At 31.8% G+C, this 72,089-nt stretch overlaps 4 protein-coding genes across 8 annotated transcripts; 3 read left to right on the forward strand and 1 right to left on the reverse strand.

The window, feature by feature from the left end:
- Nucleotides 1–8,644: 8,644 nt before the first annotated feature.
- On the forward strand, nt 8,645–9,896 carry LOC7463368 (photosystem I reaction center subunit XI, chloroplastic). The gene is made up of 2 exons (XM_002320526.3): nt 8,645–9,047; nt 9,259–9,896. Exons 1-2 carry the CDS (start codon nt 8,889–8,891, stop codon nt 9,748–9,750), a joined length of 651 nt encoding a protein of 216 aa, XP_002320562.1. The 5' UTR covers nt 8,645–8,888; the 3' UTR covers nt 9,751–9,896.
- A 2,125-nt stretch (nt 9,897–12,021) lies between these two features.
- Nucleotides 12,022–17,968, forward strand: LOC7469371 (uncharacterized). Of its 3 annotated transcripts, none has more exons than XM_024584603.2 (13): nt 12,025–12,352; nt 12,437–12,494; nt 12,582–12,637; nt 12,782–12,882; nt 13,049–13,118; nt 13,866–13,935; nt 14,302–14,358; nt 14,537–14,604; nt 14,709–14,789; nt 15,593–15,670; nt 15,797–15,952; nt 16,822–16,974; nt 17,599–17,968. In XM_024584603.2, the coding sequence occupies exons 1-13, from the start codon at nt 12,200–12,202 to the stop codon at nt 17,680–17,682; spliced, it is 1,185 nt and encodes a 394-aa protein (XP_024440371.1). In that variant the 5' UTR covers nt 12,025–12,199; the 3' UTR covers nt 17,683–17,968. The 3 variants fall into 3 exon arrangements, with proteins under 3 accessions (XP_052302670.1, XP_024440371.1, XP_002320563.2); XM_002320527.4 differs by having other exon boundaries at nt 12,440–12,494; XM_052446710.1 differs by having other exon boundaries at nt 12,022–12,352; nt 12,440–12,494; nt 12,582–12,882.
- On the reverse strand, nt 17,905–21,656 carry LOC18105377 (uncharacterized). 2 transcript variants are annotated; one of them, XM_052446712.1, is made up of 13 exons: nt 21,526–21,656; nt 21,132–21,242; nt 20,952–21,011; nt 20,774–20,872; nt 20,477–20,557; nt 20,270–20,388; nt 20,059–20,160; nt 19,654–19,770; nt 19,360–19,425; nt 19,165–19,231; nt 18,776–19,017; nt 18,461–18,499; nt 17,905–18,281 (listed from the first exon to the last, which is right to left on the reverse strand). In XM_052446712.1, exons 1-11 carry the CDS (start codon nt 21,553–21,555, stop codon nt 18,946–18,948), a joined length of 924 nt encoding a protein of 307 aa, XP_052302672.1. In that variant the 5' UTR covers nt 21,556–21,656; the 3' UTR covers nt 17,905–18,281; nt 18,461–18,499; nt 18,776–18,945. The 2 variants fall into 2 exon arrangements, with proteins under 2 accessions (XP_052302672.1, XP_052302671.1); XM_052446711.1 differs by having other exon boundaries at nt 20,952–21,014.
- A 20,766-nt stretch (nt 21,657–42,422) lies between these two features.
- Nucleotides 42,423–44,624, forward strand: LOC7463369 (uncharacterized). 2 transcript variants are annotated; one of them, XM_024584985.2, is made up of 5 exons: nt 42,423–42,568; nt 43,052–43,203; nt 43,492–43,590; nt 43,717–43,868; nt 43,974–44,624. In XM_024584985.2, exons 2-5 carry the CDS (start codon nt 43,090–43,092, stop codon nt 44,350–44,352), a joined length of 744 nt encoding a protein of 247 aa, XP_024440753.1. In that variant the 5' UTR covers nt 42,423–42,568; nt 43,052–43,089; the 3' UTR covers nt 44,353–44,624. The 2 variants fall into 2 exon arrangements, with proteins under 2 accessions (XP_024440753.1, XP_024440754.1); XM_024584986.2 differs by lacking the exon at nt 42,423–42,568 and adding an exon at nt 42,576–42,804.
- Nucleotides 44,625–72,089: the final 27,465 nt, after the last annotated feature.

Here is a 72,089-nt window from a genome sequence, read left to right on the forward strand (position 1 = left end):
TTAATACATTCTCCCTTATTTTTTAGCTTATTTATTTTACATTATTTTTTTATTTAAATCTTAATTAATACATTTTATCTTCTTCTTTAAATAGTTTTGTTCACTTTTTATTAAAATAGTAATTAATATTTTTTTTTGTTTCATAATGCTTCAAAGAGAATATTGTGATTTATCTTTAAATTTTCCCTTCTATATTTTATATAAATAAATTGTGTTTACATGATATATTTATAACAATAAAAACTGTTTGATTTTAATGACTAGAATTAACCTTTAATGTAAAATAAATAACAACACATAAAATAAGAAGGACAACTAAAGTTAAATATTAGCATGTACATTTTTCTTTACTTTCTTGAGAATTTTAGCAACAACCCAATTCTCTTATTTGCTTAACAGCATTTAGTGATCCAATCTAACATGATAACCCACCCAACATCATTGATTCAAAAAACTTAAAGGTTTCTCCTTTTCTTTTTCCTTTTCATCTAATTTAATTTCTTTATTTGTTTGATTAATCAATCAATTATTGCTAATAATAATAAAAATAATAAAAATAATAATAAGAAAAAGACGAAGAAGAAAAAGAAGAAGAAAAAGAAGGAAAAAAAAGAGTAAAAATGAGAGTTGGAGAGGAGTAACTCGATCACTGATATTATAGAGCTTGTTTTTGTCGTAAGCTATAAACTTAGAGGTTCGATTGATGTATAGATTGTAGAGTTTATGGTGGAACAGCTTGTCAATCGCCATCATCATTAACTTCTACATCTTATTTGACACCAACATCCACGCCATCGACTTCATCTTCTCCCTCTCGTTTTGAAATAGGATTTCGATTAAAATGGGTATTTTTAAAATATTATTTTAAAATAAAAAGGCTATTGTAGCAAATCAGAGAGTCTCTGTTATGATTTACTTTTACTTATTTTTTATGAATCCATTTAGAATTTAAATCAATACTCTTAAAAGAGTTTTAAACATAAAAATATATTTAACCTTCTAAAGTGAATTCACTTCAGAGGGTTCCAAATAAGTTGTAAGTTTCAATTTAGAGGGTTCCAAACATGTTGTAAGTAAATGTTTTCATTGTGTAGACTTAATGTTATATGATAACACAAAATATCCTTATTTATTTAAGGATCGTTGTCTCTTTATTTTGGTAAGTGTCCAACATAACTCTTTTTCTTTCTTTTTCTTTAGTATTTCTTTAATTTTTATTTTATAGATCTAGATTTGTTTTTAATAAAGATATAATTTTTTTATATATATATATTACATCATTAGTATGTTTTATAGGTGAATCTAGATTTTTGTCTAGATCTAAATGTTTATGGGATTTTCTTTTTCCTTTTCTTTTTCTTTTGCCTTATTTTTTTTTGGAGTCTACTTCCATACGTATTAGATTTTTCCCTTTTTTAATAAAGGTTTGGTGTTTATATCTGATTAGTTAAAATATTTTGATATTGACTTATGGATAAGTGATGCAACCTGAACTAACTAAATTAGGATTTATAGGACACACAAAGATAAAATTCACAAAATAGGCTAAATAAGAACCCTAGCCACACTACTATTTTTTGAATAAAATTCTTCTGCAAATATCTACCTTAACTAGAAAGAAAAAAAATGAACCATAGAAAAATAGGAAAATTAAAAGCCAAAATCTAAAAATAAAAAATAAAATAAATAAAACTAAAAAAAATAGCATATTCTAGGCTTAATTTGATGACCTTCCTGACATCGAATAATTATAACCAATCGATCCATTATAAAACAAGGTCTGTAGAATATCCTAGAAATATTTAAGCTCAATCTAATGGTCGGATAAAAAAACACACCATGTTTCATTAAACAGGTCATTTGACATGACTAAACCTCTTATTGGGCTTGGAGTTGCCCACTTGATCCATATATAAGTCTGGTAGATTTCTATGTGATCTAATTGTAATAAATTCATATTCGAATATTCAAATCCTCTAGAACCTTTTACATCAGTCTCCTAGTATTTGAGGGAACTTGTCATCGAGTTCTAACCATTCATAAAACATGAGAATAAATGCTACATATTAAAGATGTTAAAGGTCTTTAGTTATATAAGAAGACAAAGTTTGTAGGCATTGCCATTGATCTTCTGCAACACCTTACAAAGACTAATCTTCATCTCTTGAATCCTTTTACACTATGTCACATGAAACCAAACATGAGTAAAAATTACCCATGCCAAGTCATCAACCTCAAAAGTGACCTTCTTACATTGGTTGTCTACTCGGGCTTTGTATTTAGTATGACTGTAAAAAATCATATGCTTGACCTGACAATGCACTTCATGAAGATAATATGTCATGTTTTTAACTTGGACACTCAAAATCCCAACATGAATAATAGGCTCTAACTCAAATATACTTGATGGATTTTGGCCAAAAAAAAAAAAAAAACTCAGCTAAATGGTTTGTTTTTTGGATATGTTATTAGCAAACTCATCTTCTAACAAGGTAAGATCTCATTTATGTGGTTTGTTTCCTGCTAAACTCTATAGTAGATTCCCTGATCTTTAATTCACCACTTTTTCATGTCTATTTGTTTGAAGATGGTAGGCATTGATAAAATCCAATTAATTTCTCAACTTATTCCATAAACTCTTCTAGAAGTTCTTATAAACTTGGTATCCTGGTTATAAGTAATGGACCTCAAAACCCCATAGAAATGAACCGCCTTTTTAAAGTAAAAATATATAATCTAGGTAGCATTCACGATCTTTCTAAAAGCAAGAAAATAGACTATCTTAAAGAACTTGTTAAGTATCACCAAAATAGATTCCTAAGCATGTTGGATACAAGACAAACCAAACATGAATCTATGCTAACATCTAACTAATGAGCATCCAGTATGGACAAAGAAGTGAGCAAACCAACATTAATGAAAGAACCCTCAAACCACTTATATGTGATACACCTATTCATAAATTTTAACATTTGACCCGACATCTCAGGTTAATAATAATTAGATGATAATAAGGCCAACATCTTAATATGCTCGAAGTGACTATTCTAATATAACTCACAAATAATATACTTCATAAAGACATAACTAAGAATACTCAATTATATAACGCAAAACAAGTAACTATTAACAAGCATATAATCACCTCGCTTAGCACTAGTTGATAACTCAAAATAAATATATCTAAATGATAGATCTTCTAGGTACAACTCATGAAAAGTATTAAACCCTATAATCTAGGTGTACATGGTGTTTGGAAGAATATGAGCCTTTTTAGTGCATCATCTACCTTGCTAAGGTTGTTAGATTGGTTCTTAAAGGAAAAAGTGAACTCCTGAAGATAGGACATCCTTTTAGCATATCGATGACTCAACTTATTATGCCCATTGATGTACTTCAAAGCCTCATGATTAACAATTAGTATGAACTCTTTATGTAACAAGAAGTGTCGCTAATATTTTAATGACTCAATAATGACATAAAACTCAAGGTTTTACATAAAGTTGTTCTTTTTGGAACTTGTTAGATTGTCATTGAAAAATACCTTGAGATGATCCTCTTGGCTAAGAAAACCTTCAATCTTCAAACCTGAAGCATTATAATTCACCTAAAATAACCTATCAAAGTTAGGAAGAGCTAGGAGAAGAGATTCAATAATCTTTTATTTCACTAATTAAAAGTTGGCTTTCAGTTCTTCTATTCATTAGAAAGTGTGCCCTTTAAAGCAATCTATAATGTATAAATAAAAAAAACTGAAATTATGAATGAACTGCTTATAGATATAGGCTAACTCGTGAAAACTTTTAACATCATAAATGTTTTTAAAAGTGGGACACTCCAAAATAGCTTCCACCTTGGCTTGATTAACATACACACCATCAACAAAAACAATAAAACCCAAAAAAAATAACAGTATTAGTAAAGAACACCCATTTCTTGTCATTTATAAATAGTTGCTCGTGCCTTTATATATCTAAAATAGCTCATTAATGCTTTAAATATAATCTAATGATGGACTATAAATCAAAATATCATCAAAGTAAACCATCATAAACCTGCCCATGAATGGCCCTCAACAGACGATGTATGAATTAAATGAAGATACATAGTGTATTGGATAGTCTAAATGACATCACCATCTAGTCATTAACCAATGCTGCATCTTAAACGCCATCTTCGACTCATCCCTTAGCTTGATCTGAATATAGTGGTAATCGTTTCTAAGGTCAGTTTTAGAGAAGAACTTAGAACTAACTAGCTAATCTAACATCTCATCTAATTATGGTATAAGGTACATATACTTCATAGTGATTTAGTAGATGGGTCTACTATCTATATGTATAAACTATATGACATATTCTTTCGATACCAGAAGAACTAGGATTATATAGGGACTTATAGTTTCCTTAACATACCCTTTCTCTAACAACTCTATCACCTAACATTGCAACTCTTTAGAATCGAGTCTTTATGCTAAACTATTTGGCAAGGTTGAACCCAAAATTAGATTGATTTGGTGCTAAAAGATTTGACATTAGAGGTAAGCCTTGATTCAACTCTTTAGGTATCAAGTATGTAAATTCAACCAATACTTCTTAAGCCTTTGTAGTACTGTCAATAGTTTCATCAACAGGGTTACTCGAAGGCATCAATTCAAAAACCACTATTTCATTATCTACCTCCTTTAAAAATCAAGATATAGTCAACTAACTCTTTTTCTTATTTGGCTCAGCCATAAAAACTACCCTCTCTTTTCTAGGCATTAATACTATACATTTTCTTTTGATGTTGAGGGTGTATGTGTTGCATTACCTTACATTACCTATCATGCACTACACTCTTACCATACTATCATAGCTGGTCTAACAATATATGACATACATCTATAGACATTACATCACACTAAGTATTACCAATATACTTATGGCTTAAGAAAAAAAAGCTAAACATCATTATCTACAATTACCTTGCCTTCTCTCTTGAACCAAGTTAGTTTATTGGGTTTAAGGTGGATGTTTGTTTTGAGCAATAATTGTTTAACCGCCTCTTTAAATAACACATTTTTATAGTTGCCATTGTCAATGATTATGCTGTATATGTGTGTGCGTGTGAATTTTAAATCATGCACATCATATGAAAGATGTTAATGCATAACAAATCTTCACTTAAATCATCTTTAAGAGTCAACAAACGTTTTTAGATGACTTAGGTTGAACTGCCATCACATATAAAACATTTTCAATACATTATCATAATAAAAATCTCTCTAGTGGCTTAACTCTCTTTCTCGAGGATTATCTTTTATTAATAGATTCATGTTTGTGTGACTTACTAACTTATAAAACTCATTGGTATGAAGCTCCTGCTCACTACACTTGTAATATCTAATTATAGACCCAAAACCTTGAACTATAGTTCAATAAAGAGTGGGTTTAGAATGACTAGTTAGCCATTAGTAATTGGTGCACACACCTCTGATACTCTAGTTTACTCGAGTGCCTTTATTAACTCATTTAACTTGCTGTTTATTTATGGCTAAAGCTATTTAAGCCTTCAAAATTATCTATAATGACTAAAAATAAAGAACATTCTATAAGGACTACCATAACCCACTTAAGTATCGCGCTACTAACCACTTTTTTATTTTTGACAATGTTATTCTTGGTTACTAGTTGGTAGAACTCCTGGTGTACTCGTCTAAAATTGTCTCCCCTTTTCTCAATATATGGATTCATCAGTATAAGGACTAAGTGAACCTCAAAGGAAGAAAATAATCCTTTATCTTATTCTTTATTTCCTTCTAATCATAAATCTTAGGTTTTCCTCGCCTTTTATGAAATTTTTTTACTATTCCTATTATAAAAAAGCTTACCCCTTTTAATATGATGGTGATCAACTCACCTTCATCTATTCCAAATCTTTCTTGTACTAAAAACTTTATTTCCACTTCATATAACCAATCAATGAATCCCTCAACTTGTAGGATTCCCATAAACTCAAGAAGTTCTACCAAAAAACCTAAGTCTCTATGGTATTCAACTCAATTATGAGGCTACCTTCTTTGCTCTAGCTTATAATATGGGTTTTCAAAACTGGATATGTAATTGTCATCTCTCATCTCTCATCTCAAGATCTTATAGATCCCGATATGCTAAATGACAAGTTAATTCTATAACCTACTTTTATAAATCCCCAACCATTAGTTTGGGAACATTTTATTCTTGAGGAGAACCTCCATTACAAAAAAATGTTCCCTTCCACTATAACCAATTCTACTTTATGACCTTTAGCAATGATTATTTAATAGCATATTTGAAAAACCATTAGGATCGTTGAACTCTAATATTAATCTACACAACTTGAACTAATTAGACTAGGAATCAAAGTACATAAGAATAAAAAAATAAAAAAAAGGCTAAACAAAAACCCGAGCCACATTGTTATTTTTCTAATAAAAATATTCAACCAATATATACATCATAAAAGAGGTTTTACAATAGCTTAAATGGTCTATCTCTGACCTTAACTAGAAAAGAAAATAGAATCCAAAACAAATAGGAAATTTTAAAGCCAAAATCCAAAATTAAATATGAAAAAACTAAAACTTAAAAAATAAAATCTTTTAAATGTAATTTGGAAGCCTTTCTAACTTAGTTGGTTATAGCCATCTGATCCACTATAGAATAGAACTTGTAAAATCTTTTGACAAAATTTAAGCATGATCCAATAGTCAAATCAAAAGTTATGTTTGTTTTTGTTAGATATGTCGTTTGGCAAGACCAAACATCTTTTTTAGGCTTGGACTTATCCATTTGGTCTATAAATGTGTTTTCTAGGCTTTTCACGTGGTCTAACTTCAACAGATTCAAATCCTACTATTCATATCCTTTAAAACCTCTTATATTAATTGTCGCACCTTGGTGGACTTCGCAACAGGGGCTGAAATGTCTATCTTGTAAAATTAGGAGTCACTGAAATTGATCTTAGGATAGAAAACATCAGAAATCATTGAAAAATACCACTAGGCCACGTGCGTGTGTGCAACCCGCGCGCTACTCAGTTGACTAAAAATAAAACAAAATTATGATTTTATGTATTAGTCTTAAAATTTATTTTTTTCACACTTTAGTCCCTGCATGTTAAGAAAGTAGAGAGAAATCAACTGAAAATTAGGGAAAAGAGAGAAATGGCATGATGGATCACATTTAAGCCATAAAAAAATTGATTGGACAAAAAAATATTAATCTTAGTGTCAATAAATTCGTGTTAGAGAGAGAAGTTCAAGAAAGGTGTTTTTTTTGTTTCCTTAAAAAATGCTAGAAAAAGTAGAATGGGTTATATGAAGTTTGTTTTTTTTATGAATTTTTTTGAATTTAGTTTGGATTTTAGTTTTTAAAGTGATTATAGGTGATTCAGGGTAAAAAATGAGTTTATTGATGTATTTTCTTTGGTGAAAATTGGTTGAAATATGAGTTTTGGGGGTCCAATACTTGAATCCCAACTATTTAGCTATCAGTGGTAGTTGAAGAACAAAATAGAAGATGACACGTTGTCTACTCAGGTAAACATGTTGCCAATAGTATTTTTTTAAAAAGTTAGATGGATAACGTGTTGTTCACACATATATATGTTTTTAAAAAAACACAAGCCAAATGTGCGGGCCTGACTTACAAGCCCAAACACATTTGAGCATTTTGCTTTTAGACCAATACACGAACATATCCTACTAAGCTCAATAGTGCATGACCCATATTTTTAAGAGAATTTTTTCCAATCCCCTTCTATTTTCTTCTTTTTAAAAAGTTTTTCAAATAATATTATCAAGATTATATTTATAAAATTGTCTAGTTATGCCATAACTTTTAAATATGGTTATATTCTTTTATGAGAATATTAATAATTATTTTAAGAATAATTATATATGAATTTAATATGTAAATTTTTCAAAGACTTTTTCAAGAAAACACAATGAGAATAAAATTTGTTTTAGTTATTTTTTATTTAATTTCTCAAATTAATCATTCTTTTTTTTTTTTTACATTTAGTTGTGTAGAAATTATAGATGCATGATTTATTTTTTGTTTTTTTATTGAAACTATCATAAATTTTTATTTAAAAAACTTTTATTCTGATAAAGAAGACATGTTTTCATTAAAAAAAGAAATTCAAATTCATGAATAAAAAAAAGGTTTTTACTGAAAAATATATTTTTTACTAGAGAATCGATCATTGAAATTGTTATGGATAATATTTATTATAATTACTATAAAATCAAAATATTAGTTAGATCCATAATGTCTCAATGGATTTTCAATCAGATTCTTCCCTTTAGTTTTAGCTAATAAAATTAATAAGTAGTCACATGAAACTCACTAGATTTCTATTTTCCTAGAAACAAACATTAGATTTCCTAAGAACTTTTCCTCGCAATCATGTGGAACTGAAATGGTAAACTAAAAACCATGCAAAGAAACATAAAACATTTGTATCTTTTTTTATATAGTTTGTTCTTGTGATTGGGGATCTTTTAGTAAATTCATTTCTCTATATGAAAAGAAGAAGAAGAAAGAAATCACTTGAGTGAACTTTTTTAAAGTTTGCCCTAACTTTTTCATTCATTAATTTTTTTTTCTTTTCTTTTTCTAAAAAAGCAATCTCCTTAGCCTCACCATGTCAACACGTTTTGCAATTGTAGATAGGGCTATGGATAAGGTTACGAATGAAATCCCTCCAATGGACATTGAACAAGTTTGAGACATCACCAATAACAGCCACAAGTTTGTAAGCAATAGATACTCTTTTAGCTTAACTCGTTCCTCGTGTTGCTTGCATATTTGGACACTCTATACTCCAAGCTGTTTTAACAAAAGAAAAAAGAAGGCAGTCAAATGGCCACTACTGCTTCTCCAATGGCCAGCCAGCTCAAAAGCAGCCTTGCCTCATCTCTAGGAAGGAGGCTTGTCATCCCCAGAGGCATTTCTGGAGCTCCATTTAGAGTTTCGCCCAACAAGAGAAGCTTCACTGTCAAAGCCGTTCAAGCAGACAAGGTAAGAAGTATTCTTTTCTCCTGCCTGCCTTTTCTTGTTGACCATGTCTAGCTAGTACTATTGTTGTTTAGATGCTCCGAGCACAACCAGTTAGTTACTGACCATGTACTTCTGTTATGTCAAAAGTTATAACTTGTAGTGGAAAATTGAAATGGATAAAAAGGGCTCATGTGAAATCATAATAAGGACATCCTTTGTTCAAATCTTGCAGCCAACTTACCAAGTGGTTCAACCAATCAATGGCGATCCCTTCATTGGAAGTCTTGAGACTCCCGTTACATCAAGCCCGCTGATTGCATGGTACCTGTCCAACCTCCCCGCCTACAGGACAGCAGTCAGTCCACTTCTCCGCGGAATCGAGGTGGGGCTGGCCCATGGCTTCCTCCTCGTAGGTCCATTTGTCAAGGCTGGTCCACTGAGGAACACAGAGTATGCAGGTGCTGCTGGATCTTTGGCTGCAGGTGGTCTGATCGTAATCCTAAGCATTTGCTTGACCATGTATGGAGCTGCATCCTTCACTGAAGGAGAGCCATCAATTGCCCCAAGTCTAACCTTGACTGGAAGGAAGAAGGTGCCTGACCAGTTGCAAACTGCAGATGGCTGGGCCAAGTTCACTGGAGGATTCTTCTTTGGTGGGATTTCTGGTGTCACCTGGGCATTTTTCCTTCTCTATGTCATAAACCTTCCTTACTATGTTAAGTAGAGAAAATCTACATTTTCCTTTGTTTGTTGCAACTCTCTCTGTCAATGTATATTTACTTATTTGGGATAGTCATTTGCAAATGGAAACTGCAATATGTTTGTCTCGGTGAACATCAATGTATGATCAAGAAATTGGAATTGTTTGCTTGTTGCATGTATTTAACCATTTAAGCATTTGCTACGAACTCTACTACTACTACTCATGCAAAGCAACACATTCGTTTACAAATTCCACCCACTGCGATCTTCCAGCTAGAGCGTCGTTTTCCTCTCACAAATTTTCGTCTCCTTTGGTTCTTATTTCTCGTCAAAAATATGTGACATTGAGGTCATGAAATTAATGGGGATTTACATTTACACGAGGTAGAGAAAATGAAAAAGAATGCCAAAAGCAAGGGATTGTAGGAACCATGTTTTAACCCAACAAATCCAAACGCAAATTTCAGCTCAAACCTAACCCAACTGACCTGGATATTTTAAAAAAAGTTTGTCAGGATTTCTTTTTCTCTCTTTTCGTTCTTTCTATCGTGACTTCATCCAAAAAGTACCACGAATTTCAGTTTAAACATAAGCTTTGAATTTGAGAAAGGTGGAAGGATTTAAGGGCTTGGATGAATATTTTAGGGTGTTAGTTGACTTAAAATAAATTAATTAGATATCTAGAATTTCAGGCTTTGAAGAACATATTGTGTTTTTATAAAATCTGTAGATTTGAGGACTGACAAATTAAAATTCTAGAAATCCTGATTAACCAACCGACTAGGTGGTCTAAACTATCTAATCGATTGGCTTATGGTAGCGGTCAACTAGTTGACCAAAGAATAGGGGTTAATTGAGTCTGTTAGGTTTGATCAATTTGAGTTATGTTCGAGATCGATCATATGAATCAGCTCAGCTTCATAATTACATCTTGATCTCTAAATTTAGAGTTTTAATCTTTTATGTTACTTTGCTTTGAGTTGTTTTTTAGTGTTTTCCGTATCCATTATAGGTTCCACTGACGTTTCTCCAAACGATTTTCAGTAGTCTCTGGTTTCGCATCCTCTTGTCTTTTGTTTTTGTTTTCTAGGTGAATAAGAAAATTTTTAATATGCATGTAATATAAATAATATATGTATGTTAATTATATGATGAGTACAATTGATAAGTTCTTGAATGTTTATATATGTTGCTTTATTATCTGAGTACTTATTTATTCTTGAATTTACACTCGCATTCTGTTGAATTAAATTCTATTTGATATGATGTTCGTTTGCTTTGATAATTATACAAATATCTATTATGTCTTGATATATGACTTGTCTGTAACTCCATACTAATATAACGTAGTTAATCTATGTGCATATATTATTTTGTATACCTAACTGGTGAGAAAGGCACCATCCTGTGACGACCTTCTACAGTAGTCATCTTTGAGTGTCATCTGGTCACATACTGGTGTTATCTGATCTCTGACATATATTTCACTACCTTATGTTAATATGCTTAGTGTGTATATTTATATCAAGATATGTACGACTTACAAATTATTAATATCTAAAATGTGTATTAAATGATATTTCCTCACTGAATTGGTTGAACTTGCGCTTTCATTTTAATATTATTTCAGGTTTTTAGCTTCCATTAGCAGGTCGATATTTGATTGAGAGTTCCTGCTACTTTGTTTGTTGGTATGCTTTGTTTGCTTCCACAAAGCTTTTCTTTTAGTTTTTAATTTAATGTCTTTGACACTCCACTATTATACTATTTTATTTAAGTTCAGAATTTGACAATATAATAAGTATTATGAATATTTGTTTTTGTTCTATTTCATGATAAGAAGTTTTGAAGTATCATTTGATTTTATTGTTTGAAGAATATTATTTATTGAAAGATTATGAAACACTGTGAAATTATTAAATAAATTATTTTTGATATGTATATTATGAGACTTAGCATAAATGAAATGTTTTTATGACACCACTCTTGTATTGCTGGTTATTAGATCCGAGATTCGGGTCGTGACAAGAATGGCGAAAAATATTTATAACTTGAGCATTAATATACCAAGCAGAAACCTAAACAAACCCAGGAGAAAGAAAAGAGCAAGCATTTACTATAACTTGAAGTTATTAAAACCTCGTATGACTAAGTGAGAAATACTGAAAAATCACATCAACTTGAGCAGTAAAAGTAACTAATTATAACAACACATACATACTGGTGAGTGATTAGAATTGAATTTGAAGAGTGATAATCAATAACTCTGACTCCTTTTTTTTGGGAATTTTAGTATCATGCATGTGATGTTATTGTTTCAACCAAAAAAAATATGAGAGCCAGAGAATACCTATCTTCTCACTGAAACTTTATATTTTCTTTTTGGGAAGAAGTCCACCTACTCCTACTTACGTGCCATTAACGGTCGCTTTTCTTCTGCTTGCACTTGCATAAGCATAACTCAATCAACAATGGCAATTCTTCAACCACAAATCCCTTTGTCTCTTTACCCCCATCATTTCCATCTCCCTCTTCACTCTCCTACTGCAGCACCTTTTCTTTGCACACCCTTCAAAACACCAAGAAAACCACTCAATCTCACCTGCTCATCCAAAGGCCAAGATGTATGCTTCTTTTTACTTTTTTTTTTCTTTTGAATAATTTGGTTGTCATGTACAAGTAATTCCTTTTCTCCCTTGAATTAAAAGCAGGATTATCTGATAGATGCTCCTGTTTCTGCTGGAGATGGGTTTTCTTTCTCTGGAGGTGCCCTCCTATTCTTGCCTTTTTCCTTATAAACATAAAAATTATGAACTTGATAAGACATTGATAAGTCGTGTGTTTTTGTATCAGGGAAATATTCAGACGGGCCTAGCCCGTCCGATGAATGGTTTAAGCAAGGAAAGATTGTATGTTTTGGTGTCCTCAATTTTTTTTTATATATTTTATGCTGCTGTATTTTTGTATCGTGTAGATATTATATTCACAATGTCTATTGCCTGGCAAGAAAAAAAGGGAAATGTTGTTTGATCATAGAGGGTTCTCTTTTGCAGGTGAAAGCTCATCCTGTTTCTGGCTCTGGAGATAAGGCGAAAGATCCTATATTTGGACTTAAAATGGGTGCTGCTTCTCAGGCCTCAAATGATCTTTTCAGGTGTTAAAAATCTCGAACTATGTTCGTAACAGTTATACTAGTTTGGTTTTTTTATAGGGCTTTTTTTTGTAGGCTGAGCTATATAATATCAAGAAATTGAGATTGGATTATTTGCAGGGCTTACCGATTGAAACATGCTCTCTCTATATATGATTTTGTGCAATAGATGGTTTTGCGTGGAAAGCGGAAATGCTGATAATCCTACTGTTATCTTAATTCATGGTTTCCCTTCACAGGTGAGCTCTTTCTTCAAGGGCTGGTATTGGGAATTCAATTATCTTTATGCAACATGCATACTTGTTCTCTCTCCACACTCTCACTTAGAGGACTTGTGATTTTTCATACAATCTCTTGGATGAACTTGTGATAGTGAATCGTGATATTTCAGTTTGGCTTAGCAGCAGCTAAGTGCCTGTAGGTGTTTAGTACAATGCCTTGGTCTAAAAACTAAAGGCACTGCCATTTTTGGGACGACATTTAGATGTCTCTCACAGAATGTTTTATGACCAAAACTCAGTCAAGCATGGCTGAATTTGTGATTTTCGCTGAAAATTCAGCCATATCATAATGTTTTGGATTGTTATATTTATCATTCTATAACTTATGCCATGTAATTCAATGTGTATTTTCTTCTCTTTCGTTTTTCTTTCCTCTTGTATATTTATTGAATAGCAGTCATCAAACCATCAAGAAAGATCTCATAATGCTCACGTTCCTAAACCATGCTCAAATTTGATATAGAACAGTTCAGTTAATGGTGTTTGATGCTGGTTAAATATCTGCATTTGTTCATAGTAGAAATCTATGTGAAGCTACATGATTTTTAGAATTATTTTATATATAGCTAGCTGATGTCCATGTTCTTTTCATCTGATTTCAAACCCCATTCACTAGCATATTGTCCTTGATATGCATGTCTGTCATTGTCGTTTTTTTGACTTATAGAAGAGTTTGATGCATAGTCTTAATATATTCTGTCACAGGCATATTCATACCGCAAAGTTCTTCCCACTCTGTCCAAAAACTATCATGCTATTGCTTTTGATTGGTTAGGTAAGATCGTAATTCTTGTACTGTGAATTGTTTGTTTTCAGATTATAGTGTTGATTTTACGACAAAGTATGGAAGCTTCAGTCAAATTATCGGAAATTAAATGCATGAGTGTGGCAATGAAGCTTGAAATAGTTTATAGACAATACACAGAGCTTTCTTAATGTCTTAACCACGTGGATCACAGTTACAATAGTGGTTAGAAAAGTATTCTTCAACTTCAACGGTTGATTTCACTTGTAATCGCTTTCATGAAGATCTTTTTAATTACATGTTAATTTGCCTGAAGTGACCTGCTTTTTGTGAATTTACTCTGTAATCAGCTTTAGGCTAGAATTGATTGCAGTTTTGACTTCACTTCTTCTACAGGATTTGGATTTTCAGACAAGCCTCAACCCAGATACGGATTTGACTACACTATGGATGGTATTTAGTTGTATTTACCTTATCAGCCTTAACAGTGGCAGGGTGGAAGGGTTAAAGATTAGGTCTTCTGCCATTGTTTCATGCTCCAATGGGTATTTTAGGAGAAAGAAGACGTATCATGATATCATATAGAGGAAACGATGTTCATATAGTATTTTTTTTTGTTATGACTTCGCAGAATTTGTAGCATCCTTGGAGTCCTTAATCAATGAAATTGCCACTGAGAAGGTATCGCTTGTTGTGCAGGTATGTTTTCCTACTTTCCATCCACAAGCATTGATGCGCAGGTTAAATCTATTCATCATGTGATATGCAACTGAAGAACTTCTAACTTTTGATGTACTTCTCAGGGATACTTTTCACCAATTGCTGTCAAATATGCTAGCAATCTTCAGGGAAAGCTCAATGATCTAATACTCCTCAATCCCCCAGTACGTGTTTCTTAAACCTCACCATTTAGTTCTCGCTTTCTGTTCATCACTTCATGTATCATTTTCGTCATCCTAGAACTTTTAAGATCAACCAAGTACATAACTAAACGCCATACAGTGAAATTTTCCTTGACGTTTTTAAAATAGTAATCTTTTCTCCTTTTGGATTCGACAATTGACCCACACAACAAGTGCAGCCTTATCTATACAGTAAAAAACCATTTTAGAGCAGCAGTATGCAAGAGTAACCCGGCCTCCATAACATAAACCATCCCACTCCCTCCAAATTCTTGATGTGAACAGGATTTGATTCCAAGTCTTGGCATGATGCCAAGAAACTTTATCAGCTAAGCGGTGACTTCCTTAGTTTCAGTACCGACTTACCTTCATTTTTCTCTATTCAAATTTTCCAGTCAAGAAGCATATTGTTATGGTTGGACCATAACATGCAGAAGAAATTCAAGAAATGAAGAGAGAATAGAAGAAATGAAAGGAAGAAAGACTCTGTAGATGTCTGCAATTTCACAAATCTTATTACTCATCCCTCACGCCTCCTTATTACATGCTCTTCTCCTTTCCCAGCTATTACCCACATTTCCCATGTTCTCTTTCCATCTACAGCTAACTTCCCTGCTCTATGGTGACACATATTTGTTTTTTCACTTGAAAACGGAAAGTATGCAAGGCTCGGTGTCTTCCAATGTATATCTATCATTATAATCATGAAAAAAAAATTATACTGTTTTCTTGGATATTTATTTGAGGATAATAACTGAAACGTGCTGTTTTTCTTGGTTTATAAGCTAACTGCCACACATGCCAATCTTCCATCAGCCTTGTCCATTTTCAGCACCTTCTTACTGGGTGAAATCTTTTGCCAGGTAAAAAGATTCATTTTATGTTCCTGCCGATGACATGAGGCTTGTGCTTCTATTTCTATTTCTATCTTTGTGAGCTTGTCCATCTATTGGCCGACAACTAATGACTTCACACCTGTGCCGAAATAGGATCCTTTAAGGGCCAGTGACAAAACCTTGACCAGCTCTGGACCCTATAAAATGAAAGAAGATGATGCAATGGTATATAGAAGACCTTATCTCACATCTGGGTCTGCAGGGTTTGCATTGAACGTGATTAGTAAGGCCATGAAGAAGGATCTAAAGGTAAGTTCAATATATATATAAGATCTCCATTTTCCTCATCATCTAAGAGCTTGTTAAAATACACTTTGACTCTTTCCTTTTTGAGTCTCAAGGCCCACTTCAATCGAGTCAGCACTTTGCCATTACCTCTGGCGTCTATCTATGCATCTGCTGCTTCTTCGAGCAGTCAATCTCATCAGTGTTCTTTCTTCTACTACTCACCTGTGCTTTTCTGAATTTTCTTTAGTTTTTTCAAGAAAAAGAAAGAGAACATAATATCATTAGCAGTATCAGTCTCATCTCAACCAAGAAAAAGGCTTGAATTAATCCAACCGAATGACTTTATTTGTCTGTATTTCTGTAGTTTAGGTTAAACGACATGAGCTGGTCTGTATCTTAACCTGATTTATTCCACATGACAATTCTTGCATGATTCCCGGGCTAAAAATGCACTGCATGCTCACATGTTATCATCTTCACGAAGAGTCAAGGGTTTTGACATCAGTGTTAAATGTGCACATTCTTAAGATAACATACATACCATTTACTTGATGGTCTTAGATGAAAAAAAAAAAAAAGATTATCTTGTCAAAAAATTTTCTTCTGTTCACCCTGCAAGATTTTAGCTCAGGGAATTTCTTTGTCAGGAAACAATTTAAGGCATGTGTTTGAGGTTACAACCGGCCTCTACTAATATTTTTAGTTGTAGATTTGGAACAAGTTGATTCTATTACATTTTGTGCCATAAACGTTTTATCTTGGTAAAGGGCTCCTGGAGTTTGTGGAAACCTGAAAGCAAACTAACTTACAGATTGTTGTTGTGAAATAAGTTTATCACATGTTAATGCTTGTCCTATTCATCTTAGAGTTCTTCTTTCTTTACATCATAGGCCTATGTGGAAGAAACAAGGAAAACACTCTTGGATGAAAATTGGAAAGTTAGAACCACAGTGTGTTGGGGCCAGAGAGATCGTTGGTTGAGCTATGATGGAGTTGAAGACTTCTTGAAGAATTCCAAACATAAACTAATCGAGCTTCCAATGGTAGAAACTCTTCTCTTCTCTGGAAAAGCTCAAAATTCATTTCTCTTAGGAGAGGAAGCAGCGGCATATTTTGTACCGTTTACTTTTGCATCCACAATTTTGATTTACAAATGCTTTCTCATCAATCATTATTGATATAAAGTGCCTTCTCTGCCATCTTTTTTCTTTTCCTGGACTAGTAATTTGCAATTTGTTGTTTTGTTAAAAAACCGGAAGACATGTAGAGAACATTGCCGTATAGCTGCTCTTCTTCCATTTTTCTTGTGTGAGGTTTCATCAATATCTGTTTAGCTACTCATTTTTTTTTTCTTTGCTTCTGCTTATTGGGGTTTAAGAGGAGTAGAATTGACTATTCTGTGGTACTTACTCCTCAGCTAATTGCTCCCGAATATTAATGTTTACTAGCCATTCTCAAATAATGTCTTCAATGTTATTCTTTATTTATCACTTGGTTCATATTTATGAGGAATACCTTCCTGCTTCTGTATTGTTTTTAACCCTTTCTGCTACCCAAATTGCTTTGTGATTGATTCATTTGGCCTGGGTTCTGACCTCTCTTTCCTTGCGTTCTTATCCACTTTCTTTAGTTATGCTTCTAACACTAACTTTTTTTGCATTTTGAAGGCTGGTCATCATGTACAGGAGGATTGTGGTGAAGAACTTGGAGGAATCATCTCTGGAATCCTAGGCAGAAGGAGCAGAATTTGATTCTGTCCTACAATCATCTGACTGGTAGTTGAATGTTCAAAGAATTTATGCAATTTCTTTGAGGTAAAAAGCTAGTCTTTTGCACGTTATGTTACATTTTCAGCTAAGATTCAGGATAGAGACATGCAGGAGGAGCATCACTCAATCAGAGTCTGGATATGCTATCTTTTCAGAGTTAAACGCTCCTATTTGTAGCATGTATCAAATATATATATCAAAACATTTGTTTATCAAATTTAATGATACTACCTTTTAATCTTCTTCAAGAATACATATTTTTCTTCAATCGCAATCCATTTCTAAAGGAATTGTTGCTTTCATCATTTAAAAGAATCGACAGCATAGACTACGATCTCAAGCTTTATTCACAGCTACACATTCATAAGAACCTGGTACTATCTGGTAAGTGTTGTATATTGCAGAACACAGTTTTGTTCTCCTCCCTCACTTAAACGAGTTCAATGTCACAAAATAAAGCTCTAGTATTTCATCTGCGTCAGTTATTATCGATACGTATCAGTCCAACATTCATCATCCTTAACAGCCTTCTTCCATCTATTTTTGAACCTCTCTAGCTCGACAAATGACCATTTTTTTACCTGCAAAAGACAGTTTGTGGAATGATGAACAGGACCATGTAAAATACTTAACAAATCCAATAAAGGGCATCTTTCTGCTTTTGATGATGATATTATCACAGTTTTGGCTTCTTACTGAGCCATCCACCAGCGGGAAACTGACAGGGAAAGGTTTCTACGCTTCAGGAACCGGAGCTTACCGAAAGTCTGCCAGCAGATTGATCGGACGATGATTGCGCCTGCAAATTCAATCATCATTAATTATAACACTGGACTTATAATGAAAACTCAAGCTATAGATGATGGATGGAAAAAATGTGATATAGATGAGGCTGATAGTTTTGTTTGCCTCTGGCAAAAAACAATCTATGAGATATGGCATCAAGGAGCATATCATCAATAGAAGATAGGATCGATAAACTGCTGAGCTCTTTTAGCATACTGGCAGAACTGAAAAGGAGTGCCAAGTGCTTTGCTGAGTGAGCTAATTGCAGTACAAATTAACTATGTCTAACCTTTTCTGATGCAGAGCCTCCTAGTGTAGGAAGACCATAATGAACTATGTACTCGGAGTCAACAATCCCAATGCTTTTGGTTCGATCACCCTGATAAGAGATAAGGAATTTTTTAAACAACGTAGATATATTTTTCATTTTTTTTCTTCCAAATAAAGGCATATGTAATTTTAGAAGAGGTTAGTTGCCTGTGCGCAGTAACCGAGCTGAAAATCTAAGCCCCACCCATGAACCAAGTCATTCTGACAAAAATATGAAAGAAAAGGAGTAAGGACACAGTTGTTAGATCAATGCAAGAAATTATATGAAGCATTACAACAATAAGAGAAAATGTTTAAATTTCTTTTGTAATAATCATCCAAAGATTAAGTTTTATAAAGATGCCAGACCTGAATCATATGCCATGTGCAACGCCAGGAAGCTTTTGAGAAAACCGGAGCCATCATTTCTACAAATCTGCAGTAACAACATTCTTATTTCTTTTCACAGCACATGAGAGACTCAACCTGAAAGAAAAGGTAGAGGGGACACGCCCGAGAACAAGAAACTACCAAATTAGGAAGTAATGAATGCAGAATTTCTACCCTGTGCATGGAGGCCTTGTGCTGTTTTCATCACACCTTGTCTGACCAATTATCCTGAACACCTTCCTGTTAACACATTATTTGAACTAAAATTAAAAAAAAAAATGATAAAGAACATTACTCCCATCAAAATCTAGCTATCATCGACAGCAAGTCTGACAAGGAAGACACGAATTTGATGTCAAAAGAAGAACGATAATAAAGCCTCCAAAAGAAAGTTTTCTCTTTTGTTGTTGTTGTTGTTGTTGTTTGAACAAATCCAAAAGCAAACTTTCTTGCAGAAAAAAGTTAAACCTGTGTATTCTTGATCCATTTTTTCTCGTCGTAAGATGATGATGCACCTCTGAACTTTCTGGATCAAGTGCCGGCTGTGATATGTCAAGCCCTTCTTCTTTAATGATCGAAAGATATCTGTATTTCAGTAATTGAAGACGGAACATTAGTTTACTGGATGATTACCAAGAGTAATACACCATCTATTAAGTTTTCCACATATAAAATCTGTCTTTAATGTTGTTTTAGAACAGTGAGATTTGCTAGCCTTGGTCCAACTCCAAGATTGCAATATGTTGAGGATAGGACATTGTAGTTGCTTCTACTTTATATTAGTAGCAGAGGAAAAAGGGATTAATTTGGCAACTACAGAGGGAGTAGATACCGAAGGGACAACTAAAACAAAGGTAATACATATGTCGATACCTTCCAGCATGAAAATCGTCAACTCCAAGGTCTTCATCCCACAGGAAGATGTAGTCATACTCCGAAACAATATCCGGGTGTAAGAATCGCTTTGCAAACCACCTAACTCACGTAAATATGGCAAAATTTGTACCATCATCGAGAATTGAATGAACATATATAAAGCCAGGTGTAGAATGTATCTTAATTCCTAAAAGATATAGCTTGTTACCACTTAGTTTGATTTATGGCAGATACATGTATAGCACGATGATGCCATTCCATATCTCTCCATTCATCTATGATGCCATCATAATGGAAAAGCATCAGAACAAAATCAGTTGATGGAAACTGTAACAAATCAACAGAGAGACAGATCAGCATTTGTAGAGACGAAAGAGGCAATGACGAAGAATGAAATTAAGCAGGGTGTACAAACCTTCTGGATAATTTTCTTGACGCTTAGTTTTTGCTTTATTCCAACTGCCATGGCCAGCACATGTTTTGGTTTCTTTGTTTTCTGTGCCCAAGATTGCAAATGATATACCATGTCAGATTATCTATTTTTATCCAAATCAAAACAGAATATGCATATGGTGTCTCATAAACAAGTTTGGTTCATGCATGTGTAAGCTCGACAGCACCAGGTGGTCATTTTTCTGGTGCAGGACAAAATCCTATCTATACAGAAGAAATTTAAACTCTTAAATGTAACTGGTGATATGAGATTATGCACCTTTTTGTCGTCGCCCCATAACGATCGCATTTCCATGTCGGACATTGGAGACACAATACCTTTAGGTAGTGTCTCAGTTCCTTTAGGCCTCTTTTCAGTCTAAATGTACACACACAGGAAATTAATAGAGTTAATCATTACACAATAGGAAAAGGGACCGGAATTTGGATCGACAAACCTCGCAAGTCTTCGGTCTCGTGTCCCATAAAACAACATTCACTGATGTCCATCCTGAAATCTTCTGTCAAAAAATAAAAAAACCTCAGTGTTTGCCATTTACAGGATTCAATGACACTGATACATGTATTAGTGAAACTGTTGAATCAAATGTGAGTGACTGAAGTGAATATGTATGTACCTGATTATAATCTGCGAACAAAAGTACACTCCCAATAAAAAAACCTGCTGAAAGTAGGCATAATAAAGGGAGAACTCGGCGAAGACATAATCTATGGTTCTTAGACTCGATCTGAGAGCAAAGAAGCAAGTAAGAAAGTAAATATGTGTGGAAACTCAAATTCAACCAGGTCTTGTGTATTTTCGGCAGTGTCGTTGATAAAACTACAAACAAAGTCACACAAAAACTCAAAAGACTACAGAAAGAAACCCAACATAAAAATCAAACTTATTTCCAAGATTACTAATTCACATCTCCTCATACAGAAATCAAGCTCATTCACACCACCCTCATTATTATTCTAGTGAAAACTGAAAACAACATATTAAAGCTACAAGGGAGCTGGGAGGCTTACGGAAGTTGACATGTTCATCTTCATCTTCATGCAATGAGCTTGTGAAAAAGTACAAGGGTCTAGTACTGTTTTACATGACAAGCAGCAGAAGAAAAAACAAGAGTGTAGATGCAGTCAGAAAAGACTTTTTTTTGTTTTTTAATAAGTTACTTGGGTCTGCAAAAGTTCTATTAGAAAAGGGAACATAGAAATGGATTTTTAGCTTTAAAATAGTCTAATAATCTTTTAAAATATATGCATCTAACATGCATTGCGTGATAATCTTTGCCTAAATCACGTGGGAAGATCCAGATTATTAGAATAAAAAGGGCTAAAAGTTTCCTGCTTTAGAAGCAACAATCCTCATCCTTTCTATCAGTAATTGTAACACACGCCATTTTTAATAAAATTCACATTTTTTCAGTCTTTTTGTCCTCTAATCTTCATTGGAAATCCCCCCAAAAACTAAAATAATCAGAATTTTTTATGATTCAGATTCGTGCACCTGAGACTAAATCTCACACTCATGCCCTTCAAGCTTTTAAGAAAACATTTTTTATGCGATATTTTCTTTTCTTCTCCTCTTGTTTTTTTTTTTTTTAGAGGGAGAAAAATTCATGAGTAGGAAGCAATGAAGACACAACATACAGGAAGCTTTTATTATCGTCATCATGATATAAAAATAGAAGCAAAACCAGTAGATTAGCCACAAAAGAGCATGGAAATTCATAAGAGTAGAGCAGTGCTCCCAAAAACTAACGGTTCCCGATACCAAAATCAACAGCAACAGGCTTCCAAATTAAGTTCAGAGTAGCAGCATGCAGTTGTGAAAAAAGTTTTCTTAGATGCTAAGGGCTTTTCATGCCCATACTTCTCTCTGTTTTTGGTTCTAGGCCAACTTACTAGTTAATTGAAATTAAGTCCCTCTCTCTTAACGATTTTAACGGGGGAAAAAGGACAACCAGACCAAGTCTGAGTTGAGAATGTCCATATTGAAATCGAGTAGGGATATCTTATGGATCCACTAATTTTAGCACTGCGAGCAAAAATGTATAGAAAATTGCTACGTTAAGCACCTTAGAGTCTATATCAAAGGACGTACCTCTAATAAGCAAACCAACTTACATGACAAACTAAATACTGCTTGTTAGAACCATGGACATTTTTAATGTCAAATTAAAAGTGGAATCCGATCACTTTTAAGGTTTTGAGAATTATTTTCTAATAAAAATTCTCTAACATGAAACATTAATGTAATTAAAATAAATTTTGAATTAATAAAATTGATCTAAAAAATCCTTACTTAACATGTTCTAGTGAAATCTAAAATCATTTATCCACAATGAATAATTAGAAGATTTTCTTATAATATATATATTATGAAGTTGAAGAGTCATAAATCAGACTAAGCAAAGTAGATAAATAAATAAAAACAATATTTTCTTATCGTTTATGGAGCGAGAAGTTGAAAAATCATAAATAAACCTAAACAAGGTGGCTTTCAATTTTAAGCATGGCCCCTTGGACTAGGCTTGAGTTTGAGTTTGTTATAAAATAATTCTTTGGCCCATAAAGAATTATCTTTAGAACTAATGAATAAAAAGTCTGAATAATCTTCTTCTTTAGCGTGAATAATTGTTTCTTTAACATAAAACGTTAAATTTTAAAGCCAAGTTGGCATGAAAAGGTTCATAATCGATAGATTTTTAGATTTTTAGATGGTTGATTCTACAACTGTTATAAGCTAATTTTAAGAGTTTTATCTTATCTTGTATGATATTCATGTTGAAGTTATGGTTCTGAGTGAGTCTTTTTGAGTGACTATAATTATTGAGAACTAATCACAATAAGTTTTTCCTAATGTCAACAATATGAAGCACATTGTTTAAGGTGAGAAGCTTTTCGAATGTCATCTTCAGTATGACCTTCTCAATGCCTAGTACCTTAGAGATTGATGAATTTCTCATGTACAAGTGTTCACCATCCACTTTTTATAAGTGAAAAAATCTTCTTCTCAACACACACATGTCTTGTTGCACCATTATCAATTTTGAAACTTTGTTTATGAAGTCATTGACGTCGGTGAACAATCAATCCCTCTTTAGGGTTCCTTTGTTGAGACCTATTTTTATAATCCTTAGTTGGGTGTTCAATCTTTTTATAGATAAAACATTTGTTATTGAACTTTTTAGCAATTCTCTTCTCCTTTATGACAAGCTTTTTCTTTTAGTTTTTATTCTAGGACTTTGCAGCTTATTCAATGATATTTGCCATAAAAGTCATGCTAGGAGAGTTGGCTCTTCTTCCAAATAACTTATTGTCTTATTCTATCCTCAACTTCAAAATGATGACTTCAACTCTCATTTCCTTACATTTATTATTAATGTAATTCTTGAATTGTTTTCAAATCTTTATAATGACCTCTTTAAAATAAATGTAATGACTATTATAACTAAAGATGAAGTTAATAATAAGAATAACGCTTCTTCTTCTTACTTGCTTAAGTCTTGTTATATGTGACATGTCAAATAAGATACGTGAATTATAGTTCTATACAAATATTTATTAATCTTGAATTATTACCAAGTATGATTTTTGAGAAAAATCATCAGTGTGAGGTTTGTATACAATAAAAATTCACAAAACCTTCTTTTCAAACAATTAAAAAAAATAGTAAACTTGATTTAATTCACTCAGACATTGGTAATTTAAATTTTTCCATCTTTAATTTGTATAAAATTTAAGAATCCACAATCAATACTTACCTAAAAAAGCCAAAATTAGATTATAAAACCCTACCATATTGATTAGTTGAATCAAGAACCAAAGGTATATGGCTAGTATGCCATAAAGGTGATCTTTTTGATAAGTTCTGAAAAGTTTAATGAAGAATCAAAAGCTAGACTGCTCACACAATTTTTATTCAAAAACCAATATGTCTTCACACCCCAAGAATGAAAAGGTCTTTATATGTTTTACTTAAATAAAAATAAATCTTAATTAACTATGAGTTGAAAGTTAAACCCAAATAACTAAAAAGTATGGGTAAAATAACAAAGCCCAAGTCTTGTATAACTAAAATCCCAATATGCATTATAACTTCTAGGCGTTATCAAAACCCTTCCCAATGTCTGATTACTATAAAATTTTAACTCTATAGGAAACAAGACCTTTAAAATCTTCTGTAAAAATTTCAACCTGATCCAATGCTTAAATGGAAAGTTATGACCATTAATATAAAGTTGTGTTGCCAAGCTATAATACATATTAAGTAGCCTTATCATTTGCTTGGATCACATTGATAAAGGTTTGATCCTCTTTTGAACTCAACTTTGTCATAACCTTATTTTAACCCTATTTTTCTTACTTTCTTGAAAAACTCCAAATATAGGAAAAACCCCAAAATATATATTTTTAATGTATTTGTGTTGTTTTTAGCATTTTCAACATCTTTTAAAGAGAATTAAAAATTTAAAAATTTACTTTTAACACGTTTAGTTTTTAATGCACTCATTTTAAAATCATTAATTTATTTTTCTCATTGAGTCGATGTTGACATTGCTTTTTTTAAAAAAATAATAAAACAAAATATTTGGACAACGGGACTAAAAGTCCGGAAAAAAAAAAGCCAAAATGCTTTTGGGTTTTGGGTTACTTGGTCACCAAATTTGCTTGGGGATCAATCAATTGGGAGGAAAAAGACAAATTATTTTACCTATAAATAGTGAGGGAATCTCACACACAAAAAGGGGGGAGAATTTTAGAGAGAGGCTATTACAAAAAAAAAAAAGAAGCAAAACTAAAAGAAAAATAAAAAAAAACTCTCTCCATCTCACACTTACCCACACAACACAAAAAAAACCCTAACCCTTTTTCTTTTTTACTTTAGCAAATCGTATAAATACCCCCTGAAAATTAAGGTAGATGAAAGGAAAAACATAGAGAAACACACTGTAAAACGACCCTGGTATGAAGGTTCGAGAGCCTAAAATGAAAGGTCTAACAAGCTTTAGAAGGAAAAGATAATGAAAAGGAAATAAGAAAAGAGAAGAGAAGGAAAATAGTAGTCCATAGATAGCAAACTTAGAAAAGGTATAACCATGTAAAAGTTCAAGGGTGGAGTCCATGTGATTGCTTATTCATGCTTTCTTAATGTTTAAACCTCTTTTGATGTTGTTTGAGCTCATCTCGCATTTTTTATTTGATTTTGGTGCTAGAATAATCTGGTATTTTTTGGCAGAGTTTGTTTTATTTTTGTTCTTGTTTTAAACATGTTTTAGATTGATCAAGCTTTCTTTATGATATTTTTTTTTTTTAGTTTTAGTCAATAATGTGTTAGTGAGGCTTGCACTAAAAGCATGGTTCTTGGTTTTGATGCTTATTTGATTCCATGTCTGTAGCCCAATACCATGTTAATGATGTATTTAAGGTATTTTGATTGGTGTTTGAATCTATTTTGTAATAAAACAGTAAGTTGCTTTTGTTTGCAGGGTTAAGGATTTTAGAAACATGTTGATCAATTTGATGTTTTTAATGCAAGTTATGGTTTATACAAGTATGTTTTGGCATATAGAAGTTAAAAATGTCAAGTTTTGAATCTAAATAGCATGAATATGTTTGCTATTTAGATTTGGTAGTTTTAAACTTTGGAATTTCATGAATGTTATTGATGATTTGAAGTTATTTGTTAGTTTAGATTTAATGATGCTTGGTATTGATAATGTGGTTTGTGAGGATCAAAAGCAGTGTGTTTAGAGGTCTAGAAGGCCATTTTTGGGGTTTGACAGTGCTGAGTATATCTGGGTATTTTTCTGGGTTCTAAGACAGTGTTCTTAGGAAGAACATTACCTCAACCTTATGATCAGGACCATTTTTTATTCAATTCTTTGCACTAAACAATTTAGGAACTTGACTAGTAAATAATTTAGGGTTTTGTTTGCATCAATAACAATTTTTTGGGGGGTTTTAATCCTAGAATTTTGGTTTTGAACCGAAATCCATTTTAAAAAAATCATGTTGATTGTTTGATAATCAAAGTGAATGAATGCTGGATTAGGGATCTTTGCATGATTTCCAACATATTTGTGTCTTTGTTTTGATTGTATCCGGTCTGATTTGGGATCCACGTTGCTGGGTTTACGTTGGATGTTCTTCATGTTCTAGATTTTTTCCACATTTAATCTGTTTATTGTCAAAGATTCTTGTGTTTTTGTGTTTTTTTTTTAAAGTTTGATTCATTTTAATTTTTAGTTTTAGTTTTGGTTTAGTTTTCAGGTCAAATCAATAAACTTGTAAACCTTAAAATACATAGGATTCAAAGCCTATAACCTACTGTCAATATACAAACATGCATATATACTGTTTTTGTCAATCTAAAAGCTCATTCATCATTTAAAAACATCAAAGTAACCTGTATGAACTTCCAAAACCAAATAAAAACACCTAAATGGCCAACCAGTGATATATGTCCCATTTTTGCCTATAATAATCAAACCATAACATATGCTTTCTATGCATCAAGAACAAGAATTTGAACATCAAAAGCATATTATTAATCATCTATTAAACATCATAAAACACCAGATTAACAATAAGAACAAATAATTATATTACAACTTGCATTCAAAGCATCTTGAACATATATGTAAAAACAACTTAAAACATGGTTGAATCAATTCAAAAACATAATGAACAACACTTAAATGACTGAATCGGATCTTAAAATATAAAAGGGAAAGGTATTCTCAATGAGTTCTACCTCTCCATCAAGTTGAGTAATATACCATCAATAGACGATTGCAACTAGTTTTTGCCTCTTTTGCTTGATTTGAACAAATTCTAGTAGCCCCTTCCAAGTACCTTTTGATCTCCTTCTTCACAATATCCTCTTCTCTTTTTTTTTTTTCGTTTTTTTCTTATCGTTTGATTGATTTTCTCTTAATGTTTCTTCTTTTTTTCATGGCTTTTTCATCTCTCTAGTTCCTATTTCAAGCTTCAAAATAGGAAACCATTTGTGAGTCTGAAGGTGGTTTTCAAAAACTAGATCATAAAGGATTCTTTCCCATTTTACCTCTGATTTGTTAGGGGACCACTCTCCTCTCCTCTTTTTCTTCTTCTCTTTTCCCTCTTCTTGGACTTCTATCAAACTCTTGGAACTTCTAGAAAAAGTTGGGAACTTTATAATTGAAACTTGGCAAAAAAAATGGTTGATTAGAGGTGATCCTTTCATGAATTAATGTGGCAAATAAGAGGTTAATGAAGCCAACCAAGCCATAGATCTTGTAGAAGGGATTCTAGTCTTCAACTAGGATCAAACCATGCTTGATTTAGTGGCCTGTAGCCTTCCCACCGTTGATTCAAAGTTGGGTGTAACACTGTCGAATTTTACTGAACCAGATAAGGCTGTATTAGGACAAGATGTTGAAGGCTTCCATGTGGCAGGTGAGGTACAAACATTGTGAAAAATGACTTAACCTTGTAAAGGGGGAGCTTCTGTATCGAATGATGGTTTCTGTTTGTCTAGTGGTGGCCAGAGTTGCCATGATTGTTGCCTAGAAGAGTGGTCACGATCAGCCAAAATGGGAGAACCCTGACCAAAACAACGTTGTTTTCCTTAAACCGTTAAAATTAGGGATTTAATAATTAGGATTAGACAATCTCCAATTTAGTCTTTAGTCTTTTAATTTAAGCTCAAATGTTCTTAATAGAGACAAAATCGATTAATTTTATGCAACTAGGCTCCTGCTAAACATCAAGTGAGACCTTTCAAGTCTGACGCCTTTTTCAAAGTAGTTTTTAGTTTCTAATTTGTTCAATTTAGCCCCAATTAAGCCTTAATCTTTGATTTTCTTCAATTTAGTCCCTGAAAAAGTTTGATACAGTCCCCAATGTTGTGTGCCTTTTGTAGAAAGGTTCTTTGGTCCTGAATTTATTTAGTTTAGCCCTTAATTGACCCCTAAACTTTGATTTTCCTATAATTTCACTCAGGATTTCACTCGATTAAGCTTGTAAAAATTAAATTTGGTTCTCCAAAGTTCTAATTTTTTCTTCTCAATTAAGCCCAAATTAGGCTTTCAAACTTAATTTTTCATCAATTAAGTTCTTAATTAAATTAATTTGACCCACCAAAATTAATTTTTCATCAATTAGGCTTCCAAATTTAATTAGGTTCATGATTAAATGAAATCAGCCTATTAAAAATCTAATTAAGTCCTCAAACTTAATTTTTATGCAAATTCATTTAATATTTATTTATGTTAGCCTTGAATTTGGATTTTCTTTCACATTTAGGTCCTTCAAGAGTGAAATTGAGTTTTCAATATTGTCAAAGATCCAGTTTGGTCCCTCTATCTCTCATTTATGCATTTAGATCTCTCTCCAACATGTTCTTGCCAACCATTTTCTACATTTGTTCTTTATTTTTCAACCTTCTTTCTTTTATATTATTATTTTTGTATTTTTATTATTATTTTTTATAAAATAAAATGCCCAAAATTAGGTTATGACACTTTTATTTAGCCAAATTTTGTGTTGCTTATTTATGCTGTCTGTTTTTATCATTTCCATTTGTGTCATAGATGTTTCATGTCAAGCTTTTTTACTTTAAAAAAACTTTTTCTTTAATTATCTGTTAGAAATTGAACTCAACCATGTCAAAAGAAAAAAATATTGAATATAGCAATATAAACAACTTAAATACATAAAAACTTGTTTCATCAAGTTTATTTGTATCATTAAATTTTATATTATCTATATCAGTCATTTTGAAATCTTTTCTTAAAAAAAAAGGCATTCAATTATTGACTTTTTCTTAATTTTATAATTTATTGAATCAACATTAGAAATAAAAGTCATAATTACTTCTTAATTTATTGATGTGTATGTGAAATATTCAAAGTTTCTTTAATATTCTCATGAACTTTAGAAATATCATGTATGTCTTCTCTTTCCTAATTTGACCCAAATCCTCACCTACATCAAGCATGCTAATTTTAGTATGAAAGAAATCTACATTAGTTACTTTTTTTTTAGACTTGAAAACAATACATGCATCTTCAATTTTAGTTGACTTTGAGTTAACTACTTTGGGGTCATTTCTTCAATCAACTAGTTCCTTATAAGATGATCTGGCTTTTATTTTTTATGCTCGTTATCTAAGAAAACAAATATATCTCTCACCTTATCTATCTCTTACCTTTTCATTTTTGGACTTGAAAAAACTATATGAATTTTTCGTTTTAGTTAGCTTTGAGGTAACTACTTTGAGACCATTTCTTCAATCAACTATTTTCTTATAAGATGATTTGACCTTTATTTTTTATATACTCATTATCTAAGAGAACAAACTATCTCTCAATAATTTTCTCATATAAAACCAAGACATAATAAGTGACCTACCTTATGTGATCAAATCATAATGAATTTTTCTCCACCGAAAAGAAGCTCTACCTTTCAACCTGTTTATGAATAATCTTGCCATCCTTTACTCTAAGATATTCATGTATTTTATAAGTTTATCAAATTTAGCAATCTAATAAAAAAATTCCTCTATCTTTCTATCTCTAATAAAGCTAGGGACATCAATTTTTAAACATAATTCTTTCATCTCATGATAACTTCTTTTAGGCCCATGCGTATTATAATCAACATAATTTTATAGCCTCTGTCAATTTCATTTTCATCAAATTCCTTCAAATAGACAAGTTATCTATATGGAAATGTAGGAACATGTTTGGGGTCTAGTCTGCCCTGAGATAAGTTTCTAGACACATTCTTTTCCTCATCACTATCATTGTTTTCACCTTTCCCTAGCAATTGATACAACACTTAATTATGTTTGCTACTGAACACCTTAACCATTCAAATCTTTGTAATAAGGTTCTTTATACTACATTTTGAGTCACCATAACATTTTAAAAAGCCTTAATATTTTTTTTCTATTGAACATGTCAACCAACTTTGATACCATATCCATATCATATAATAGAAAGAAAGAAACCAAGGTTTTATAAACTCTAAAATTATAACTAAACTTTAGAGAAAACTCTGATTTTATAAATATTAAATGTCAATAATTCTTAATTGTTCTAAAAATAAGTTAGGCAATCTATTTATACTAGTCCTATACCTGAATTCTAGTTCTTATAGGAGAAAAAATCTTTACTGAAAGTAAGATAGCTAATATAGATCCAACTAGTATTAAGATTCCTAAATTAAATATATAAATTAGAATCCAAGTAGCATTAAGATTCCTAAATTACATAATAAAAGTAAAATAAAATAAAAATTCCAAAATAGAAACTCCTAAACCTAATTTGGACATGAAAATGACCTTAGTTGGTTACAGTAAGCTAAATCCTTATAGAATCGATCTTATAGAAGCACTCATAAATTTTAGCTTGGTCCAACAATCGGATTAAAAGTTATGATAATATTTATCAGCAAACTTGTTTGACTCATTCATACTTCTTCTTAGATTTGGACATATCATTATGGCCTATGATTATACATGCTAAATGTTCCATGTTAGTTGATACACATGTCAGTAATGGTATGGATATTTGTAGTACTCATATTAACCTCAAGCTACACTACTACCTTGGCCTTACTATTTAACAATGCAACAAAATCAATTGTTGTAATTGTAAAACGAAACCTATATTGAGTCTTATGCTTACTTTATATTTGAACAAGTTAGGATCTACTTGAGATTCAAAGATTTAACACTTGTGCCTTGTTTTTTTCATTTAATACTCTTTTCTAGAAACTACTTTTCAAACTTTAGAAATGTTAGTCAATGAAAAGTGGTTTCCAATCAAAGGAAAAAATAAGCCTTTCTTTAAGGAAAATGTTTTCCTCTTCTTAGTTTTGAAAAAAACTTTCATTTTTTTAACAGAAAATAACCTCATACCCTAAAGTTCCACCTTTCATAAATCAATCTCTTTCTCTCTCTCTCTCTCTCTCTCTCGCCTTTTCTTTTTCCTTTTCTGTTATTAGTAAAATCTTTTTATGTTTTATTTTCTTTTTCCTCTTAGTTTGGATTTTTGAGTTGTGATTGTAATGTGGATCTTGAAATCTTATTAGTTTGAGAAAGACATGGTTATTAGAATTATGTCAAATCATATACTGACATCAACTTTGAAGAGAACACCAAAGTGCAATCTGCTTCAATTGAAAATGATAGTGAAAATGAAAAATTATATAAAGAAAAGAGGCATCTTCCTTTAATACACAAAAAAGGTTAACATAGGAAGAGAAACCATACCTATAAAGATGATGGTGTTGAAAAGTTGTCTAAAAAGGTTGGAAAGGTAACATTAGCACTTCAAAGCTTAAGCAAAAATCAACTTGATGTTAAGAAGCTATATGCAAAAGTGATGAAAATTGATGGTTTTGATGAGATCACTCTTGATAATGTTTTTGATCATTTGGTTTAAAATAAAATTTTGGTAAAAGCATTTATGACAAAAATTACTAACGTGAGAAAAATTTAGGTTCAAAATCTTGTGAAACAATGCTATTATAAGTCTGGATGCTAAGATAGTTTAACTAGGATAAGAAAATCAATGTTTGTTATTTGACAAGTATATTTATGTTTGTTATTTGGTCAAGTATTGTTTATGTTTTTAAATTTGAACTAATATCTATGAGTATAATATCAAAACTTAATATTGATGCATGGTATGTAAGATTTAAAATGTTTATATTTATTTCTTGATGTTTATCAAATAGTTTAGTTTGTTTAAATTAATTCTAACCAAATAATTTTTTTTTAAAACAAAGTGGTGGCATTTCTGTTATTATAGACGTGATTCCATACTTGAAGGTCTTCCTTGCCATGTATCGTAATAAATACACCACGATTGATATTACACTTCACAACAATGGATTTGCCTTGTTAAGTTTTACCTATATCTATGTATATATTCCCCTTAATTCGTTGGAGATATTAACTATTATATATGCATGCCACGTATAAATAACTATAGTCTAGTTGATGTCTAACTAGCCATCTACATATGTCAGGTATTTTGTAAAGGTTCGTCATTGTTTAATGACATGTCAAGGGAAATAGCAAGACTAATAGAAGAAAGGAAGCTTAGGATGATGCCATGGTTAAAAGCGATCATCCTCCTAAATTTGCCACAGCTTTGACCATTTTTATATTTATGATCATCCTCCTACTAAAAAAATGACTTCTTGTGAGATGTAAATTGAGGCGCCTGTTTTCAGGATAATTCATAGTCTATGAGAAGGTTTCTTAAATAAAATATTTATTCACAATAGTTAGGAGCAAATTAGAACCCATTCAAGTTAAGACTTTTAAATAGAATAGGTAGGATTCAATGTACAAATGTTAATTTAAAGGCATCACACTAATTACTCTTTAACTATGGTTGTCCATAAACTAATAGTATAAACTAGTCACTTTTCGCTTCGCCATGGGTCAGGTCAAAATTGTTTTTGATATAAAAAGACAATTATCTTAAACATAGCAAGAAAAATTCTGATTTTGAATTCAAAATTTAAAGCATATGTTTAATAAAATTGACCAAGGCTTCCATACGCCAACAAATGTAAATGATAAGAATCAACAAACAACACTACAAGATTCATTGCAGGTAGCAATTCAACCAATTACAAGAGCATGAGCCAAGGGGATCAAATAGATATTCAATAGACTGATTCAGGCTAAACAAGCTTCAAGAATTTCTTTTAAGATGGTCAAGTATGAAGTTGAGTTCAAAGAAGAATCAAGCCTTGATCAATGTGATCTAAGCAAGAGATGGAGCTGCTTAACTTGTACCAGAGCTTGGTTACACAACTTTATTTTAATGGTTATAGCTTTCAATTAGACCATTGGATCGAGCTAAAATTTTATCAGAAGATTTTAAAGGCCATGTTTTCTATAGGGTTAAATTTTGATTGTTGGTTTTAGAGTTATCACCTTTTGAGTTTGCTTCAGTTAGTATCAGAGCTTGACTTTTAAAATCAAGTTTCATCTATCTATCTTTAAACTCAGTTTTATTCATGTTTTGAGTATTGTTTTTGTTGTTAAGTTCAGTTTTCTCTAAAAATTATCAAACTATAGTTTTGTTGGTGTTCTTGATTTCAGCTTTACCATAATTCCTAGTTTTCTTTGTGTTCTTGATTTTGGCTTCACTTTAATTCCTAGTTTCTTTGTGTTCTTGATTCATCTTTACCCTAATTTCTAGTTTCTTTGTGTTCATGACTTCGACTTTATCCTAATTTTTCTAGCTTGCGGTTTCATTGAAAAAACAAATTTATCTATCAAACTAGTATTCTGCTAATATATATATAAAAAGAGAAAAGTTATATGTTATTTATTTTCTAGTGAAATTTATAAAAAGAAAGAAAAGAGGAAAGAAAAAAGAAATCACAAATCATAGTTGTGAAAATTAGTTTATTGTTAGGATTGTGGATTTGAGATCAGTTTGAATTGAAAATGTCAAGTTGATTGAAACTATATTGATTTTGAGTTCTTAAGTTCTTTTCAATTAGCAATCAGTTTGTTTGGATTGATTCTAAATTAAATTCAGATTGTTATTGAATTTAGGTTTGTTTGTTGAGTTTTTCTTATTCCTAGTTTCGTTATCATTTTTCTTAATTGTTATGTCTTTTTGAATCCTTTGGTTGAACATTATAATCTAAATTTTTTTATTGCTTTTGTTCAATTCCTTTAAAAGTTGAAGAGGGGAGCTAATAGGGGTAAAAGGGAAAAAGTGTGAGACGCCAAATTACAAGCGAAACACTAGTAGAGTGACACATCTTTGAGAGTAAACATTAAGGGAGTGCGTGAGGATTATTTACTAGCATTTTTTTCATATTTAAAGATGTCTTCTAAAGTTGAATCATCACATAAGAAGGGGAAGGAGAACACTTATTTTGTATTGCAAGCCATGCAAAAATAATTTGAGATGATGAATGTGTTGTTTGGTGAGGTAAAGGATTGAATGGATAGACATAATGTCATGATTGCTAGTTCACAAAAGAGACCATCCCAAATGGTTCTTAATGCCAGAAGGCCAGAAAAATATGCTACCACACTTATAGATGAGTTTGTTGATGAGAATAAGGATAGTGATTTAGATGAATTCGATCAAGCTTTATTCGGCCAAAGAGGTAGAATTTGGCAACATGGTACTTTCGGTGATATGAGGTTTTGACATTTTAGGGATTCTAGCTATAAAGGATTTAGGAGAGATAATAGGTTTTTTGATAATTTGGATAGAAATCTCGAGAGTATTAATATGAAGATTCTTGTTTTTCAAGGGAGGAATGATTTAGAAACTTACTTAGATTGAGAAAAGAAAATGGAGTTTATTTTTTATTATCACAACTACTTGGATTATAAAAAGGTAAAATTAGTTGTGATTGAATTTATTGATTATTTTGTGGGAACAACTTGTTTTGAGTAAGAGACGGAATCATGATAGGCATATTAATACTTGGGACTAGATGAAGGTGATAATAAGGAGGCGATTTGTTCCTAGTTAGTATTATTAGGATTTGTATTAGAAACTGAAAAGCTTAACTCGAGGTTCTAAAAGTGTAGAGGACCACCATAAAGAGATAGATGTAGCTATGATTTAAGTGAATGTAAATGAGAATAAAGAAGCTACCATGGCTAGATTCTTGAATGGTTTGAACCATGGGATAACGAATGGTGTGGAGTTACAACACTATATGAACTTAGAAGACATGGTGCATATGGATACAAAGGTAGAGTGATAACTCAAAAGAAAAGGTAGTTCACGACAAGTTTAAAATTTAGGTTCTTTTTCATCATGGAGGCTGAATTAGAAGAATGATGAGAATGCCCAAACTAAGCTGAATGTGAGTAGTAAAACTGAGACAACTAAGGTTAAGAAATAGTTCCCTACCAATATTTAAGGTAAATATAATTCTCGACCACCTCATAATCATTATCTTAAATGTTTTTATTGTTTGGGAGTAAGTGATATAACATCACAAGGTCCAAATAAAAGAGTGATGATTTTGTGTGATAATAGAGAGGTTGAAATTGAAAATGACGATAATTATGAGAAGATGTCACCACTTGAGGATGATAGTGATGATGATGTAGAGTATATGGTTGAGGGTGAGTCACTTGTGGTTAGGCGTGCATTGAAGGATGATTTGGAGCAGTGAAGAGAGAATATTTCTCATATAAGATGTCACATCAGTAATAAGGTATGTAGAATAATTACAAATAAATGAATTTATGTTAATATAACTAGTAATACTCCTATATAAAAGTTAAATTTTCCTACTACAAAACACCGTACACTATATAAGCTGCATTGGTTTAATGAATATAAGGAAATAAATGTGAATAAACAAGTTTTAATTTCTTTTCCAATTAGAAGGTATAATGATGATATATTGTGTGATTTTTTTTCTATGCATATGGGTCATATACTATTAGGTAGGTTATGGAAATTTGATTGGAAGGTTATTCATAATAAGTTCAAGAATAACTATTTATTTATAAAAGATGGGAAAATCCATCACCCTTGTATCGTCAACCTGAAGACAAATGTATGAAGAATAATTAAAATTAAAAGGAGAGAATAAGGTCGAGACGAGAGAAAAGAGAGATTCAACTTAGGGAAGTAAAAAAAAACAATTGGCCAAGAATAGTGAGAGGAGAGAAAAATAAAAATTGGACGAGAGGAATGAAAAAGAAAAAAAGAGTAGTAAAAGGATAGACAAGAGAGAGGGGCTATGTGAAAAGAAAGGAAATGAGAGTTTTGAGGGAAAAATAAATAGGCATAAGAGTTTTTATGCAAAAAAGAGTGATATCAAGAGTACCTTTTATACTAAGGAGCTTATATTTATACTTTTTATATAAAGAGACATGTTTTACCGCTAACGATCTTGGTTATTCTCTTCCTAGCGTTGTTGTTTCTTTGTTACAATTATATGAAGATGTATTCCTCGATGATTTCTTAATGATTTACCACCAGTAAGAGAAATAAAACATCAAATTGATCTTGTACTTGGAGTTGTAATTCCTAACCGACTAACCTATACAAGTAATCCATAGAAGATAAAGGAGCTTCAACGGCAAGTTGAGGAGTTGATGTTTAAGGAGTACTTGAGAGAAAGCATGAGTCCATGTGTGGTACCAGTGCTTCTTGTGCTGAAAAGGGATGTGTCTTAAAGGGTGTGTGTGGATTACCGAGTTATCAACAATATTACGATAAAGTATAGAGATCTAATTCCTAGGCCAGATGACATGTTAGATAAATTGCATGGTTCATTTATCTTTGTGAAAATTAATTTGAAAGATCGATATCATCAAATTAGAATGAAAGAAAGAGATGAATAAAAAACTATTTTTAAGACTAAATATGAGTTATATTAATGGTTGAGTGTGTCATTTGGTCTCATTAATATACAACTCATTTATAAGATTAATGAATCATGTTTTGCATGTATTTATATTTATAGACAAAATCTTTATAGTCTATCTTGATAATATCTTAGCATACAATGAAGCTTAAAGGAGCATATCAATCATTTGCATTGTGCGCTTGGTGTTTTAAGGAATGAGAAATTATATGCCAACTTAAAAAGTGTACCTTTTGCATTAATTAAGTTGTTTTTCTTGGATAAGTTAGTGGAAAATGTATAGAAATGTTGAAGAAACTCTAAAAGAGTGTTCGACATCAAACAAAAAAGAAAAATAAACAATATGCATATAAAGCTAACAGAGGTCGTATGCGTTTTATCTTTAAACCTAGTGATTGAGTTTGGGTTTATATAAGTAAGGAAAGATTTTTAGCCCTTAGGCGATCTAAGTTGCATCCTGAAGGGGATGATCTATTCCAAATCCTTTAATGGATTAATGACATGAAGTTCGAACTTGCAGATGAGTATAATATTAGTGCTATATTTAATGTTTCTAATCTTATCCTTTTGATGTAGGTGACGATTTAAGATCAAATTCTTTTAAGGAGAGAGGGAATGATGAGAACCAATAAGCAAAACCACATGATTCATTGCATATGCTGATTGGACCAATTACAAGGACAAATGCCAAGAGGATTAAAGAGGCATCAAACATAAAGTTGAGTTCAAAGGAGGATCAAGCCTTGATTAATGTGATACAAGCAAGAGATGAGTCTACTTAACATGTACTAGAGCTTGACTATATCACTTTATGTTAATGGTCATAATGTTCAATCTAACCACTCTATTTCATATAGGGTTAAAAATTTTATAGCAATCAGACATCGAAAAGGCCTTCCAATAAGTTCTAGAAGTTGTTATATGGGTTGAGTTTTATTTATTAAGACTTGGACTTTGTTATTTTATTTTAGAAATAATATTAGAGAGGATTTCTCTTACTTATGGTTCTTCATTAAACTATTCATAACTTATCAACATTTTTTTTCTTTATAGCATTCAACCCTCGTACATTTGGTTCTTGGTTTATTATAATCAACAGATCAGTGTTTTCATCCAATAACTATTGTTCTTTGGTTCAAGTAATCAATGAGTTCGGTTCTATTCAACTTGATTGTAACTTTCTTAGGTTAGGATTTAATCTTAATCATAGGTTTTTAGTTTCTTAACCTTCGGGTTTGTATCAGTAAACACTATCAAAATGCTATTTTGTTTTTTTAACCAAATACCAATTCAAGAATATGAGAAATCAACTTAGATCAAGACACCTATCTTGTTCCATAAGAAGCCATAAAAGTTTTATTTATTTATTTGTCTAGTGATATTTTTTATATATAATAAGAGAAATAATTTAAATTTTATTGAAACAAAATAATTTTCTAATATAAACTCTCCTTTTTTTTTATTGTTCTATGCCATTTATTTAATAAAAATCAAAAGCAATCACCACAAACATTAAAAAAAAACTTTAAGGTTGTAAAACAAGGATAAAAAGATATTTGTCTAATTAAAACTTTTTTTTTTTATCTTATTAAATCATGTGGGTCAACCTGAAGGCTCCTGGACTTAGCTCTTTACTTAGCATGAGTTTCAAATTAAATCATATAAGAGTTGAACTAATGTGACCCAGTTGATTTGGAGGGTCCAACCATGACCTAGTCGACCTAGTCAAAACCAAGTTTGACTAAAATAATTGTAGACCATCGTTATTTTAATTATTTCTAAACATTAACATGATGTTTTAGGTGGATCCAGGTCTTCAATTGTAGCCTAGCTGACTTGATGGACCAAGCCAAGATCGATTTGCTTTAAAAATAAATAAATTAAAACATATCAATCTAACATTTCTTATAAGAAATATACTTGGACAAAAATATTTTAAATAAACTTGGGTTAACCTGTCAAATCCGTAACTTATATCATAAACCCTTATTGGGTTTAATAGCCTTATCTTCTGAAATTTAATTTTTTGTATAATTGAACGATTAACAATCTAAAAAACATAAGGGAAGTTCTTAATCAAAATTTAAAGAAATAAATTAATGCAACCTAAAAAAATACATATAAAAGGAGAGTTTGAATTAAAATTTTAAAGAAAAAACTAAAAAAAAGGTTAGGGATTTTGGGCTTATCAAGAACCCCAAAATCCTAGACATGTTTGGGCCTAAAAACCCAGACATTGATTTCTTCTTCTTCTTTTTTTTTTTTTTTTTGCATCCATCTTTTTTTTTTGAAAGAAAAATAAATAGATAAAACATCATCTACAATAGCATAAGACGCATCTTCTAGAAACCTAATTTTCAACCATAATATTGGTTGAAAAATCAGGGTCAAGTTTTTTAGACCCTAAAAACCTATTTTCAACTAAATTTTCATCTAAAAACATCTAAAAAAACACTTTAGATGCTTTTAAAAAAAATCCAGTTGCGGTCTTAAACTTGAAAAAAAGCAGTCTCAAAATGAACCCAATTATGAAAACTTTTAAGCCTCGATCTATTTTTTTAGGCAAGATGAACGTAAAAAAATACCTCAATTGAACTTTTTTTTTGTTAAAATTAACTCGTTTACATTAAGATCAACTTTTATTGTGGTTGGAATGGGGCCAAACCAATAACTCTCTTTCCTTCATATGTTTTTAATGACTTTCTCTCTTCTTTTTCAAACTAAGGATTGAGATGAGACAAAAATAAAGTCTTGAATCAAAACATAAAATCCCCAAACTAAAGGGACCAAAAAGAAAATATAACTTAATTTTTGGTAAGAAAAACTTATGTTTTTTCATATAGCCAAGTCTCAAATTTGTTTTCTAAGAAAATCTTATCTTTTTATGAGAATTCATGTCATTTATGTTTCAATGTTTTTTTAATTAAATCCTAAAATAAAAAATGAAATTAAAAATAAAGGGCATGCTCACTTATAAATGAAAACGACAAATTATGCTTGATTTTTTTTTACTGATACTGAAATGAAATGAGATTGAGTGAAATTAATGTCTTAGTATTTTTTTTTTCTAATCTTTTAGTGCTAAATAAACATTTTGCTTGTCAATTTTAGACATTCATTATCTCCTCAAGGCTTATTTGGTCATTTTATGTTATTTTGATAAAACAAAAATTCAACTCAATTTCTAAAGGTCAAATAAAAGATTTTTAACAAAAAATAAAAAGTGAAAATAAAAAAAAATAAAATAAAGGGTGGAAAGTGTAAAATTTTCAAAACACATGTAAAGACACTCAAAATAGAAAAAGAAGAGTTTACTATTCTTGATTAAGGACTTTTATCTATTATAAGATTTTTCATTCATATTTACATTCAATTTTTGCATTTTTTTTATGAAATGCTGTCTCTTTTTTTAGAGAACTTATCCTTTTTTGTTAATTGATTATAACAAAAATTAATTAAAAAATCAAAATAATTTAAAGGTAAAATGAAAATAAAGAAGAGTTGGAGTATAAAGTTAATATTACTCCAAAAGATTAACCAAAACTAATATATAGCAAATCCAAATAGACATAGATTGCCAAGAAACTTCAAAGTCCCTACAATCAGGCCGAGTCAGCTCATTTTAAAAATAGAAAAACTCAAATGTGAGGTTGAAACCACTTATTTTGCATGAACAAATGTACGATTGAGAATTTTTCTAGGAAATATTTTTGGCGATTCAGCTTAAAACAACAGATGTTATAATGTCCAACACAAACCAAGTCATTGGATAATTCACCACAAATAAATCAATTGCAAAAATTCATATATATTTTTGAAACATTTTATTTTATTTTTTAATATTTATAATTTTTTTTTATGAAAACATGTTGGGTTCCTAAATATCATACACACAACATAAACAATAAAACAAAATTATTCGGAAGTCCTTAAGATCTCGTTAGACAGATGTAAAGTTGTTTAAAGATTTATTGTCACAAGATCTGATCTTCTTCAGCTTTGAATAATTCTTTAAAAGTTGTGCTTTATAAACTACAAGTCCTTCAATTATTTGACCTCCAACAATAATCCATACAAATCACCCGTGAGAAATCTTCTAAATCTCTATTTAGAAGAGATGAATTGTTATGTTTAGAGTGCTATCTCTAATTTTGTGTTTACATAGTTCTTTTGTCTAATAGACAACTCTTAAAAAATAAGAGACATATCTTACTATTTAATTATAGGGAAATATGAAAAAGCCTATAAATTGATAAAATATCAATTTGCCCTTGAATAATATCCATATATTAATTTAAGATAATTTTATAAATTAACTCAATTAAGTCCTTACTTGAGTTTTCTAGGTCTAAAAATATAATCCCTATATTAATTATATTGTAGTCTTTAATTTCTAAAATATATTTTAATCAAATTATACTTAATTAAATCATCTTAATTTAATTTTTACTAATGATTCTTATTGTGTGTGATCATCAAGTTCTAATATATTGGCCCAAATATAAATTATAATTCTAATTAAATAGAATTAAATAAATTAATTTATTATCAATTCAATAATTGATTAATTTATAATGGAAGATAAGGTGCATCGTTTAGCAATGTGTCATGATCCCCAAAATATTAGAAAATTCATTAGTGATTTGACTTAACCTTTCAGTGACTGGTTTCTCAGTGTAATTAATATCATTTCATCAATAATATTTTGATTTAACATTAAAGTATAAAGTATGTCTACCATGTTAAACCATGCTTATTCTTTACATAATAGTCATTAATCATTTGAATAATATTTGAAATTCTTTTCAAATCTCATTTCATCTTGGTCAAGGATCTCTCAGTCAATACCATTTGAGTACATATATAATATTTTTTCTAATTCATCTAGGGTGATGAATCCTCTCTTGATCACTCAAGTACTTTCATATAATTCATGTTATACCCAATGTCTGCCCCTTCATTACCTCGATTAAAATAACATGTAACATGATTAAAGCATAACATTCTCTATAAAGATAACTTAGTGATTTTAAGTCTAAGCATCACTTACACAATCGTTACGTGAGCTTTTTCATAGACATAGGTGATCTCTTTATATAGAATTTCCATGTGGGTCAGTTCAGTGTACATGTCTTATGACAAACACTTACATATTAGTTCTAAATATTTCTTATACCTTAGCTTATGAGAACAACCGCTTCTTTTCATAAATAAAAGAACATAATATGTATCAGTCTCTGCAACTCTAATAAATATCTAATATTTAAGAGAGTATTAACCAAGAACATTTTAGGAACAATACTTTGATGCAATAAAAATCTCATAATTATAATAACTTTATAATTTCCTTTACAAAATATTTTTGTCTCATAAATTTTATTTTTATTCTATATTTATTAATTTAATATTATATAAATATTAAAAATAAATTAATTTTTTATTAATAATAAATATATATTTATATTAATATAATAATAATCAATTGGCTATATAACATATTAAATTAATAAAATTCTATAATGATTTTTTACAAACAAGAACAAAAAAGGAAAAAAGAAACAAATAAAAAGGCAACGTTTCCATTATAGGCAAGAATAAAACAGCTCTCCGCGCGACCTTAGCCATTGCATTTCACAGATTGAGCATTACAGAAAGTGAAAAAAGAAATTTAGCAACAAAGCTTCAGGTCCTCTCTCTTATTCCTTTCCGCATTTCACACTTTCTATTTCACATTCTTTCTATTAATTTACCACACCCAAAACTAAGATCCAAACGTTCTCCATTTTTACGGGAATGTAAGGAAAATACAATGAGTATTCATGATCATGGGCTGAACCGAGGAATCTCGAAAAGCGTTGCCAAATTTTAGAATTAATTCTTGCTAATTTTAGATCAGAATCAAGATATTACTCCCTTTTACAGGTTTAATCAGATTTTCATTCTTGTACTATTGGGCTGTAGCATGATGTAGATTCGAAAGCTAGAGTTGAGAATGCAGGCTGTTTTACTTTGGGACTTGTCTTGTCTCACTAAGCCTATTTTGAACGATGGCATGAGACAGATAAACAAGTTATAGTTGCTTGATTGAGTTGTTTTTATTTATTTATTTATCTCGTTTAAGTCCTCACGAAATCTACAATACTTAAAGAACATTTCTTGTTTCTCGCAGTGACATATGAGAAGTAGGATTTTAGGGTGGAGGTGAAAATGAATCCCAAATCCAATCCATTTTCTGCAGCTGGTTCAGGGCTCATTCGAGGGGGATTGGGTGCTTATGGAGAGAAAATTTTTGGGTCAGGCTCTGAGTATGTACAAAGCAATGTGAGTACTTTTATCCCTGTGGATATATTGCCAGCTAGATAGGTTGGCATAGCAAACAAAGAATTACCAAGCTCAATAGTTCTGATGACTCTTTCATGTAATGACCCGAGTATTCTTGTTTTTTTATCAGCTTGAATTACAGCACATTAGACATCTATAACTGATTAACTTCTGTATGAATATTTATTTCCGTAAGGTTAATGGATGTGATATCACTACTTGGTAAGAAAACATTGCTGGGCATCAACAATTGAATGTGTTTCTTATGATTTTATTATCGATGAGCAGATAAGCAAGTGCTTCTCTTACCCTCAATATTACTTCCAAGTGAATGACCATTATGTCAGGAATAAATTGAAGATTGTTCTTCTTCCTTTTCTAAACAGGGTAAGTGAAATGTTTCTAATTGGCATAACACAAAGCATTAAGGTTAAGAAAAACAACATGTAAGATTGTAAGTAGTTGGTTAACTTAAAGAAACTGTAATGCAGTTCTCTCTTATCTTCTTTCTAGGGCCACTGGACAAGAATAACTGAGCCAGTTGGAGGCAGGCTTTCCTATAAACCTCCAATTAATGACATAAATGCTCCAGATTTATACATTCCTTGCATGGCATTTGCTACCTACTTGGTTCTTTCTGGCATCTCATTGGGCCTTTCTGGGAAGTAAGTGTAGGAACTTTGGTGTAACCAAGCTTCCTAAACAGCTCTCTAACAACAATATATTCCTGTCTGAATATGATCATATTCGCAATTCCAATTTTATGCCAGGTTTACACCAGAGGCCTTAAATTGGCAGTTTGTTAAAGGAATGATAGGCTGGTTTTCCGAAGTGATGCTGCTGAAAGTTTCAATTCTTTCACTGGGAGGTGGGGAGGCACCTCTGTTGGACATGGTAGCATATGCTGGGTATACATTCACAGGGATGTGTGTTGCTGTGCTGGGGAGGATCACTTTGGGCTATACATACTATCTGATAATTTTGTGGACATGTCTTTGCATGGGTATATTTTTGATCAAGACTATGAAGCGAACTCTATTGTCTGAGGTTAGGAGTTATGACTCAAGCAAGCATCAGTACCTCTTGCTCTGCACTGCTTTGACCCAGTTCCCATTGATGTTTTGCCTCAGCAACACTTCAGGAACTTAGCTTTTCTGAAGGCTCTCCTGGAAATATGCATCTGGTTTTATGAGGGTGCCCTTTATTTTCTCTCTTGCATCAAATATTCTGTTGGCTTTCTGTTTCAGAAAAGTACGCGAGTTATACCACCTTTTTTGGTGAACCTGATCAAATTCATATTCTTTGACATCTGGTTTCAGGAATAAGTGCACCGAAGATCTCTCTTCTGTTTATTCTTCATCAATTTTGTAGTCTCTTGTAATATTTGCAGACTTGAACGGTGAATAATCATTCCTTTGCTATTCCCAAGAGTCAGACTGATTCAATATTTTAACCTATTGATAGGTCACAGTTATATTACAATTGCTAAATAGATAAAGTTCCTCTTAGGGTGAGGATGAACCACAATAATTGATACTCTGAAAATATATATCTCCCATTACTGTATAATAAAAAGGTTTAAATACATAAGAATTCAAATAGCTATATTTAATGAAATAATAGCTAACGACCATGGACCAAGCCTTCCAATGGAATGATTGATGCCAGCAAATCCTCAAGCAACTGGTGTTTTCTCCACATCCCCTATATGTGGCACACATTCTCCTCTGCTTATGGCACGTCCTTCTCCTGCATGAGGCATGTCTCTTGCATGATTCATGTCATAAAACGTGGATTCTTGATAGGAGCACGTAGTGACCTTCTTGGTGGTTTATCAATACCTCCTTCTATCACCGGAACCTTGTCCTCAAGGTTCATGTTACTGAACTTTCTATTATGGTCTCCTCATTTGTCTCTTCTTCATCATTTGAATTATAGCTCCTTTCTAACAATAAGAGGTGGGAGCTTTGGCATTTATGGCCGACGTTGAATTTTTCATCACAATTAAAGCAAAGACCTTGAGCTCGCCTCCGTTGCATTTCATCCCAAGTGAGTCTTTTCATTCGTGAAGCTGGTGTAGTTTTTGTTTGTGCTGGAAAGTCAAGTTGCGGAATGAATTGTGAATTCCGTGTGAATTTTTATTGGCGAGTGATCTGGTCATCACGCATTCGTGCAAAGCTAAAAGCTTCCTTTAAAGAGTGTGGTTTGAACATCCTGATTCCTTCAGCAATTTCTGATTTAAGGCCTCCCATAAACATTTCCACCGGTGCTTTCTGTGTCCATCCTTGCACCCGATTTCCCAACCTTTCAAACTCTTTTTGGTAATCTCATAAAGAACCAACCTGTGTAACCCTTGATAACGCTTCATCAAAATCTTCACAATCAATTGGTACGAAACGAGCCCAAAGTTCTTCCTCAAAAACCTCCTATGTTACTTCTCTCCCTTCCTCGATGTAAGCACGGCGTAGCCATTGCCACCATTGATTAGCTTCACCTGCAAGGTGGAATGATGCCAAGGATACTTTTTGTGCTGCTATGGTGCCTTGGTATTTGAAAAATTGTTCCACTCTGTTGAACCATTCAGTTGGATCATCACCAGAGTATCTTGGAAATTCAAGCTTTGTTAACTTGGATGAGAACATTTGTCGTCCTCCTTTTGCAGACTCCGTAAACTCTTCCCTATTATGGCGAGAAGGACCACTACGGGCATTGGTGTTACTGCTGGAGTCTTTAGTTGAGAGCAAGGCCATAGAGAGCTTATTGATGACTTCCTCCATGTGATGTAACTTGTCATTAAGACCAAGTTCCATCCGACTCATACTATCTTAAAGTCCTCCGAGCGCAACTTTTAAATTTTCAATTCTTTCTTTGTTGGTTGCCATTGTAAGATAGAGCTCTAATACCAATGATAGGTCCAGTTAAAGCTATTACAATTGCTAAATAGATAAAGTTCCTCTTAGGGTGAGGATGAACCACAATAGTTGATACTCTGAAAATATATATCCCCATTACTGCATAATGAAAAGGTTTAAATACATAAGAATTCAAATGGCTACAGTTAATGAAATAATAGCTAACGACCATGGACCAAGCCTTCCAATGGAATGATGCCAGCAAATCCTCAAGCAACTAGTGTTTTCTCCACATCCCCTGTATGTGGCACATTTTTCTCTGCTTATGGCACGTCCTTCTTCTGCATGAGGCACGTTTCTTGCATGATTCATGTCATAAAACGTGGATTCTTGATAGGAGCACGTAGTGACCTTATTGGTGGTTTATCACCTATCATACAAAAAGCAAATCATCCAAACATACTAATTGCATGTAATAGTGGCATAATCGCTCAATTGGCATTGCCAAGATGGTAAGTGGTGACAGTTACAAACACTGTCAAAATGGATTGAGGGTAGGATTGATAAAAAGGGGTGGGATTGATTATATTTTTTGTTTGACAAAAAAGAATAATAATCCGAACTAAGGATTGAAAATACTTCATTGCCTACACATTCTCTCAACTTCGCAGTGCCAAGATTGTAAATGGTGGCATTTACAATAATCCAAGGGAACACGAAAGGCAAAGATAATTATCACCATAGTTGTTTATTGTTAAACATGGCTGTCCCTAACGTGTTGATTCAATGACGTATCAGGGACAGCCATGCTTTTTATATTAAATTTCGTTTGTGCGCAGACTTCGGAGACACAATTGCACACGTTTTTCGGGCAAGCAACTTCAATTTATGGTTCCTTTTTAATTGTTGATAATTAACAAGGCAAAAGAGTTAGGCCAATCGTAAGTTTCTAGTACTAAGAGAACACTTTCAAGATAATAGCAATGATCGGCTACTTTTATTAATGGATAACCCTCAGGTAAGCACAATGGTGGTCTTCTTCTAATCCACATTATCAGCACTGACAATTATCATAGAGTATCTTGTCCATGAGTATTTATAGGTGTTTGACTTCTCACTCACTCATTCAATGATCAAGTTATACAGAAAAAAAAAAGGAAGAAAAAGAGGAAGAGGAAGGGTGTGGGAGAAGAAATATTTTCTATTGATGGGTTTTGAAAAACAAACCATATTCTTTAAATAGACATATGATAGGGCTTTATTGTTTTGAAAAGTAAAAAGATTGTCACGACCCGATTCTCGGATCCATAACCAGCACATAGGCAAGGTTTCATACCTATGCGAACCCAAACTTACATACAAACTTATCCATTAAACAACTCAATCAGAGTTCAACACAACAGTAACAACAAACTAACTTCAAAATATAATTTAATTGTCTTAATACAAGAGTTCATATAAATTTATAGTTTTGAAGCACTAACTAGACATAGAGAAAAATGTACAAATTACTACCAAAAAGAGCAGGTTCGAAAGGTTCAACAAAAGTGACCTGCTATCAAGCTATAAGCCTGAAAAGGTAAATAATGAGATGGTGAGTTCAACAACTCAGTGAATAGATAACGTTCAATACACACACACACGAGGTAATACAACAATGAGAATATATATACAATTATGGCTCTACATTCTTATAGGAAGGTTTCTCAAATAGGCCATAACAAGAATATCACATGGTAAAGCTCGTCAGAAAATCAAAATGCAATGAGCATGAGGCTCCGTACTATAGGATGATCAGTCCACAGAGGTTGGTGACTCCCCCGACCAACTAGGGTTCAGATACGATGTGCACAAAGACTAACACTACCCTGTTAGCATGGGTATTCTGACTGACATATCATAGGTTCATAATCATAATCAAACATACATATTCATATCTCAAGGCTCAACTCATGACATCAATCAAATGAGGAGCTATCAATTCAGAAGTCAATTCAAAATATATACTGGTTCGTATCAAGAATTCAGATTCAACAATTGATCATGCTTTATCATAACAAGGATAATAATCAACATATATATTATCAAGAAGCATGATCCAATTCATATTAACAAATCAAATATTTATAATATTTCTCATGCATATGAAAAATTATCCACTCACCTGATTCAAAGCAAACGGCACTCAAAAGCTGATACCGAAGGAAATCCTACCAACATCTCGCCGGTAGAATATCATAATTATCTATATACAAAGGAGACATATTCAAGAATGACTCAAAAGAACATATAACCTATTTAATACACTTATCTAAGGGTATATTCCATAACCCTATATGTTTTTAGACTAAACTAGTTATTTCCCCAAAAACCCAAAATCTAACGGTTTTCCCGAAATCTAATCCATAATAAAACAAATAATAAAATTGGTAATAATTCACTAATTAACCCTCAATTATTCATCAAACCAATCTGCAAAAGCAAATATTACAGCTAGGGACTAATATGTAATTTATCATATTTTTAAGGGTGAAATTGTAACTTTGTCCATTTGGAGGACCAAACTAAAATTATCATAAATCCATTACTATACTGAAATTCTGACCATAATTAATCCTCATTTCTGTCCAGAATATCTCATTATGCTCCAGGGACCATTCTGGAATTTTACCAAATTTTTAGGGTCAAATTGCAATTTTTGTCAAATTGGAGGACCAAATTGAAAGTGTTAAAAATTCATAACTATATTGGAATTCTGTCCATAATTCATCTTTTATTCTGTCCAGAATCTCGGAATATACTCCAGGGACCAATCTGTAAATTTCCAAAGTTTGGGGACTAAACTGTAATTTTCACAAATTGAGGGACCAAACCGAAATTTTGTCATCTTTAACCTCAAACCCAGAATTTTCACAGATTACCTACTATTATCTCCTGATTTCTAACACAAATTCACCATTCAAACAAAATCATAACTCAAAATCACCATCTTTATCTACAATCCTCCATAATCAACTAAATAATCAATTACCCATAATAATCAACCCATAACATTCAATTTAATTCATCAATTAAACCCAAACACAAATTTTCAAAACCCTAACATTTAGCAAAACTAAAATTAAAAGCTCAATAATATACATTTATACATTTAACAACCTAAATCTTACCTTTAAACTTATTCCCTTCAACTCCTTTCTATTTCCCTTCTAATTTCCATCTTTTCTCTTCTTCTTCTTCTTTCTACCTTCTCTCTCCCGTCAGTTTTTCACTCTAAATTTTCAGATCTCTTTTTTTCTTTCTTTCTATTTATATTTATCAAGTTTGTTGAATTACTACACTACCCCTTATTCAATTATACCCACTCTTTAAGCCTCCAAGGGCTTTGTAGCCTTTTCCTATCTCTTTTAATACAAAACATTACAAAGATATTTTAATTATAGTTACACATTATTTTATACAATTTATTTGTTAAAATACAATATCATTAGTGTTTTGGGCTGAGTTTTTTTCCCAATCGTTTTGGATATTGATCGATTCAAATCTAGATAACTCATCTAAACCTAGATGAGACATGATTGAGTTAATTCTAAGAATTATATATATATAATTTGTATTTAAAAAGATGTCATTTCATCTTTTTTGTAATTTTTTTTATCCAAAATGATATCATTTCAATTTTAAAAAACCCACTAAAACAACATCATTTTAAAATTGACTTGTGTTGATTTGATGGCCGAGAGATTGACTTAGTAATCCAATAACCTAGGCCTATAACTGTTTTGACAATTATGATCATGACTATAAAAGAGGATGTTTTGAGGATTGGAATTTTAGAACCAGAAACTACAATGACTATATGAATTATCTCATTCTAGCTCATAGTTATTAAACCCGGTCCAGGGGTTGACCCAGCCAAGGGCTAGGTCTCAGGTCACACGGGTTAACCCAAGTCAATTCAGGAAAATTTAAAAAATATTTGAGATTTTAATATTCCATATGAAAAAATTAAGAAACAATCCATGTGAATTTAAACTATATATAGTTATCTCACATGGAAAAGTTAAGAAATATTCTATGTGGATGTAGACTATATATAATTATCACATATTGAAAAGTTAAGAAATATTTTATATGGATGTAGATTATATATAAAAAAAGATATGTGAGGTTAAGTATTCATAAATTAGTTATATATTTTTTGGATTTATTAAAACAATAAAAAAAAAAATCAGGTGTCATCCGGATTATAGTTAACCTAGCAGATTGTTTAAGTTAGACCAGGTCAATTGCAAGTTTGAATTTTGCCTATTTAAAACTGACCAAGATCCTAGATCATACAAATTTGGTATCAATTTATCGGGCTGTGTTTCATAACTTTGTTATGGCTAGCTTAACCAAAAAATGAGAAGACAAAACGCCTATCAAGTACAAAGTACCGATGAGTCATTCCAGTTCCACGTTATCTCATGGGTACTCAACTTTCCTAACTAATTTCAAGTACAAAGCCCAAAAACTCTTTAAACATGAGACAATTCATCTCTTTACTACAAAGTTGCAAACACATTAACCAAATCTCACCAATCCATGTTAAAATCATAACGAACCACTATGACCAAGACTCCTTTGTTGTGTTCAAGCTACTTCGTGTTTGCTCCAATCTAAACTCTATTTGTTATGCGTCCAAGATCTTCTCTCACACTTAAAGTTCAAATATCTATCTTTACACTGCTCTTATTTATGGGTTGGTGTTGTTTGGCTATTACACTGAAGGGATTCATTTATATTATCAAATGATCAATTCATCACTTATAAACGATAGCTATGTGATCACTTCGTTTTTAAAAGCTTGTGGATGCCAATTGTCTTTGAAAAAGGGGAGAGAGGTTCATTGCCAAGTTTTGAAACTTGGGTCAAGTTCGAATAGATTGATAAGAATAAAACTAATTGAACTTTATGGGAAGTGTGGAGCATTTGAAGATATAAGGCAAGTTTTCAATTAAATGCCTGACAAACATGTTGTTGCATTGATAATCATGATAAACTATTAGAAAGATTTTCATATTTAGAAGGTTAGAGTTGGTTTTGAGCTTTTTTTTATTGCATAGTTTTGCGCTATTACGTATAATTTTTTATCCTATCATTGTATTGGGATCCAATTTTACCAGAGTTTTCAGAGATCATATTTTATATACAGTTAAGATTTTAGGTCAATAGGACATCATAAAGACCTTGTGATAAGATCTAGAAGCTACTGTGCGAGAATTTATATTAGTTTACTAGTTGATTTATGATTGTTTTTTCTATTTTATTTAAAACTCTATTATTATTATTTTTCTAGAACTGCTTGCAATGTTTTTTTTACCTAGTATAAATAGGGTTATCAAGCTTATGCAATGTGGTTCCAAAAGGGAAATTATGTTAAAATTTGGATACTTGCTTCGATTTTAGAGAAGTTGGTTACTTTTCTTTATTGAATTAAAACTACCAAATAAGCTTGAGATTCTCTTTAAAACCACTTTGCATCAACTTCACGATCACGAGTTGCATTACTTAAAGACATATTAAAACAATCTTTCAAGGTATAAAACATGTATTGTTTACATTGATGAAGCTAAGTTTCTCATTGATCAACTAGCTACAATCGACAAGCTTATAAATGATCAAAACCTTATTATTGAATTGCTAGGAGTTCTTAAGGTAAGCTTCACTCTCTTTATTACCTCCTATACTTTTTCTACATGATATAATGATATTTCCTTAGAATATTTTGAAGTTGAACTACTCAACTTTAAGGCATTGTTTGAAAATCAACATGTAAATTCTATAGACACTTATTAAGTTTTTGCTGCTAGCAAATATAAAGTGTCAAACTTTACAAAGAAAGCACAAAAGTGAGTTGTAAATACTAATTTCAGATAAAATTGAGCTCCAATCGTCTTTAATCTTCATTGATCTAATTTTGTATAATAGAATAATCCTCTTCTGTAAGGTACTTCTTTCAATAGACCTATCTGTCACATTTATGATAAAACAAATCATATTGCATTAGGTTGCTGTACAAGGTTTAATTATGCATATCAAGGTCGAATTTCTATTGCTAAACTTGCAGTCATGACAACTAAATCTATTGTAACACTTGATAATCAAATATGTTATTGTTGATAGTGAGGCGAATGCGCACATAACGAGTAATGCAACAAATCTTACTACTCAATAATCATTTGAATGAGTAGACATGATTAAAGTTAGCAATAGGATAAATTTATCAATTGAAAATACCGGACACACTTCCCTTCTAGTAGACAATTAGTCCTTTTATTTGCAAATATTTTATATTACCCTAATATATTTTTCAATCTCTTATCCATCAACAAATTATGTCTAGATAATAATAATTATTTTAGACTAATTGACTATAATTTCTTTGAGAAACAAAATTAGACTAACAAAATCCTATTCCAAGGTTGGGCAAAGAATGGTCTATATCCTCTCGTCGATAACAAGAGCTTCTCCAATGAAATGCATTGCTTCGCAACTAAGTTAGAAACTAAAACAACCAAGGATAGATAACATAGTCATTTAGGACACCCCTTCCACGCTTGACTTAGATAATCTATTTCAGTCTGAATATCTACCTAGTACTAAATCCTTTAGTAAATATATATTTTTATGAGTCTTGCCCTCTAGGAAAAGCCAAACAGGTTCCATATAACAATTCAACACATTAGATACAATGTCTATTAGTCCTCGTATACTTAGAAATTTAGATGTCTCGTATAAATTTAGTTATTGGATGTTGTTTTTATGTTATTTTCATTGATGATTTTTCATGTTTCACATGATTGTATCCTATGGCCTATAAATCTGATGTATTTGAAGTTTTCAAAAAATATAAAGCTTTTGTTGAAAACTTATTTTCTTGAAAGATTAATCAAAATCAAATAGACAACGAAGGTGAATTTCTCTCTAATGAATTTAAATGATTTTTAAGTATAAATGAAATTTATCATCAACTAACTAGTCCATATTCTTCTCCATAAAATAAAATTACAAAGAGAAAACATAGACACATGAAAAAAAAAATGCTTAACTCTTTTTGCAAAATCACATTTACCAACAACTTATTTGTACTCATTCCTTCCTAACATCGGTTTATTTAATTAATGTGCTCTATAAATCAATCCCGGTCTACCTATTTTTAGGTATAGTTGCTATCCATTAATCTCACCTTATGAAGAAAATAAGCTTTGTTTTAAAAGTAAAAAATGTGTATTTCGAGTATACTCGGACAACAAAAATGATATGACGCGAATTGCATAATCATGTGATCACGTAACCCATAAGCAAGAAAGACAAATCATGAAAAGCTAAAGAATCAGGTTTGATAAGAGAATGACATAGATATTACCTAAACCAAAGCACTAACACTATTGCAATAAACCTCCACTCAACGAATATCAGTTCATGAAAGAAAAGTATAAGAAAGATGTCACAAAATCAGTTAACCTTGATAACTCAAATCTGCTCTTTGTCCTAGCGAAAAGAAAAGTGTTATCTCATGCAAAACACAAGTTTATTCAAAACATCATGGCTCCAAAGCTAAAAACCTAAGAACAAGCTAAATAACCTATTTATATTAGGTAAAAAAAATAATCCTAAATAAGTCTAGAAAAATAATAAAAGAATATGAGTCCAAATAAGAAAAAGAATCCTAAATCAATTAGGAAAATAATGCAATTCTCGCAAGGTAGATTATGGACCATATTTCAAGACCTTCATGATGTCTGATTGATCTAAAATTTTAACCTAATATAAAACACGATCTCTTAAAACTTTTGGTAAAGTTTCAGCTTGATCCAACAATCGGATTGAAATTATGTTTGTTAGTGTAAATTTATGCATTGAAAAATATTAGCCCTAAACCAACTTTAACCTCCTAAATAAGCATGAAAATCTTTGTAATAGCTCATGCCCCTTAGTTTCCTTATAGAATATGGAAAGTCCTAAAATTCTCTGCCATTAAATATCACCATCCCTCATTTCCTAATATAACTAGAATAGCTATGGAATTCTTGTAAGAAAAGGATTTTGAAACATTGAAGGAATTCTTGCCACAGTTGGAAACTATATTGCTGTCTATTAAAGATCCTTGTAGAACTAGAAAACTTCCAAAACTAAACTATTGAATTTTTGTCCATTATTAGGAAAAAAATCTCTCCAAAAGAAAGCCACAAGTCAAAAGAACAACTAACAAAACCCATATATAACTTTCTGACCGATATCATGATGCCTTCTCGAACTTTAATTAACCTGAGATTTTAATTTCATATAAAACAATACATTTGAAAACAACTAGTAAAATTTTTTATGCAATCCAACCAACACCAAATGATCCATTAGTAGTTCCAGTAGGCCCAATCACTAGGGCTATGGTAAAGAAGTTCAAGGAAGCCTTTAATAGGCTTTTACAAGACACATGGATGAAGGTGGACTACAAAAGAGTAACAACCAAAGAAGAACAATCCTTAATAAATTTGATTCATATTTAAGATGGGCTTATAGACCATGGGTTTCGGCATCATTGGGCTTGTTTCTTAAGGTATTTTATGTTTCTCAATCCAACAAGGAAACTATGAACTTATTTGGATAAAAAAAAGTCTGATATATCAAGGAGTTTAATCTATCAATGAGATTTAATTGGAAGGAAAATCCAACTCTACTTTGGACACTAAAGGTGATGGGAAAATAGGATTATTGAGAAAAGTTCCTAGTCTATTGTTTAAAGAGTAGTGGCAGCACCATGAGATAAAATTTCAAAGAGTTTAATCTATCAATGAGATTTAATTGGAAGGAAAACCCTACTCTACTTTGGACACTAAAGGTGATGGGAAAATAGGATTATTGAGAAAAGTTCCTAGTCTATTGTTTAAAGAGTAGTGGCAGCACCATTAGATAAAATTTCAAAATAGGATTATTGGGACAAGAAAAGTTCATAGTCTATTATTTAAAGAGTAGTGGTAGCACCATGGGATAAAATTTCAAAATATTTATTTTATTATTTTCATGTTATTTAGTTAGTTTTAGGTTTATTTTGTGTCTAGTTTCAAATTGAGTCAAGTGAACCCATTAAGTTATCTTAGGGGTTTATTTCCAAGAGTATAAATACTCTTTTATAAGACTTAATTTTCAGATTGGAATACATTAATTGCCATATATTGAAACATAGAGAATAAAGATTTTTCTTGTTTGATTCTTAATTTAACTACACTCTTCAAATAAATGACCAATCTTTATTATGATTTAATCCTTCATGTGCTCGTTTCCAAGTGAGGACGTTGTGTGTAGGTGGTTATTATAGTCTTGGTTTCTTGAGGCAAGTTTTCCATTATGTCAAGCCCAATTATCAATCTCAAGCCTGAATTAGGTAGATCTTAGGTTTGCAAATTCAATAAACATTCCACTAGGGTTCACATCAATTTCAGCCCAATCAAACAATCGAATTGAGAGTTATGCTCAATAGTGTAAAATTGGACAGTAGATAACATTACGCTAAAATAAAAAATATAATTGTTCAATCCTTGTATAGATTGTATCATTCCCTCTCTTTTTAAGAAGATTCATACTTAAATGAGTAATATGAAAAACTTCTAGGAGCAATACATCATCATCATTCTATGGTCGAGAAACATTATCAAAATATTTATTCTAAACATGGCACCTCATATGAAAGATGCAACTCGTTACTCCTCTAAATCAACCATCTTATCTTGTAAATTCAGTGTTCATTTCACCACAAGCTCTTCCCCCTTAACCGGATACTCAACACATTCATCACTTGTATATCCAAGATGAGGCATTTCCTCATCATTACTAACCTCTCTATAGGTCACAACCTCATCCTGATCCTTCATAGCCATAGCTTGCTTGTTTGGACACTACGAAGCAACATGACCAACTCCTAAACAATGAAAATAGTTTATGTCATGATTACAAGATGTAATAATTCTAAATTTACCTCTACTATCAATGAAGATGTCCTTCTTCTCTATTGGAGTCTTAGTTCTCTCCTCCATATTTGATTGGGATTAGGCAGATCCCACGTTAGCCTTCTAATTAGGTTTTCAAGGTGACAAAGAACCCAATAGTTGGTTTGGCTCTGAACTACCCCTACGCTTAAGTTGTCTCTTTACTTTTGTTGTCAAATGCACCATATCCATCAACTTCACATAGCGTTGCAATTCCATAATATTCATAATCTCGTGATTTAGCCCATTCAAGAACCTACCCATAGTGGCCTTTCTATCCTCCACTACATTATCCTGAACCATCATGATCTTTATCTTCTTGTGGTACTCATCAATACTCTTTGTACCTTGGCTCAAACATTGTAACTTTTAGTATAATTCTCTATAATAATGACTAGGGATAAATCATCTCCTCATAATAGCCATCACCTCCTCCCAAGTCTCAGTATGACTCTCGTGATTCCTTCTACGACTCAACACAAGTTGACTCCACCATATAATGACATAGTCTATGGACTCAATTGCAACAAGCTTAACCTTCTTACCCTCTAAATAGTTATGACAATTAAATATAAGCCTTATCTTCTTTTCCCACTCAAAATACACCTCAGGATTATTTTTCCCTTGAAATGAAGGAATTTTCATCTTTGTGTTACCCAAACTTCTATCTACCCCATCATGGTACGCAAATCATCTCCTCATCCACATTTCCTATCTCTCATAACTCCCTCATACCTATAGTTTCTAGGCTGCCCAAATTGATCTCCATGGTCTAAAGGGGCATTATCATAATTCTGATCACCTATCCCATCAAAATCATCATCAATATCAAGATAAACATGCCTTTCATACATCTTAACATTGTTTCCATTTTGATCAGCCTTTTTCTTAAACAATTAATTTCAACATCAAAACTCTCCCTTTTGTCCATCTTATCCTCTAAACTCTTTATTACCTTATTTAACCTTTCCATTTATTATGCTAAGGCTTGAATTTGAAAAGCTTGATTTCTGATCGGTAGTGTTGTATTAGTGTTGTATGATATCTTTAAATTTGTAAAATATTTTAGTGTTAAAGAAAAAATTATATCCTCAGTCACTCCTTCAAGTTTTTACACTCTCGTGTTTTAGTCAATTGGGCTTTTTATTTTGAAATTCAACACAATGAAATAGAACAACTTAGTAACATAATTGAAATACATGTAATGACTCAAGAGGAAAGAAATATATGAAAACAAGCAAAGACAAAACTACAATTACAATTTCACGAGTAGTAAATGTATTTGTACGAGATATAGACATTTTTTAAGATGTGAAAAAAATCAAAAGCAAATATTATATATAAAAAAAACAACTTGATTAGCACCCAAATATCCCAAATGAAACTTTTGTACATTTCCCAAATCAATTTCAATAGTAGCAAAGCAAGTTTCAATAATTGATGCAAATCAGACTTGTTTTATACAAACTAAACTTGAATCTAGAACCTAAACCAAACGACATCCAAATAACCTCAAATTTGATGTATAGTGCAATTAGACTCCAAATAACAAAATATCTATGTTCAAGTAATTTTGATATGGTTTGATCCAATTTTCACCTTGTTTAGTTTTTGTGACAGAATAAATAACGTCTTTGTTTAAACAACTTTTTTTTTTACTTTTTATGTTTTGATCCAGATTACGTTTTTTACTAAAATCTGAATTTGGTTGTTCAACTCTTCGTGTGTTGTCCATTATTTATCATGAACAATAACCAAGTTGCATTATGCATACTATGTCTATCTTTGAATGGTGGGATGCTAAGTGGCATGGGTTTTATGTATTATCGGCCAATGGTATATGGTCCCTATGTCTATGATCACTTTGTAAGCTTGTGGTTCGTAACAAATAGGCATGCAAAATTAAAAAGTAGGATGACAACATAGAGAGGTATAAGGTGTGCTTGGTTGCCAAAAGGATTTGATCAATTTGATGGAATGGATTATCGTGAGACATTTTTTCCAGAAATTAAACGCTTTGCTATTTGTTTAATTCTGACACTAGCTGTGAATTCTCACTAGCCTATTCATTAATTGAATGTCTTTAATGCCTTCTTACATTGCATATTGGATGAGAAGGTATCCATGGAGTAACCAAAGGGATTTATTGATTAGTCTTAACATGATTTTGTTTATATGTTACATAAATATCTATATATGCTATAACAAGCTCTAAGAGCATGGTTTTGAAGACTCTCCCAATAGCTACTTGAATATGGTTTTCATGAGTCTTTAGTTAACTCACCTCTGTTTATTTATGGCAAAGATGACTTACAAATATTTATTGTTGTCTACGTATATAATATTATTATGACAAGATTGAGTATGCATGCTATTAGTCAATTTATTGATCAATTTGGAACTTAATTTAAACTTAAAGATCTTGGCAATTTGAGTTACTTCTTAGGAGTTCAAGCATGTTGTCATTAAAATAGTCTTTACCCAAGTTAAGGCAAGTATATAATTCATCTCTTGTATAAAACATATATGGCTGGAGCAAAACTAATGTCCTTTCTACCAATATTTAGTAAGAAATTAACATCTCAAGATGGCTCACTACTTATAGATCCTAGTAAATATAGAATGATTGTTGGAGCACTTCAATATTGCATAATTTGTAGACCTAATATTTCCTATATTGTCAACCAATTATGCAAGTTTATGCATAGCCCTCGTGAAGGCCATTGGACAACTCTCAAATGTATAGTCTTTATTACACAATCTTGGTCGTAGAGTTAAATGCATATCATTACACTTTCAAATTTAACAATTTCACCGACATAAATTTTTGTTGGTATTTACACTAGTAGTTCGTCGGTACGTGTGTTACCGATGAACTCATGGATAGAAATAGTCCATCGAAAAAACTCTTATCGTAATTTATGGATTGTCGGTGAGTCCGTTAGTAATAAATATACCAATGGATTTACAGACGAACAAAGCATGCCAAAAAAATTTACCCGCTTTATTTTATTGGTATATCCATCGATAAAACTCTTATTAGTAGTTTATGGATTGTCGGTGAGTCCGTTAGTAATAAATATACCAATGGATTTATAGACGAACAAAGCACGCCAAAAAAATTTACCCACTTTATTTTATTGGTATATCCATCGATAAATATAACATATTATCAACAAAGTACCATTTTTAATTCCGTTGGTGTGTTAACATGAGTAGTGATATTTACAATAATTCTTTTCCAACTCTCTGCAATATACTGACGGAATAGTTCCATCAGTAACCCCATTAGTAATAGTGGCATTTGCAGTAATTGTTTTCCAACTCTCTGGAATATACCGATAGTTTAGTTTTGTTGGTAACCCAATCAATAATATTTTAAAAATATATATTTTTTAAAAAATATATCGAACAAAAGTAGAAAAAAAATAAAAAAAACAATTTTAAAATTTTAAAATAAATTTGTATAAAAATCAAATATATATTACAAATTTAAACATTTGTATGTTCAAATACAATAAATCTAAAATAGAGGCAACACTATAGGAGTAGGAGGAGGTTGGTCATCACCGAGAAAGGGTGCATATAAACCATCCATTTGTGATCTTATCTCCATTACCAATCGACAGAGTTTTTCATAATTAACAATAAGTCTTTTGTATTTATCATTAAGATGGGTCATCTGATCTTGTACCCGTTAGTCTTATATCACTACGAACTATGGAGTTTGAACGCTCAGAATCTACTATGAGCATCCAACTATCGAAACACTAAGGGTCATCCGCAAGTTCTCAACCATAGAGTTAAAGAGTCTGTACACCTTATTTCTATCGATTCCATTGGATGACCTTATGTCCAACCACAAATCTAGATCAATATTCGGATGGGTCAAAGGATTATCTCTGTATCTCTATTTCAATAGGATATTATATGTATCATAGAAAGAAAAAATAAATTCATTAAATTCAAGGTAATAATAACTTAAGAAAAAATGATTGAAAACCAACATACCACAATGTGTTGAGCTCGGCTATCAACGAACTAATACACCTCTTTTTAGCGATCATCACTTCGCACATGTGTTTAAACAAAAAGCTTCATTGTGCTTGACTTGTGTTTAAGAACCGTAGCCTGCAATAAAAAAATGTTGTCAGTTAAATATATTTATAAAAAACAACTAATAAAAAAACAGATGTAATAAAAAAAATCCTACCATCTGCTTTGAATATGAAATGAACAGAACAGTGTCGTTAATGTGTGTGGTAACGAAATCGTGAACATGTCGGTTCTGGTTATCCGTACCAGACTGTGACCATCAAGTGAAATACATGGATGCCACCTGCTGAATGTATTCCATCTATGCAACATCTAAGATGTATGGCGGTCTGAAATCCTTTCAAAGCACCAAGTTGTTCTAGCCTGGAAGCTCCTTTTGTTTTGCATATTTTTTCGCTTTTTATATGCCTTGTACGAAAAATCATACACATATATGGCTCAAATTAATTATCTGTCAGTAAATGAAAAATAAAATTTTAATATTTGGAATAAAAAAATATCCTGAATTCGATCTTATCTAATTACTGCGTGATTCTCTCAAACCTTCTTTACAACATTATCATCAACTCTCCCTTTCAAATGTTTCCTTGCAATAAAAATTTATAAAAGGAAAATGTCAATTAACAGTCCAAATTAAAATAAAAAATATTGAAGTTAATACTAATCTTCAACCTTGAAACCATACATTGACCTGCGGTTTCCATCAGGACATTTGGAAACCTGGTTTCATTGAAATAATGGAATTTGTATCGATGATTTAAAAGACAATGCTATTGTTCTAGTAGGCTCAATGTTTGTAAACCTGAAATTGCATTCGTTAAATGATATTATTTTTAAAAAAATTATTAAACATGTCGTTGTGAAAGTAAAACAAACTTACATTAAAAGGTCGTCCTTCTACTGGGCCTCTTATACTTATGGATAAATAGATCATGTTATGAAAGGACCACCCTCGATGTTGTGGCATCGCACTCAACAAGCCCGCATCATAAGTAAATGTTTGTGCTTTAGGTGCCTGTTCTTGGTCAGCACCTAATGACTCCTAGTCATCAGCATCGCTGCTAGAAGAACTAAAAATGATCTTATCCTTGCGACGTGCAATAGACTTTTTCCTAGGCATTTACACAAATTAAAGGATGAAAAAAAAATTAAATGATTCCTATTTTAAAAAATAAAATTCGGCAGCATCTTCCTTATACATAAAATATATGCCACAAACCAGTTGATTTTATTCAATTTCTTCTAACAATTTAGCATAAATCAAATTTGTAGAAAAATTTTATTTTCCACATAATAATATTTTTAATCATAAATTTACAACAAATTATTATAAATTTACAAAAATTCAAAATAATAATTAAAATTAATCCTATAAATTTAACAGAAATTGTACTACAAAATTGAAAAAACAAAAACAACTAAATTTCAACAAAATAATGCAAAATTATTACAATAACAACTAAAATTCAAAACAATTATTTATAAGTGATAATATTTTTAATCCTAAATTTACAAAAATGTATTCTAAATGTAATAAATACAAAATAATAATTAAAATCAATCCTACATATTTAATTCAAATTGAACAATAAATTTGAAAAACAAATAACTAAAATTCAACAAAATAATGCAAAAATGATTTCAATAACAACAAAAATTCATGTCATTTATTAATTCATAAAATTATTAACATAAAATTGAACAAAAATAATGCCAAAAAACATAAATAATGCAAAAATGAAGAAAAATGAATGAAAAATTCATTAGAAGAGAAGAGAATAAAGAAATGAAAAAAAATAAGAGAAAAAAATGGCTCTTAAATAAAATAATAATAAAAAAGACATTGTTAATAAACCCCAAAAAAAAAGAAAAATACGAAGAAAATTGAAAAAAGACAACATAGCTTAGGATGATAAGAGAAGAGAATGCTTGATCTCGGGAGAGAATGTGAGAGAGAGAGAGAGAGAGAAGAGAAGAGAAAGAGAGAGAATCGGGTGTGTGAGAGAAAAAGAAGAAGCCCCGATCTTTCATGGTTTAAGCTTTTATTTTAGTTTGTATCGATAGTATTATCGACGAAATATTAAATATTAATATTTTTAATATTTATTTTGGTGATTATATTCGTAAAGTCAAATTGAAATTTAATGGTCTTGGTATCTGGGTGATTTTTACCAATAGAATCACAGATGAAAAATTAAGTATTAAATTTTTTAATATTTCCATTAGTGATTTCGTTTGTAAAGTCAAATGAAAATTTTCAACTTGCGTGAAAATTTTCAGAAAACCCCTTTAAATATTACCGATGACTTTTCATTTCGTTGATGATTCCATTGGTAAAAAAAAAATGAACAGTTAAAAGATTATTAATTATCACCGCATTGAGAAGTGAACAATTTCCATGGTCTCTAGAATATATCGACAAACACATTCCGTCGGTATACATGTATGTAATGTGTCTGATGACAAAACAATGTCTGATGACAAATTATATTTGTATTCCCTATCTATCCATCCTGCAAATACTTAAATTCATTGTTGCACACATAACACAATAACATTAGTTCACATCAGAATAACAAAATAAATATCTCATTGTCATTCAATAATAAATTAACACCATTGTCATTACATTGAAGTGAATTTCATCCATAAATATTACATTACACATTTGTGTTATGCAAATTAATCAGATTTATCTTCTTCTTCATCCATTGACTCGTCCTCATCTCAATCACAATCTTCATCTTCTTGTGTATGTTCGTTGGAGTTCAAAACATCATTCAACTCTTCAAAATCAATATTAACAAAAATATTATCGACGATGTGAAAATTTGAATTTTCTTCTAAGTCATTAGACGAAGCAACTCGATATGGATCAATTAATCGGTTAAAGAGACATGTCAATTTTCTGGTATCCTAGACCGAGAGGTTTCATCATGGACTTAGCAGGATAGAAGTTCTCTTTTAGCCTGTTCCCTTCAGGTAAAATGCTTCTCGTCCATTCGACAATTTTATCATAACCGGCCTCACTCAACCCATGATCTGACTTATGTTGAACATCTGTGCAACAATCGATAATTTACTATGATTTGTGCAAATATCCCATAATGGTTCGTTAGAATCTTTTAAAAGATCAAAAAACCTGGCAGGGTTTGCATTAGGTTTTTCATCTATGATGGGACATTAACTGATATGACCATGATTCATTCCTATCACATCCATAACTATATTTCTATAGGGATTACTATTGTCATCTATAACTCCATGCACATTGCTAGAACTAGAAGTTGACCTAACCATTCTTTCTCCCTTGGTATCATGAGTAACATATGATTCTTTGTGTGCATACCAACACAAGTATTTCTTCATGAACACTTTTTATAGAAGATGCATCGTTACAACATCTGCATCGAGAAACTTTTTATTTTTATAGGGATTACTATTGTCATCTATAACTCTATGCACGTTGCTAGAACTAGAAGTTGACCTAACCATCATTTCTACCATGGTATCGTGAGTAACATATGGTTCTTTATGTGCATACCAACACAAATATTTCTTCATGAACACTTTTTATAGAAGATGCATCGTTACAACATCTGGATTGAGAAACTTTTTATTTTTACACCTTTCGCATGGACATCTAATACCACCTCCACTAATATTTTTTGGATTAGATGGTGCATAATTAATAAAACTCTAGACTCCATTACAATAATCCATCATCCGCAACTCTTGAAATGAATCTTTATATATCCATGAACGATCACTCATTACGTTAACTAAATAATTTGCAAAAATATTGATTTATCTCAAACTTATTCAATCTATTTTAATAGTACTCTTAATTCATTATCAATTATCTACATAAATTTAATTTTCTACACATTTACCAAAAATTTCAACTTGGCAATAAAATTGACAAAAAATAAAATGGACCGTTAAATATGTCATTATTTTTTTCATCATAAAACACCTAAGTTAGCAATTAGACATAAGTTTCATCAATTTACAAACAAATACAATTTTACAAAATCTAAAACAAACCCTAAAATGTACAAATCATAAATCTATACAACAAATTTGTATGAGAAAAAATTGTAAACAAGTAAATACCCAAACAAAAATACATATACTACAAAAAATATGCAAAAAAAAATAAACATTTTAAAATTGAGTTCAAATAAAAAAAAATGATAGATTTGCTTACTTAAAGTGGAGAATCCTCAATAAAATTTGAGTCAGAACACAGATGTTGATAAACTGAATGTTGTGATGGTCAAATTTGTTGTAGGAGATTGAATTGTGTTGAGATTAGGAGGGGAAGGGGTGGTTGTTTGTTGCAAAAAAAAAAAAAAATACATAATGAAGAAGGAGAAATGAGGGAGGGGGAGATGAGGGTCTAGGTCATAAATTAAATATCATCAACGATATTATTAACAAAATTATTTTGTCAGTAACTTCATTAGTCATTTTATCAGTAAAAATATTATGTCATCATACAATTTATCTTTTTGAATCTCACTGTAATACCCTCAAATATTATGTCATCATACAATTTATCTTTTTGAATCTCAGTTTATGAGAGCAATTGTTTCCTTTCATAAAGGAAGGAACATAATCATTCTAAATCGAGTAGGCAATTCGGATAAGGTGTTTTTCTAGGAAAAAACTTTGATTTATTAGAGTGATAAAAAGCATAATGTGGTCTCTCATTCAAGTACAGAAGCGAAATACAAGTCACCGGCCTTAGCTATTGCCGAGCTCTATTGAATAAAGAATTGTTCTTGCTAAAGATGTTCACATGTCATATTTCCACAGAAGATCAGATTGTGTACGTGTCTATTAAAGCACAATTGTATTGTTGAGAATGTGAAGGAAGTCAAAGCCGAGCATGTGGAGCAATTGTATTGTTGGTCTTAGCATATAGAATTTTCCTACTATTTCCTTAGTTCTTATCCAACATTTCAAATACCTAATCCGTCACTAAGTCTTCACTACTGTATTAGATAAGATCAGAACTTTTGGCCCCGTTGGGTTCAATATGAGCATTACCGATAGACTTTATGTTGCAAGATGGGGATTTAAAAGATATTCCCAACTAATACAGTTGCCTATAAAGGTTTATTATTACTACTTTTTTATATATATATATAGATATTCCCAACTAATACAGTTGCATAGTTTAAATACGTATAATATCTTCTCTAACCCAAATTGAACATTTATTTCATTACTATATTAATGGATTTTTTTAATTGCCGATTAACTAGGGAACTATTTTATTAATCAGGAAAACTAATTTTTTCAAAAATTAACATTTATCAAATAGATTACAATACAATTAAGGAAAAATTACAATCACAGTTAATTAATTTGTTAGTTTTAAGGTGCCGAGCACCTACCTGACATCTAGGCATGTGAAATAGTCCCCTGCTACTAAGTGGGTTTTGTGGCATCTCCTGTACCAACAGGAACAATATCATTTAATATTAAATCCTCAACTTATTTTGAAATTTGACTCTATAGACAATCATTTTATTCTTGACTTAATATGATTTTATATCACTTAAGCTAATCATCATTAGCTATTTAACCCATATTAACAATTTTGATTCTTATAATTTCTATCATTTAAATCTTGCATTAAGAGAATTTCTAAACAAAATTTTTAAAGTTAGCTGCTTCTAGCCGACTTAACTTAACTTAACTTAATTACTCAAAAATACTAATTAATATTTTAACCATATCTGAAGTTATAGAATTTGGTTTTGTGCATAGTTTGTTTTTTTCAAAAGCTAAGATACAATACTATAACTTTACTGAAAGGAAAAAAACCTAGCTTTGCTATTTGCACCTCTTACTCTATTTGTTATTACAACATCTAAAAACAGTCTAGTAAGATTTAATTCGACCCTCCCTCAGTTTTTAACTTGTATCTGAAGTTTTAGAACTTCGATTTAAGTAAGGCCAGTCTCGTTGGAAAACTAATACCCCTAACTTCAACTTTTATAAGAAACTTATTTTAATTTTTATCATTTTCATACCCTAAACCCAGCTGGAAGTTGAGTGATGAAGTTGTTTAGATTTTGTTTTTACCTACAATGAAGTATTATCATTTGTTTTCTCACAATTCAAAGTAATTATTTCTCTTCCACATAACTCATAACATTCCTTCATCAATAATAATTCAACATTACACAAAATTACATAATTCCTTATAACTGAAAATGTTCATAATTCAAAGCTTAACCAAACTTTTCCATTACAATTAAACACAAGATTTCTATTTCTTTTCAATTCATTCTTCACATTTCAACACATGCTACAATAATCACCAACCAAACAACATTCATGCATTGTTTTAAAAAATTTCCTAATTTTTTTTCTTTATGGTCAACACCACTACCCTTCCCAACATTGGGATTTTTTTTCTTTAATAATTTATTATTCTAAGTTGTTTTCATCCATTTCCATCCCAATTACATCAAGCAAGACATATTTCTCATTTCCTCTAATTTTTCTCATGAACCCTAACCTAGAATTTGCAATTTAAGCATCAATTCTTAATTGTATTCAATTTAACATGCATAATCAGGTCCAAAACCCATTACCTAGTGATAAAGTGAACTTCAATCCTTAACTTGTTAATTTTTTTTGGCACTCCTTCTTTTCCCCCTCTTAGCCGGCTTCCTACCTTCTTCAAATCCCCAAATTCTTTCACTTATTCTCCTTTGATTCTTGCCTTGATGTTGTTTCCCTCACCACTTAGCCTAAAATTTACCCAAACCCCTTCAATTTTAGGATTTCCTCTCAAGGTTTTGTAAATAGGCTTGAAAATATTCTCCCCCTCTTTTTTCACTCTGTTGTTGGCTTAAAGATGAAGAAATAAATTATTTATAGTCAAATCTTTTAATATTTATATATTGACCCCATTTGGCTTAGATATTACATTTTGTTCCCATCTTTTCTCTTTTATAACAATGAGTGCTGATGTAACCATATTATTCGATAGTTTCACCCACATTTAACTAGTGTTTTGCCTATGTTTTATGTATAAAATGCCTTGATATTCTTTGTTTTATGTTTTGAAGGTACCTTTAGATGAAAGATGCAAAAAGGAGTAAATTGGAGGCAATTGGCAGATTTGATGTTCAGTCGATGTTTTGTGCAGAGCGTGAGTTCTAAAAATCGAAACGAAGTGATTCCAGTTGCATTAGAAAGATAACATCCATACCTTTCTGGAAATCTAAGTGAAGAAAAATAAAATGACAAAGAGTATGGAAATCACATCCTTCAAAGTCAAAACTCGCATTCTGCCAGTGTTGACCTTTGTCCATTCAAAATTCAATATCTGGAGATGTTGATATCCAATTGATGCAAACTCAATTTTTTTGGATTCCTGACTCAAAGTTGTATAAACGCTCCAAATTTCAGCCAAAAACGATGTCATATGAGGGTGATATGATTTTTCAAAGATGACAGCTAAATTCTGCCAGCAATCAGGTTTCGTGAAGAAACAAATCCAAATTACATCCTGAAGCATCAAAACCGGCATCCAAGTTTTAATTTCAGCAATTTAGCTCCTCAAGTAAATTAATCCAGAAGGTCAAGGAAGGCAGCCACCAACCTCAAGCCACCAACCTCAAGCCACCAACCACAAACCAGCTGCCAGCCACCAGCCGCCAGCCGCCTTCACACTACCACCATCTCTTGATGTTCACACTTGAACTTTGAATTTTCTTACTTACAATTTGTGTATAAATAGACAGCTAAGTTCATGATATTAAGAGAGCCAAGAGAGAGGGAGAGGGAGTGCAGTAGAATCAAAGAAAGAAGGGTGGCAGCCATAAGAGAAGAAACACAAACTCTCCCTTCTACAAATCAGAAATCATGTATTCTTTCATCTTTAGGAGTAGTTTTTCAATAGATATGCAAGGCTAAGCTCGTTTTCTTGGTTGCAAGGACGCAAACACCTTCAGATTTCAAGAACTGTGAGATTTATTCTTCTATTTATTTTTGGTTTGTATTATGAATGAGTATGTTTGTTTTCCTATGCATATTTCATATGATTGTTTATCTTAATTGCTAAGAGCGGACTCTAAGTTATTATTGTGAACAATCTATTGCTAAGTTTGATATCAAAACCGGAGTTGTGGTATATAAACTTGTGAAGCAACTAAGCTTGATAATTGTAGCGGAACTACGTTATTAAACTTAGGGAGAACATTCGATCAAAGCAACACAAGCTGACAACTTGGTTGTTAAGATTCATGAATTTATCTAGATCTTAAGGCTGCCATTGGATTAAATCATTAGTGCGGACACGGTGATTGTTTGTTGGTTAGGGTTAGTTATACGGCGGATCCGTTAATTAACCAATGTTAAGAAAAGATAAAAAATTCAGAATATAAGCTGAAGTTTCGTTTCAAGGATCGGTTCTGATTTCTGTAGGTGGATGTGTGCTTGCAACCAAGGTTTGTTTTCTTGATATATTTCAGTTTTAATTGATTTTGTTTGTTAGTTTAATTTCTACCATAGTTTAAGATCATTGCAAATCAAACCCCCCCAATTACATAACGTATAGCATAAAAATCTGAACTAAACCTTCCTCGTGGGATCGACCCCTTGCTTGCTCTATACTATCTTGTGTGTTTTAAGCTAGGGTAATTAATTTGTGCGACCGCGACATCGCAACAAATTTTGGCGCCGTTGCCGGGGAAGTAATTTTAGTTAATTCTTGTGCTATTATTTTTATTTGCTGTGATTGTTATTTATTTTTTCTAAAAAAAAAAAAAAAGAGATAGAATTTTTGCTTGCGGCGGTATTGTTCACTTGCGGCAGCGGTACTGTTCAAAACAGAGTTTTTGGTGGAATTAGGTATCGTTCTTTGGTTTCCTGAAGGGAAACGACGTTCTGAACAAGACTAGTGGTAAACCACTAGCCTCACCTTATCGAGGCCAAATTCCACTGTTTTCTAGGGTTTTTAGGCAGTTTTAGTTTTCTACCGTAGGATTTTCGTACAATTTGCATTGTTTTCAATCTCTTGTGTGATTGGTTTATTTTGAGTTTTCTTGAAGATTTATGCCTGTAACCCGTTCTACTAATCAAATTCAAGTGCAGTTGGATCTCGAAATAGAAAACACTTTACGCAGGTTACGAAAGGAAGCTCGCCTCAACACCATGGCTGTTGCACGACAACAAACACTCAAGGAGCTTGCTGCTCCTAACGTGGAAAATCAGCCACTGTGCATAAACATCGAAAATAATGTAAACTTTGAGCTCAAATCTGGTTTTATACATTTGCTACCAACATTCAATGGTCTTGCAGGAGAAGATCCTCATACTCATCTCAAGGAGTTCCATATGGTTTGCATTGGCATGAAACCGAATGGAGTTGACGAAGAACAGGTTAAGTTGAAAGCTTTCCCTTTCTCTTTAAAAGGGGCAGCAAAAACATGGCTTTTCTCTATTCTCCCAGGTTCCATTGGAACTTGGAATGCCATGAAGAAGATTTTCCTTGAGAAGTACTTCCCAGCATCTCGAGTTGCCAACATAAGGAAAGAAATATGTGGGATTCGGCAATCTCATGGAGAGACACTCTCCGAATATTGGGAAAGATTTGAGCAACTCTGCATTCAATGTCCTCATCATCAAATACCCGATCAGCTGCTCATTCAATACTTTTATGAAGGATTGATGCCTACTGACCGTAATATCATTGATGCTGCAAGTGGAGGGGCATTGGTAGATAAGACACCCGAGGCTGCACGCCAATTGATCTCAAACATGGCAGCCAACTCGAAACAATTTGGCACTCGTGGAGACTTCTCAAACAAACGAGTAAATGAGGTAAGTGTTTCTAACCTTGAAAATAAAGTTAATGATCTTACTTCTCTTGTGCGTTCTTTGGCTTGTGGAAATGTGCAGCAGGTGAAAGTTTGTAGCATATGCTCCTTACAAGGACATGCCTCAGATATGTGCCCAACAATGCAAGAAGATTACATTGAACAGGCTAATACAGTTGATGGAGCATTCAATGGACAACCCCAACGTAAATATGATCCCTTTTCCACCACATACAATCCTGGATGGAGAGATCATCCCAACTTACGCTATGGGAACCCACCTCAACAAAGCAATCAAGGCCGACAGTTCCATCCCCATGGATTTCAATCCCAACAGAATTATCAAGCAAGACAACCCCCTCCTCCATTCACAAACTCCAATGTTATGGGGTCGTCATCCAATGATGATCTTCGTGAGATGATGAAAACTTTGGCTTCTAACACTGTGACCTTACAACAAAATATCATGTCTTTTCAACAGGAAACAAGGTCAAGTATTCACAACTTGGAGAAGCAAATGGGGCAAGTAGCTTCAAGTGTAGGGAAATTGGAAGCACAAATGAATGGAAAGTTACCCTCCCAAGCATTGAATCCAAAAGAGAATGTTAGTGCGATTATGCTGCGAAGTGGAAAAGAACTTGAAGAGCAAAGGTCGAAACAAATTGAGATTGAGAAAGAAGAAGAGATAGAAACCGAATTGAGTAGAAAGAAGAAACATCCTCCTCTTTCCCAAACTGAAACAATGACCATTACTCCGAAGGTAAGTCCTAACTCAATGAATTCCAGTTTTCAACTAATTCCACCCTTTCCTGTGAATTCTTCTAGGTCAAAAAAAGAGGACAAAGAAAAAGAGATTTTAGAGGTTTTCAAGAAAGTGGAACTCAACATTCCTTTGCTTGATGCTATCAAGCAAATTCCCAAGTATGCCAAATTCTTGAAGGAGCTGTGTACTACCAAGAGAGCTTTCAAACTGAAAGGTCACGAAACGGTAAATATGGGTGAAGTTGTATCTGCTATTGTTCAAAACAATATGCCTTTGAAGCAAAAAGACCCAGGTGCGTTTACTATCCCATGTGTTATTGGTAATGCTAGTTTTAACAGGGCCTTATGTGATTTAGGTGCATCCATTAGTGTTATGCCTAAACAAGTTTATGATTCTCTTAGTCTTGAGCCTTTGAATAAAACTAGTATTGTAATACAACTTGCGGATCGTAGTTTTGTTTATCCACTTGGTGTGATAGAAGATGTCCTAGTCAAGATTGATAGTTTGGTTATTCCATGTGATTTTTATATTCTTGATATGGAACATGATTCTTGTGATTCATCAAACAACACTCCTATATTGTTTGGGAGACCATTTTTGAAAACTACCAATGCAAAGATTGATTGTGGTAAGGATACTTTATCTATGGAGGTAGGAGATGAAAAAATTGAATTTAATTTTCATGATGCAATGACATATCCTTATAGCAATGTTTATTCTATCACATGCTATGACCAAGTTGATAAGTGTGTACAACAATTTTGTGATTTTGATAGTAAGGATGGATTAAGCGTAGCTTTGAGCTATGACTATGATTTTACGAAGATAAAACAGATGGAGAGGCATATATGTGTTCCCCAAAGCGTGTACCAATCAGCACTGGCTTTGCAAGCTTTTCAAACTATCCTCCATGATGTAGGAGTCATTCTCTCCATCACGGACAGTGAATGGGTGGCGTCTATCCTTTTGGTACCCAAAAAGACTGGAACCACGTTTAAAGAGATACAAAATGATGCTTATGAGAATGCAAGGATTTACAAAGAAAAGACTAATAGTCTTCATGACCGAATGATTACAAGAAAAGAGTTTCATGTTGAAGACAAAGTCCTTCTTTATCATTCATGTTTGAAACTTTTTCCTGGAAAGTTACGCTCTTGTTGGATTGGACCATTTGTTGTTTCTAATGTTTTTTCTTATGGTGCAGTTGAAATTACAAGTTTAGAAACCAACAAAGTACTCAAGGTCAATGGGCATCGCTTGAAACCTTTCTATGAAGGTTGGACGACAGAACTCACTGCTTCTGCGGAGTTAGCTGAACCAATCTATGAAGAATGAGCAT

The sequence above is a fragment of the Populus trichocarpa genome, chromosome 14, assembly GCF_000002775.5.
Source record: "Populus trichocarpa isolate Nisqually-1 chromosome 14, P.trichocarpa_v4.1, whole genome shotgun sequence".
Lineage (NCBI taxonomy): Eukaryota > Viridiplantae > Streptophyta > Magnoliopsida > Malpighiales > Salicaceae > Populus > Populus trichocarpa.

Excerpts from the sequence above, each read along its gene's own strand:
- LOC7463368 (XM_002320526.3), top strand. The coding sequence starts at position 8,889 with ATGGCCACTACTGCTTCTCCAATGGCCAGCCAGCTCAAAAGCAGCCTT. Across the intron at positions 9,048-9,258 it reads AAGCCGTTCAAGCAGACAAG|CCAACTTACCAAGTGGTTCA; the intron begins GTAAGAAGTATT and ends CAAATCTTGCAG.
- LOC7469371 (XM_052446710.1), top strand. The coding sequence starts at position 12,200 with ATGGCAATTCTTCAACCACAAATCCCTTTGTCTCTTTACCCCCATCAT. Across the intron at positions 13,936-14,301 it reads TATTGCTTTTGATTGGTTAG|GATTTGGATTTTCAGACAAG; the intron begins GTAAGATCGTAA and ends CTTCTTCTACAG. Across the intron at positions 14,359-14,536 it reads ATTTGACTACACTATGGATG|AATTTGTAGCATCCTTGGAG; the intron begins GTATTTAGTTGT and ends ATGACTTCGCAG.
- LOC18105377 (XM_052446711.1), bottom strand. The coding sequence starts at position 21,555 with ATGAAGATGAAGATGAACATGTCAACTTCC. Across the intron at positions 20,873-20,951 it reads CGAGACCGAAGACTTGCGAG|ACTGAAAAGAGGCCTAAAGG; the intron begins GTTTGTCGATCC and ends GTGTACATTTAG. Across the intron at positions 20,389-20,476 it reads TCAAGAAAATTATCCAGAAG|TTTCCATCAACTGATTTTGT; the intron begins GTTTGTACACCC and ends GATTTGTTACAG.
- LOC7463369 (XM_024584985.2), top strand. The coding sequence starts at position 43,090 with ATGAATCCCAAATCCAATCCATTTTCTGCAGCTGGTTCAGGGCTCATT. Across the intron at positions 43,591-43,716 it reads TTCTTCCTTTTCTAAACAGG|GGCCACTGGACAAGAATAAC; the intron begins GTAAGTGAAATG and ends TCTTCTTTCTAG. Across the intron at positions 43,869-43,973 it reads TCATTGGGCCTTTCTGGGAA|GTTTACACCAGAGGCCTTAA; the intron begins GTAAGTGTAGGA and ends ATTTTATGCCAG.